This window comes from Theobroma cacao, chromosome 3 (assembly GCF_000208745.1).
Source record: "Theobroma cacao cultivar B97-61/B2 chromosome 3, Criollo_cocoa_genome_V2, whole genome shotgun sequence".
Taxonomy (NCBI): Eukaryota; Viridiplantae; Streptophyta; class Magnoliopsida; order Malvales; family Malvaceae; genus Theobroma; species Theobroma cacao.
In genome coordinates this window covers 19517361-19589449 of record NC_030852.1, presented here as the reverse complement: position 1 = coordinate 19589449, position 72089 = coordinate 19517361, and the positions used below count along the sequence as shown (strand labels likewise).

The window sequence follows — 72089 nt, the reverse complement described above, 5'->3', positions numbered from 1 at the left end:
CATTCTTAAGTTATAATGATGAGATGCCCTTCTTAGCAGTCCTATTCTTAAGTTCTAAAGATTAGATGCCCTTGGATTTACTATGACTATCAAACTGTAAAGGAGTGATGTGTTGGGAAAATTTCCAAATATATCTCTTAGAAATGAACACACTTTTGATAGTATCTAAAGAACATAGAGTTGTACATCCTTATTAGTTTCCTTTTAAGTCCATGAAAAACCTCCTAGCTGTATGAAAAGGATCCTCACTAGGCTGCACCTTAGCATGTGCTCATAAATTTATCCATATAACTAACTGGTTACATTATTGGCTTGTTGAAGCTAAATACTTGATGAGCTGCACCTAGCAGTTGTATCTTAGTGAGGCATACTTGTTTGGTCACTCAAGTGACACCACTCAAAGCTGTCCTTCAATTTTTCCAACTGATCTATGAGTTCACTACAGTCCGTGTTCCCATAGAAAAGTTGCCAATCAACCTTAACTGAATTGTGCACGTTATAATGATTCTCTAGGTACCTAGGAAGGTGCCTACCTTCTCTATTAAGCTATGAGCCAAACTCTTGGTAATCCTTATGCTGCATAAGATTGGTGGCATAAATTGATGTCTTTGTTGGAAATTGCTGTCTTTTTAGTTTATAAGAAACAATTTAATAAAAAGATGCATAAATTGACATGTTCAATATTCTAACTAGATTTTACATTTATTCTTAATATGTGATGCCAGTAGGTGAGTTGCTATCAGACGAACTCACTACTATATTTTAAAAAGTTGAAAATTGAGTTGGTGTCTTATTCAACGTGGTAACAAACTCTTACACTGTTCCCACTTTTCCTATTTTAGGTTTACATGCAAAAAAGTGGCATCTCCCATCTCCTCATTAATAATAATCTGTTCTTACAACTAAAATTATCTGATAAGAAAACTTTTTCTATTTAACCACACGGGTAGTGTGTCATTAATTTCTATTTACACATAATGCATTACATCTAAATTTCATGTCTCAAAGCATTTCCCTGAGCATTTTCTGAGTGGAATTTTTGTCCTGAGCCTTTTGAGATTCGGCTGAAGTGGGCTGCCTAGTGTTTAGAATCTTGGTTTATGTTGAAAATTTTATCTGGAGAGAAGAATTAATTATGAGAAAATAAGATTTGCTGGCTCATTTTCATTGGGAAAAGATACAAATACGTGTTACTGTACATATCCCAATAATGGTACACTAGAGAAGTATTTAGTTTTTCCTGCTTATTGGAGGCTAGATTTTAAAGTATATGACCTTGGGTACCATCTTGACTGGCCCTTTTGATCAGGTAATCTTGTAGATTGGTAAATTGATCTAGCCAACATGATTTATCTAGATGCTTGCTCTATTTGGACTTGTTCTCTGTTTGCTATATATTGACAAACTAGTATTTCTAGCAATTTGAAGTTCCCAATTAGTAGATTTTCTGTCTCTTGCACTAGCAGATCACGCTGACTTCCTAAATACATGCTAAAGATTCTTGATGGTTGGTGCAGAAATCCACCCCTTTGGGGAACAATGAAGTATCTCTCTGAGAAAATTCCAAAAGACACTTCTAGCAAGGTGCGGATAAACCGTGACCTCTACTCTCATGAAAAGTAAGTGTATGGTTTCTGATTGCAAATTTAAGAGTCAATTCTTTTGGTTAATAAAAGCAACGTTGATGAAGATACAGTAACTTTGGGTATTGGTGGTAATGTGATGTTCAGAATCATGGAGACAGCTCCAACTTTACCAGATTTTGCTTTAGCATTGAAACCTGATGAATATCAACTACCTCCAGCGGATCCCTCATGGAACGAGAATGTACAAAGCCACATTGGCATTAATCAGGTCAAGTCTGATAAAAGATAGTTGTGAGTGATAATTCTTGTATCAAAGAGATACAAGGGCCAGCCACAAAACAAAATACAGATATAGCTGAAAAGTAGGTGGACTTGTCCAATTGTTGTGTGTAGCAGAGGTCCATCCACTTCTGTCTTTTCATTTTCTTATTTCTTCACAATATCTTTTTTCCCCATAAATATGCTGTAATAAGGCCTTGCTCAAGCTCATGTTGCGTGTAAATTGACCTATTGGGAGTTGTTCTGATAAATGTATGCCTTCTTCTTCTTTTCTTTTTGCTATTCTTTGATTTTTTTTTTTTTTTTACTTTAATGTGTGCAATCTGCCTCATCATCAATGTAATGTTTTTTTCTTAATTGTTTTCTTTTATCTTATGTCTCTTATCCCTTTTCCTTTACTTGAACATATTTATTATTTATCAAACGTTAAGTGTGATGCACACATGCTTCTGGTTGACCTAGCATCGATTCTTTATATATATATATATATATATATGAATGTCTTAAGTCCTTTTGTTTGTTAGTAAAATTGCATGGAAATTTTCAAAACGACTGCTGTGGACCTTGTAATAATGAGATAATAATGTATTACAGTACTCTATTCATCTCGTTTTTTTTTATTTATTTCACAGTAGGTTTTTTTTTTGAAAAAAAAATCCTTAATAATGTATTTTTATATTTAGGGATGTTAACGGGTAGGGTACTCGTTAATTTTAAGGTACCCAAATACTAATTTTATTAAAAATCAAATATCTTAATGCTAATAATTACCCGAATAATTTAAAAATTACTATCTTAATCTTAATCTTAATACATTCTCACTACCTTATAATTACTCTAACCCATTTAAATACCCTGATTAAATAAGAAAAACAATGGGAGTTTTCACCTTTGTGTGCAAGAGCAGCGTCAGGGAATGGATTGCCAAGCAGTTGGAAGGAGAACTTGAAGGTTTTGGCTGCTTCTGCTTATGAGCTCCAGAGGAAACTTGTTCAGTGTGCCGTTGCAGTCGACTCCTTTGGCGGCGTTACCTCCTCTTTCTCTCTCATCACTCCTAACTTTGCTGTTTTTTCAGGTGATTATTGGAGGTGGCGAAGGCAGAGGTTTCTTAGGAGGAGGAGCTGCAGCTTTTGTTGGAGGTGTTGCCCTAGCGGTAGAAGCACCAGCAGTTGAGGAAGAGAAAGTGGAGGAGAGTGATGATGAAGATATGGGATTCTCACTCTTCGATTAAGTGCCTTTCTGTCTATTACTTAGCAAGTTATTGTTTACATTTACATGTTTCTTTTCTTGGTTTATGCTACATCAACTGGCATTGTGTTTTTTGAGTTAGGAATTTGACAATTTTATAAGTATGTGGTTTTTCTTGTGCTTCTATTTTCAATTTCTTGTTTTGTTTCATATTTCCTTTTCCTTTTTTGTCATTGATTTTATAGTCGATTAGCTATTGCTTTGGTATGGAAGAGAATTGAAAGAACAAATTAAGTTGAGAGATAAAGCTACTTCTGTCAAAGAAATAAATAAATAAATAAAATATTTATAAATAGTAATTGGGTTTGGGTAACGAGCACCCAAGGGATGGTACCCGAACCCTACCTGAACCCGATTCAGGTAGTGAAATCACTATCCCAACCTTACTCGAACCCATTTATTGAGTACCTTAACTCGATATAACCAGGTAGGGTACTCGCAGGTACCTTATAATAGGATACCTGTTGACATCCCTATTTATATTTCGCACATATTTTTCAGAATTTTTAAATATTTTTACATTAAAAATTATAAAATTTTTAAAATTTTAATATAAAAGCACTTTTTTTGCTTAATTTATGAAAGAAAAATCAAATAGAGATAAAACAACATAACGAAGGGATTATGAAATTATATAGTGATGGACTCTAAAAAAATATGTCTTTTTTTATAACAAATGGAAAAACAATTGAACATAAACGATTAGACATGAGATTTATAAGTTCAACAAAAAGATAGATGAAATTGTGTAATTCATATTCAGTCTAAAAAGAATAACTTTCAAAGGAGAATTGAGATAAAGTTCAAGTAATTCATATCCATTCCTAAAAGGCCCAATTTTTAATAGAACTAGAGTGTAACTCATGCTATGCGTTGTGGATACAATCATTTGATGTTTGAAGGAAATATAAAATTAATTTACATTAATAATAAAGATAATTGTCTAAAAACAAATAGTGAACCATACATTGTAATTTGTAAAGATAAATATCCAAAAATCAATAGATATTTTGATGGCTATCTATCGAGTTAACTTGGAGATTATTATAATATTGAAAATACAGATCAAATTTCACAAATGGTGTTATTTCTTCTCTTAAAAACAGAGTACGTTGAAAAATTAAATATATATAAATTAGTTACATGCAAAAAAGTTTAAAGTGAAAACAAAAATAACATATATAGTAAAAAAACTTAGAGATTTGATTCAAAAGATAAATAAGTTGAGAAAATAAAAAGAAACAGAAGAAGAAAAACAAAGAAAATGAGGAAGAAAGGAATGAAGAGAAAAACTAAAGTGAAAAAACTAAGAAGAAAGGGACAAACAATTCTAGAAAGAGAAACCCAAAAAAGCCTTGTAAAATTAAAACAACACTAATCAATTACATCCTTGAAAACTAATCCAAAAACCACATCAATTTAAAAATAGAAAAATTCATGTATAAAAAGAACCAAAGGTAGTTCATATTTACTTATATGAAAATTTTTTCAAAAAAAGGATAAAATTGTATATTTAATTAGTAAAGAAATTAAACATCAATAAAAAGAATAATAAAAAATAAAAAAGAGAAAATGTAAACAAATCTCAAAACTCACTAAATCTGCAAGTTGATAATATTCTATCAATATGATTTCAATAATATACAATTATAAAGTGAATGGTTGACTAATATTATATTTTGTAAAAATACATTTATCTATGACATTTTTGAATATTTAGAAAGTAATTACAAAAAAAAAAATCAAATGAGTTGAAAGATAAACATATTGCAAAATAATAATGACAAACATATCAATTAAGGAATATATTTCTAGTAAAGGACATATTCTTACTCAAAAGATAATTAAAAATAAGCTTATTATGAGATAAGATGAGTAATAAGTAAAAGAAGTCAATAATTGATACAATTTGAGTAAAAGTGCAAGTAGATTTTTATCTACAATAGAAACGTATAACCATACACCTAATCATATAAGATAAAAAACAAAGAAAGAATTTATAAACTTAAATGAAAGACTTCTAATTTCTGTATGGAAGCAAAAACATAATATGAACAAAAATAATAAAGAACCAAAATAATGCAAGCTTGAATAAATAGAAAATCATGAAATTAAGAAATAAAATAAGAGCAATATATAACATACCTTTGAAACAATTATAATTGGAAGTTATCTTAAACTTGTAAAAACCAAGATTGTATAATAAAATAAAGCAATACTAATCAATCGCATTCCAAGAAATTAATCCAAAACCAAATCAACTTAAAAACTAGAAAAATTACCAATTAGCCTATTTAGGGACAACTTTTAATATATGTAGATTGAGGGATATCAATATCGCATCATCCAATTTCCTTTTTACGTGAAAATTTCCTCACAACATAACATTAGTTAGTTTTGTCTTTTTGGAGAAAGGAAAGAATTTCTCTCAAGCATGGCACATACAAAAAGACACGTGCACCCCCACCACAAGTGAGATATTTCTTACAAATAGTAAATGAGATGAGATGAAGAATTGGTATTTTAGATCTTTGTATCAAAGTAGATTTTTAGTTGTGATGATGGATCGGTAAGGTTTTTATTTTTTTGGTGTTTTTATGTGGAAAATCAATGTCATGGGTCGAATGTTTAAAGCAAGAAGAGGGTCCTATTACATTGGTCTAAAGCACGACCCAAGGGGGCTTAATGTGCAATGTGGCTTGGTAGATAGACCAATAACTCAAGCAGTTTGGTTCGGTAGATAGACCAACAACTAAAGCTAGCCAACTGTTTGGCTTGATAGATAGGAAGCCTAGTCCTTTCTCCATATCAATAGGAAGAACAGTCCACACACCCTTTTGAAAGAGTCTTGCTAATCTTAAACTCTTTAGTTGGTTGTATTTTAAATTTAAATGTAAATAGCCATTACATTCAAATCCGAATGTCTTAGGCATTTATTTGAATGTGAGTTCTAGATAAGTTTGATAAAGGGGCAACATGCCTATAAATACCCTTCACACTCTTCATTTGTAAAATACACCAAAATTTGGGAATAAAATCTCATTTCTCTCAAGTTTTCCTCTCTTTCTTTTTTATTTCTCTACTGCTTTTATGTTACTTCAAGAACCCCAAATTCTTAACTAGTTTTGGTTAGGCTTAGGCTTATTTCGACAAGAAAGGCTTACGGTCACATGGTATGTGGTTAAGTTACTTAAGCTATGATAGTATCAGAGCCAAGTTGATTGATGAAAGAGAGAAATGACTTTAGTAGTTGACTAGTTCACACCTATCCAAGAGATAAGGGAGACTCGAGGTGTAGCAAAGTGGGACATGTCAAGCTTGACAGACATGTTGTCCACTTTAGATGGTTGAGTGTCCAAGGTGGAGGTGGTTATGGGCAAAATGAGGGATCGATTTGAGGATGTCAAAGCCAAGATTGAAGAGTTGAGGTCCTAAAATGATAAGTTTTTTAAGGAGATGGAATTGACCTTTAATGGGTTGGTGAACATGTTAAACTAACAGGATGTTGGACTCAAGGCAACTAGAGGGGATGGTGTGCCTACTATCCAAATGGGGTCCTAATTGAAAGTACCTAAGCTTAAGGAGTTTTGCGTCCAAAAAGAGGTCAATAATTTTTTGTGAAGTTTGGGACAATATTTTCAAGCTATGGGGATCATAGAGGTTGTCATGTGCATCAACGTTATCACAATGTTCCTCTTGGACACAACTTGGCTATGGTGAAAGCACCGATGTGACTACAAGCTTGAGGGAATGATCATTGGCACTTTTAAAGCATTCTAGAAGGAGTTTCAACAGTAATCCTACCCCAAATATATCAAGAATAAGGCAAGAAGGAAGCTATAGAGGTTGGTTTAAAGGGGCAACTGTGAGAGCATGTGAAATAGTTTTTTGATTTGATAGTATCAGTTGAGGACTAGAGCAAGCAAAAAGCCATGTTTGCATTTATGGATGGTTTAAAGCCATGGGAGAAGGAAGAGCTTCAGCATAGAAGCATACAAGACTTCACGCGAGCCATAATGATGGTCGAGATTCTAGTCAAGTTCCACTCATCTTGACCTAAGGAGAAAGACTACGATAAGGGACATAGGGACAATTGTTCGAGGGACAACGTCGACGAGAAGCCAACACATCATGAGGCCAAGGTAGTTGAAGGGAGAAAAAGCTTTTTAGATGTTTCTTGTACAAGGGACTACATTAGACAAGAGATTGCCTAAGTGTAATAAGCTCATGGCTATCTTTTTGGGGGAGGAAGGTCTAAGCAACAAGAATGGCGACCAACGTGTCAAATGACTTAGGAAGAAGTTGTAATAAGGAAGCTTAGTGTTGTACAAGGAAAAGGAGACCGATCAAGTTACCTAAATAGCCCAAGAGAAGAGTTATTGCAATGGCAAGGATTGCTACCATCTATGGCCATGGTAGCTCAAGAGTGCACTAAGGTTAGGTAGTATCGTGTTGCATCAGGGGGAGCAACACAAATGACAATAAATGTTGTAAGGGAGAAACTAAGGTTAGTAACAATAATACTGTCACGACCCAAATTTTGGGCCATGACCGGCAGATGGGCGCAATGGACGTAATCCACTAAGCCAAGCAAGCCTATTATTCTGACATGTCTATCATTCCTTCATAAACTGCTAAGTCATATATTATAACTTAGAATTAAAATAATACCACACATTGCCATCTCATTTTGGCATACCAAACAAGTGTATATCCATTGTCTACAACATGTATCTTAACAATTTGCATTAGGTTCGTCTATACACAACAAAATAATACTCGACTTCCAGCGGAGGGACTCGGATGAATGGACAGCTACTGAATGCTGAGNCAAAATAATACTCGACTTCCAGCGGAGGGACTCGGATGAATGTACAGCTACTGAATGTCGAGACACCTACCAAAAGATGGATATAAGTCTACAAGGACACCTCGTCCTAGTTACCTGCTGCCTAGTGATCTGAAAACATGAAGTTGAAAACGGTGAGTATAAACCTAGTGAGTGAACAAGAAAGGGAACAAGCATACCATAAGGAATCTTTAATGAAATCATGATGCATTCTTTTTCAAAACAATGCAATTTGTTTCTATTCTTATTAAAAACCCCTCATCAAGCCCTTACATGATTAATCATTTGAAAATCATGAACCCATATATAATGAACCATTTGAAGAATGAAAGCTTCAATATTACACAAGTAAGTCAAATATGACAACGAATTTTAGTTGTAGCGACGTTGGGATTTAGTTATGAGCCGAACGAGGGTTCCTTAACTGGTCGAGGGTTTCTCACTAAACCTTCTCATTTTAAACTTAACTCATTTAATCCTTAATGTTGGAAGTCCATGCTCCGATATGGTAGCAAATAAGTGAAAGATAGGGCAGCAATTGGACAAGATAGGAGACCAAAATAGAAGGTTTTTCGCTGCAGCGAGATTCAGCGAAATTGTAACCCAGAAACAAAAGCTTTCTCACTGCAGCGAGATTTTTTTTCGCTGCAGCGAAATTTAACTGATGAAACAGAGAGTTTTTCACTGCATCGAGATTCCTTTTCGCTATAGCGAGAAGCTACAGTGACTATCTCGCTGCAGCGAAATACATTCTCGTTGCAGCGAGAACCAGTTCTGGTGAAGGTTCTCAAACTCGAGAGTTTCTCGCTGCAGCGAGAATGAATTTCGTTGCAGCGAAAATAGAGTAACAAGAGAAAAGTTTCCCCTCACTCAACAAAAAGGCCATCCTGCTAAACTAACAAAATAAACATACAGCACATGAAAATTCCCAAAGTGTAATGTATCAAATTTCTCATATATGTCAATCATATATCATATTCATAAGTTTTCATTTCATAAGTCTAGATGTGCACAATTACATAGATAAACATCAACATCATCATAATCACACCCGGCTCATGTACATCCCCCCACATCGTGCACATAGCCGGCACCATCATGTGCATCTCCCCACATCCTGCACAATCAGTGCCATCGTGTACATCCCCCCACATCATGAACACGGGCACTATCATCATCCATCTCTCACGCCACCATCATCACCGACATATGCATCCCCCCACATCGTGCACACACATGGTTACAGTCATTATACACAATATTATTCATCATGCACAACACACACGTTTATATATCATCATACTACAATAGTGCATGAGTTTATAGCAATCACATATCACAACATAAAACCATTTTGCAAAAGCTTGCTCCCTAGGCACTTGTCTTTATGAAAAACTTGATAATTCATTCAAATGGGTGGCAAATACATTATATTTTCCAAAACAAGTTTTGAAGACAGTCCACTCACCAATTGATTGTAGAGCCTTTAGATGACTCCAATTCCTCTAATTGTCCAAATGAGATGATGGGGCTTCCTTAGAACCTATGATCACATTAGCATAAGCAATAGGTCAATTTACACACTATGAACCCTAAAAGCTATCTCTGACTAGCTTTCAATTGCCACATTAAATGGCCATCTATGTTCACTATCTTAATCGCTAAAAGTAATGAACATACTCAACAATAAACAGCTCATAAATCCCAATTACTAGCCATTTTTTGCAGCTAAAAATTGAGCTTAGTTAATCACTTACCCTAGGGCTCCCTTGTAGTCAAATTCTCTTCCAATTGCTTCCAAATCAATGGGGTAATTCTCTTTTTCTCTCTCTAGAATGTCCAACTAGTGAGAGAAAGTATGAAAACTAGATTTTTTCAAGGGTTTTAAAGTGAGAGGATGAAATAGCATAAGAGTTTATGGAAGGGTGCACCAAAAGCATGAAAATTGAAGCTAGAGAGAGAAAAAGTTATGGAAGCTTGAAGAAAACTCCCATGGAGGAATTGAAGAAACGTGAGAGGGAAGAAGGAAGAAGAAGACAAGCTACTGGAAATTCAAGAAAGTGCTGGAAATTCAAGATATTTATAGGCCAAACTTATCCACTCCCTTAAAATTACCAAATTACCCTTCCACCAATTAGCTTACTCTCTTCTAATCTTTTATGCAATCTTTTTGCTCTTTTGACACTAGGACAAGGTCCATAATGGTCTAAACATACTCGGGTTCATGAAAACATAAAATTTTAACCCGAGGTGAAAAATGATCATTTTGCCCCTACCATGAAAATCATCAAAATTTTGGTTTCCTTTCCATTTTACCCCTAATTTCACCATCCATTTATGCCTTAAGCCCACTTAGACCATAATATTGTTTAAAAATCTTACTTTTATGGATTTACTAAGAAAATGACGAAATTACCCTTGATCAGGGATATCGTGTATATTTCCCTTTACGAGTCTATAAAGGTCAAGGTCTCACAAATACTACCATAATTCAAGAGTCAGATGGGCTAGGAGGCCCAAGGCATGAGTGTAGAATTGTGGAAACTAGTTGAGCACTCGTGAGGCTAAGGGGTCAAGTCAATGTTGGACTAGTTCACAGTATGTTCCATAGGAGAAAACATATGCTACGGAAGTGTGTGCAAAACAAGAGTGTTAAGATAGTGATACCTAAGGGATTAACACATGATTTCGTATGTGAGCAAGGGCATCCAATGCAAAAGCACCTAAAAAGATAGCACATAGGGTAAGGGAGCTCGAGACAATAGTACATAGAGCAAAGTTGTTCGAGGCAAAGAAGTTTAAAAGGACGACATGTGAAATGGTAGTGCATGACACAAAAATGTCCATCTCTCAACAATGATGGTGTTTGTTGGATTAGTGAAGGTAGATGTCATAGCTCTAGTGTTCAAACCAAACATGTGCATGATGACGTTGGTTAATAGCATGACCAAAAAGGGCTTGGTGAACAAGTTGGCTTGGCAAACAGGCCAACTTGAGGCCCAACCCCTTTGGGTTGTGCCATTAGTAACTTGATACATGTCAAGATTGTGCTAGAGCCTTAAACATGTCAAAACCATCCAAATTTCTTCAAATGGACCAAACACTCAAACTTATCCTTCGCCTATTATTTATGCATCTTCGGGCAAGTTGACTAAAAGAGTAAGATTGCCCAACACCCCAAGATAACCAAATTCATGGAACACCTTGTTATGCGAGCCTTCACTTGAGTTACGTATTGATGTAGGGCATTATACCTAAATCTTTTTATTTGGGAAAAGGTTGCTTCAAGCATGAATTATGGGAGCATGAAATGAAAAAAATAAAAAATAAAAAAGTGGGAGAATGGTGAGAAGAAGTTGATAATAACATCATGCACTTAGGAAATTCAAATGATTCCAAACAAAACAAAAGAAAGAAAAAAAACAAAAAAATTTTATTCAAATTTAAAGATCTTTTTTCAATCAATTACCCTATATAAAAGGAAGCCCCAAAGGGGCTCCTAAAATTGGCCATGTCTACAAGTGGTCACAATGTCCTGAGGTGCTGACACATGGGTTCTTCGGTATAGGGTTATTTTGAAAGACAAAGGGTTTATTGTGTGGGTTTGCTAGGCGACGTAAGTGACCTGTGGTGTGCCCTATGTTTTCCTAGATCTTGACATGTGTTTTTTTATGTTTATTGATTTTGGAAGTTAAAAGGGGTTATTTTGCTAGCTTTGGTGTTTGTTTCTTGCTCAATCTTCTTCTTGTCTTAGCCTTCTGCCTGTGTTTATTTCAATGGGTTTTGGAAGCTCAAGAATTGTTATTTGGTTGGGTGTCTCCAGTTGGTGGCTCGGAGATTTGTTTTTTCGTGTCTTTTGCCATGTTTCTAGTATTTAGTTTGGTGTCTTGAGTCAGTGGCATGGTGATTGGTCTCTTCATGTCTCTTTTCTAGAGTCATGTGTGACTCTTTTGGTTTATTAGTTAGTTTTTTGGGATTTGCACCCACCCAATTGATACTGTGTGGTCTATCAATGTGCCTGGTCTGAAATTGGTGCCATGTTTTGGTTAAGCGGCTCTGTCTTTTCTACATCTATCAATCAGTTCCTAACGTCCTTGCTACATGATAATTTTTGCTTGCCTACAAGTTTCCATCTATGTTTATTAGATCAGGTTTTCCTTTGTCGTCTCTTTACATTCGTTTCCTTTTAAATAGGGTTCTTGATTTTCTCCATTTGTTTTATTGTTTAGTGTCTTCTTGTCATGACCCAAACCTGAAGGTCCGAGATCGGCGCACGAGCCTAGCCGGCGAAGCTCGCTAGACCTCGAGCAAGCCTTAGAGTTCATAATCATATAACATAGAGCCAAGGGATTTCATAACTGAATATTCATAAATAAAGTTTAAGTTCATCATAACACATTATCCCTGACCCATAGCTCATACAAATATCCATAAGCCCATACATTGACCATTTAAGGTAGGTTTGTACATAATAAACCTTATACAAATCATATGGCACTCAGTGCCTACAATATCCAAAATATATTATTTTTTAAACTTTAAAATTTCAAATGTAGAAGCTAATGTGGACCGGGCTTAGCGGAGTGAACCATTGAGTGATATACCTACCAGATGCCAAAATTTGTCTGTCCAAACGACAATGCTAAGCCACGTAAATATCACTTGTTTGCACATGGTACACAAAAGGGGTGAGTCATCTAATACTCAATGAGATGGGGATGTTAACTCAACATAGTAAAATATAGGTGAATATTCATAATATGGAGACACATTTATTATATAATATACGTATTAATTTATCAAACATCTCTGAAATATAAGCGCGAGGATCATTTTAATATCTTACATGCACATCACACCATTCTTATTGGAATCACATCTCAACGGTGCATTCATATTCACTAATTGATCAAACCTGTGTCTCCAAAATACATCATAACAATCAAAGCTTACCGTCATAAACCATCATTAACTAGGCTCCATAAGCACACTCCAGTTGTCGAGCATAGCCTTAAACTCAATATGTATGACTTACCTCCCTCGAAGCTTTTCGTCAAATGTCAACCACACTTCAATTATACAATGACCACTACATTTCAGTTATATATCAATAACCACATATTCACATATCATATCATCATAATTAAATAAATCAATGAGTGATCCTCCACTAGACATAGTCAAATCATGCAAAGTGGTCAATCAATGAAGCAACAAATCACGCACAAGGCAAAGCCATTGGTGGAGCACAAGTCACACCCGCGCCGAAGCAACGGGTGGAGAATCAAATCACGCTTAGTATTGGAGCAGCTAGTGGAGAATCATATCATCAACTAGACTAATCTCCCGACGGTCGGCATCTCCCGAAGTAAGCTACCATTAGTGGCATCACTAGGAGTAATCTCCCGACGAGCGGTATCATGGCATTGCAAGTAAGAATCATAGGTGGGACTACACCACAATCCCTATTTACCACCATCCTTGCATTCACACACACATAGTCACAAGGTAATGAAACCCACTCAACCTCAAGTCAAACCAACGTTCAAAATTCATCCCTCGGATGGAGCACACTCCACAATGAGACCATCATGTCTCTATCTTTCCATATATCCACAACATATCACAAATCACATTTATCAAACTTTAATCATCTATAAGCTCATTTGAATTTTTAAATGCCTTAATGATTCATAAATGATGATGTCGTATCATTAATTGGCTTTTTTAGCTTCACATGCACAAACAATTTGCATCGAATATCATAATGCATGGCCTCTCATACTCAAGCAATTTTGCCTCAATAATCATGGGTCAATGGCCGCAAATGCATCAACATTCTCATTGTAAATTAGTCATGGCCTAATAGTCACATATACATGAGTAATCTCGCATTAAATCATGCATCAACATTTCATTAACAATTGGGCAATCTATTCCCACATTATTGTATAACCATCATGCTAACTTAGTCATAACATATCCAGAAGCCATTAAGATCATACATCACTTAGATGTCTAACAGTTCATACTTCCCAATAGTAATCACAACAAACACATATATTGACATATATTGATAATATACTAGCCTAAGCATGTTCATCCAGGCATATACAAATCATTCAAGTACCATGGCAGTGCATTAAACAATGTGTGATGCATCACATGCATTTTCAAAGGTAAACCCCACTCATAGTGACAAATTAGAGGTACTCCATAGCTAAGGTTTGATCCTTAGCCTCTAATCGTATTTCAGCTCACAAATGTGCCTAAATGGCTCAATCTTCCTTTAAGCACATCAAAATGTCACAAAACTAATTAAATCGTGGCTTTTGAAAAATGCCAGCTTTTCCATAAATAACCAAATCCTTAACAATCCAACATATAAGCTCAAATCCTTCAATAATGAGCTAAACCCATACCTTAGAGGCTAGATTCTACAATTCTTAGCTCCAAATTCCTTAGCAAACTCAAAGGGCAAATCTCACCAAAGTTGGACCAAATCAAATCTAAGTTATTAACTGATTAAATTAAAAATAAATTGGTAAAAATGTTTAATCGTACATCTAGAAGCATTTCCTAGCTGTAAATCTACTCTAAATAACTCCAAGTGCTCATTTGTGATTTAGGATTTCAAATTGGTAGAGAGAGAAAATAAAAATCAAGCCAAGCTTTCTAGGAGTGGAATCTTCTTTCTTTAATGCTTAAAATTTAAGGTTGATTGTTGGATTTGACAAGGTTTGAAGGGTATAAAGTTTGAGAGAAATTGGTGGGAGAATAAAGGAAAAAGGAGTAAAAATGAAGAAAAGTCAAATTTGGAGCTTTTAAGCTTGATTTTGGTTGACTAGGCAGCCTAAGGTCGACTATAGGAAGTTTGTAGTCGACCCTGGACTAGTAGAATTCACCCATTGCCCTTCACAGGTTCAACTATCGAAGGCCTATGGTCGATCCTGTACCAATATGTTTGCTTGTGTTTGACTTTTCCTTCATAAGATCGACTATGGAGGCTTTATAGTCGATCTTGGACTAGTATGCTTCATTTTTTCCCATTTTTCCTTTCTAGGATCGACTACAAGGGGCTTACAGTCAATCCTAGACCACTAAACTCAACTTCCCCTGAACTTTTTCTCCATTTTAAAGCCTAAACTCATTCTAAGTCTCTTCCATAACCTCAAATCATTTATAAAATCCAAATCCACATATACATGTACTCAATTACCACATCAAATACAAATCAAAACCTCAAACCATAGAGTTAATGCATCATTTCTCATATTTTCCTCAAAAAAATTCTAAGTGTAAATGTATACACTCTCAACACTAGCCATACATAACATATCATCAATGCGTTCAAGGCACAATATATTTAATAGATCATTCTCAATTAACTTAATTTACATTGAAAATTGAGGTGCTACACTTCTCGAGTGGGAACGACTTCCAGATTTGTTTGTTTTTTTTTCTGTTAATTTTGTTGCTTATTCTTGCTATTTGAATTGTCACTTTAGTTATTTTGTTTCTGAAGTTTTTGTCTTTGTGGTGAGAAATTTTGTTTCCCTTTTCTTTGGGTTTTTCTTGTGATTTTCTTTCAATGTCATTATGTTCAAATTATGGATTTAATTTTAAATCTTCCTTTTGCTATTAATTTCAATATGAACATGTAAAAAACTAATATATTTTGGCTTCAAGGCAGTCTTATACGTTGCGTTTCAGTATTTCTTAAATTTATTGGTCAAGGTTTTTTGTGTATCCATGTTTGATGCTTTATTTTTGTAGATGTTGTCCTCAGATTGGTTATTAATTTGTTTGTCTTTTTCGTTTTACAAGAAACTTATCTTTGTTTTGTTCTTTGAATGTCATGCTGTTCAAATTATGGATTTAATTTAAAATGCTCCATTTGTTATTTCTGTATGGTAAAATTAAATTCAACATGAACATAAATAATAGATAGGCATGCCATATGTTAAAGATGTAAATATACATTATGCATGAATCTTTCAAACCTTTGACCTTAAAAAATTATTGATTATTGATTGTGAGAATAGCTTATGCTATTCAAACCTTTGATTTTAAAAATATGGTAAGCTTGCCAACTGCAAATTTAGTTAAAGATGTAAGATATTTTGTAGCCTTGTGATTTTTAAGAATGAGGCAGATTGTTAGCCAGTATTTAGTCTGGGTACGTATGCAATTGGATATGGCCTTGTTGTTCATTATATTTGTTTTATGATCATCCTTTTACGTTAAATTTTCAGATGTTGATCACAGAAAGCCTCATTGAAACTAAACTTAGATAGGTATTTATAAGCAAACCAAAATCCTATAAAATGCCAAATATGAAATATAATCTTGATACCCTAATTTTATATTTATTTGGCGAGTTTTGCTGCCTTATACTTGACAAAGAAAGTGTGCGGTCTAGATGACTGTGCTTGCCTATCAAACTTAGTTTAGAAATTTTTAATTTCGGCTTGAAAATGTTTGTGTTAGGTTAATTTTGAAGACTTCAATGACATACATATTATTTGTTTCGGATTTTTTTGTTAGTGGTTGAAAATGATTCATTTGATGTTATTTGTTTTTTTTGTTATATCTTACAGCTGAAACTCAATTTGATAGTGATGCAGAACTTGAACAGGTTTTGCAGATTTGTTATTGGAATTTTGGCATTTGATATCCATTTGTAAGCATCAATGTTAGTTAATTTTTTGACTTGTTATTTCTGTTTCTTTTTCCCTCTATTCTTTTACCCTGTTATCTATGTGTTTTATTTATCCCTATGGTGGTTGCTAAATGAGGAAAATAGATTTTACTCGGGCATGGAGTGATGTTTTTCTTGGCTAAATGGAGTTGTCTTTTGCTAAAAAACAAAAAACATCATTTACTTAATTAATTTTTTAAATTATGTTTCTTTTGTCTATCACTGTTGGGGATTAAAATGGTTTATAGAAATATGGACTCATCTTATTTTGCAGTTGCCTAATCAACATATTGCTGTTCAATATAGATTTTTCTTTTAATTTTTTTAAATGGGTTTTGTTGTTTATTTGTCTTTCTTTTTTTTTACTGCAGTGGAGTTCGCTTCAATTGTTGTGTCATTGCTTATAATAGTTGTGAGTACCTTACTCCACGATTTTTTTTTACCCTTTATATATTCTGTTTGGAGTACAAGTTTATTGTGACCAAACTAATATCTTGACCTCACTTAAACTTTGCTTATATCAATGTTAATGTTATATTGTGAAGTATTGTTCCATACTATCTTTTAAGATCTTTGTATTTTATTTTATTTTTTGAAGTCAATTTTTGTAGATATTACTTATGCAAGTGACCATAATTTTGTTTGTACATCTACTTTTAGTTGACTGATTATCTTAATTCATTACCAACTTATAAAAATCAAAGTCCCTTTGTTTGATCCATTTTTATCTCAAGCTTCTGAGTCTTACATCATTCTTTTATTTATATATGCGTGTGGATATTTTCTTTTGCGGGAGATAATTTGGCGGATAAATTCTTTCTTATTTAATGCTTAACCGTTTTTTAAGTTGATGTCCAACAATGTAATCACACATTCAATATTATTGATGTGCCTGTTGGAGGGCATGTGACCGTTCATTCATTTGTGAATGCTGATGGTGAATTGGAAACAACTTTAGTCGAACCTATTGCAGCTCTATCAAGTCTTGGTTTGCAAATGTTGTTCATCGGCTAGTAGGAATCCATTCCCAGACTTTTTCTACAATCGATCCCTATAATAATCTAGCTAGAATTGGTGGATCGATGCCTAACAATTCCTCTACCGTTTTTGCTTTGGAGGTCCTGATTATGCATACCTTTTTTGTTTTGCTTACATGTGGTATGAAGAAAGATCTGATGTCTCAAAACATAATAAAGAATATGACTTTTAGTCTTTGTTGTCAAGAAGGTTTTGTATGCTTACCTGATTTTAGAGATACACCACCCTTTCTAAATGACTTACTTAGTGATAGTTCAAATAATAGAGGATGAAAGTTCAAAGATAACATAAGGATGTATAACAACATGTTCCAATTCACCTCATTAGGAGGCCAAATCGACAAGTCAATAAACAATAGGCTAGGTTCTTATATATTCAAAATCAATAGTCAAAGTCATCATGGAATAGGCTCTTTGCTACCCATAATCAGAAACAAACCAAAATTTACTCAATTATACATTTATGGTACTGACAATGAAATCTCAAAAAAGTTAGAGATCTTCCATAGTGATAATAACAACAATTTTGGTGATCGATCAATTGTTAAAGGTTTATTGAGAATGCTTGATGATAACAATCAAATTGTTAAAGTCTTTAGAATGGTTAGGGATAGATTGACAACCACAAATTTCACTCCCTTTCAACTAAGACTTATATGTTCTCGAGATCAATCATAATTTAACTATAGGCTTCCCACAAGTTGTGAAATAGTTGCTTTGAGGGTAGGTGATTTAGGAGAATATGATGGTCATCGAGACATAATAGTTGATCATGTTATTGATGGTCCTAAACGAATCAATGAACTACACTCTTCTTTCATATCCATGCAATACCCTCTTCTTTTCCCTTATGGAGGAGATGGCTATGCATATAATTCAAATGTTACAATGTGAGAATATTATGCATATATAATTCAACAATGATAAACAATGTTGAAGAATTCATTGGGCATCTTGGCCGAAAGTCACTTTTCCTTATTTTGAAGGTGGGCTTGATATAAGAAGTTTAATGGATGTATTTGATGCATTTACAATTAAATTGTGGTGGCATTTCCAAACTTGTGATAGCTTGTGGATAATGTTTTTGAGGATTAAATATTGCTCTGGCCGAATTCCTATACATGTGCAACCGAAACTGCATGACTCCTAAGTATGGAAACGGATGCTCACTCAAAAATAGGTGGCAGAAGAACACATAAGATGACATATCGGTATGGGAGATCTTTTCTTTCAGCATGACTGTTGGATGGGCAATCAACTGCTGGTAACTTCCTTTCCCTCTTATGTTAATTCAATGGTGAGAGTCTGTTATTTTTATAACTATGATAAACGGGATGAGGAAAAATTAAAAAGAGTACTGCCAAAGAGCTTGATAGGTGGTATTCTACAAATTCCTATTAACAATACTAGTGATGACATTGCTTATTGGGTTCCTACTCCAAACGTGACTTTTTCAACAAAAAGTGCTTAAGACATAATTCGACATCGGCAACCTGGCTACCAATTGAGTAAGTTTATATGGCACAAAAGTATTCCCCTTGTAACACCCCGTACCCTCGTATTAAAGTCAATGAGACTTTATTGAGAAGATGAAGGGTCAATTGATGTAAATTTAAGTGCCAAAGAGCAGTGATGGGTGCAAGGAATATTTTGAAATAAAATATTCCATACGTGAGGAAATATTAATAAAACAATAATTAAATAATAATATTTTTATCAAGGATGAATTAGTGAGTTAAAAGGCGATTTGGAAGTGAATCGAGACAAAGTGAGACATTTTGGATCCCGAGGAGACAAGTGGAGAATTTTGGAATAAAATAATATTTTATTAATAAAATATTATTAAAATATTAATATTTTATCTGTTGTCAAAATTAGTTATGAAGGAGGATTATATGACTAATGTAAGTGGGAGAGAAGAAATAAGAAAGAATTTCGAAGAAAAACGATATAAGTGGGGCTCGCGTGCCTTTATTTAATAAAGTAAGAGCGCTAAATATATATTTAAATATTATGGCGATATGTTGGTGGAGTGCAAACTTGATATTTTATTTGTACAAGTGTAAATGAGGAAAGATAGAAGGAAATTGAAATTTAAAAGAAATGATTGAAGGACCAAATTGAAAATGATGAAAGGTGTGGAGGGTCGAATGGTAAATAAGGAAAAGTTAAGGACTTATGTGTAATTACAATATTTAAAGCTAAATGGAAGTTGACTAACCAAGGAAAATTGGATTATGTGGAATAATGAATTGTGCATGTAATTTCACTATTACATGCAAACCATAGCATGCAAAAAGGAAGAAGTTATTGGGGAACATGTGGGACCCCCACCATGCATAGTGAAAGGAAAAATAAGACTAAATCTATTTGCATGTAATGTGATTGGTTTCAAAGGGTGGCCAAATGAAAACAAAGGAAACTTTGTGCCTGAATTGTGATTGGTTCCAATGGGCGGCCATATAAATGCTAAGTTGCAAGAGTGAAAGAGAAATGTGGAGAAGGCTTTGGTGAGACTTAAGGGCCGGCCATTTAGAGAAGAAAATAGAGGAAAGAAAGTTTTGAGAGGTTCCACCTGAGAGGAAGAAAAAAAGAAGGAAAAGAGAGAAAAGTGAAAGGCTCAGTTTTGCACAAGATCAAGAGAAACTGTGAGGTTTCCTCCCTCATCTTGTAGCTTTGTGCTATTCTATCAACCAAGGAGTCTTCAATACTCAAGAGAGAAGCCGTGGAGTGTTGATGGAGGTGTAAAGCTCGGTTTCAAGATACAAGAGAAATAAGGTAAAGATTGTGATTTTAGCTTGAATAATCCTTGAAAATGGGTTGGTAAATATATGAAATGTCTTGTGCCAGCAAAGGTTGGCTTGATTGAAGAGGATTTAGTGACATGCAAAGCTATCAAAACCATGGATGCATGATGGATTCGAAGTGGAAAAGAAATGGTAAGCATAATATTGTGTTTTAAGCCCATTGTTGGTAAAAATCTTTGAAGAAATAATTTGTGAATCATGTTGGTAGCTTGATGATCAAAGTTTTGGAGGAACATTGGAATGCATGTACGGATCAAGCAACCATAAAGGTAAAAAATGAATAATGTTTTAAGTATAGTTGTGAGATCTTGAGAAAATGGCTTTTGTTGTGTTGATTGGAGTTTTGAAAGGCACAATGTGAAGAATAATGGTTGTGGAAAGAATTTAAAATGCATGAGCTAGTTGTAATGTTAAGTTGCTTGGTATGTTATTTGAAAGAAATAAAAAGGAATAATGTGGATGCAGGATTGAGAAATAAAACATTGAAAGTTGGATAGACAATTATGCATGTAAACTTGGAAATAATTGAGTGGGATTTGGAATGATTGTTGCTGCCATATATGTGGTTTATATTATGAAGATATAAGATGGATTTGGATGAAAGTTGTTTGAAAAGGGTAAAATGGGCACTTAATGTCGTAAATAAGTTGCCGGTACATATAATATAAAGAATTACGCAAGTAAAAGATATGAATTCCTTTATTAAAAATATGTAAAATGCATATGAATATGCAAAGGTCAAGTGAGAAAGAATGGTGATTCTAGCATGATGTAAGTTATTAAAATGATGATTGATGTTTGAATGAGAAAGAAAAATGGGAATGGTAAACACTAAGTATATTAAGCTTGTTTCTCATCTACGCCCTGCTCACGAAGCCTATGATCACTGAGTCTATGAGACTCACCCCTTTATTTCCCTTTTGCAGATAGTGATCGGCCTAGCGTGCATACATCGGCATTTATAGTCTATCGCAGATAGGTAAAGGCATCTCGTAGCATATTATTCCGAGTCGCTTCGCTACTAGAGGTCAAGTCATTGTAATGTTCTTTATTTTTGTAAATGGATACTAGTCTTAATATAAATATTCAATTAGAGATTTTAGACTATGGTGTATTTACTTACAGTTATATGGAATAAAGGTCAAGTTGATTTATTATGACTATTGTTCAAATCATGTCACGAGAGTTATACGATTTAAAGCCATAACATAAATTGGTGAACGAGTATAATGAATTAACGAGAATTTATAATAAGGCTTGTTCGAGACTTAGCGAGTTCTCTCAAAAGTCTCAAACGCCGGTAGCGATTGAGGAGTAGTTGTTACAGTTATATGCCATTAACTAATACACACACTATACATTTTAATAATTACAACTCATTAAAATATATTTACATAGAAGTAGTTGCCAACAATGCATATGCTCTGCTTGTCGACGAGAACTGAGGACTTACAGACCTCGTAAACATACTTGACCCGTTAATACGTTTCAGGTTGAGGCGCGGAGCCAAACAAATAGGTCAGTTTCAGTAAGAATAATTTTGTTTTAATTTTAATTCTTTTGATTAAAAGCAGTTAAAATTATAGAAAAATCTAATTTTAAAAATGCTTTATGCATGGGACCCATTTATAAAAAGAACTCATAAGGTCTTATATTCACATTGATAAAAACGGCACATATATATCAAGTGATACAACTTTAATTAGACACTAACTTGTTCTTGATCCATTAACAAGTATAAAACATTTAACAAAACAGTTTCATGCAGCTTAACATAACAGGTAGAGTCATAGAGTTTTAAGTAAAAGACTCCTATTTTTACACAAAATTCAAGTGGATTACATATGCCTTCATGTCCACGTGGATGCAAGCATTGCAAGTTAACAGTGATAGACATGGATTTTTCTATAGCCCGCTGAATCATGGCTGCTTCAAAGTTTTCTGCCATAGTGCTAGAAGTGTCCCCACAATCATCACTTGAAGACTTGGTAACGTCATTGCTTAGGTCATATGACTGTTTTTCTCCTCCATCTACATCATCACGAGCGAATTCTATAGCTTCATTATTCGGAGATAGCAAGCCATCCATTCTAGTTTGACCACTGCCAGCAGCCTCCAAACAAAACTGGGAGCTATCTTTCTCATCATTTGCCATGTGAGTGTTGCTTTTAACAGCCACGTCTTTTTTCTTGTCACCATTTGACAGCTTAGGCTTCTGTGCTTTAGCCACGTTCTCATCTTGCACCTTACGTGTGCTCACCAAGGAGATTTTGGCATGGCATATTGATTACCACCATACTATTTTTCCTTAGTCTGCAGATTTTCACAACCAATCGCATCGTCCATCTTCTCATTTTCTTCTTTTTCCGCGATTGTTGTAAGTATGTTGGATGTTTGAAGACCAGTAAAAGCTCCCTGGTTATCAACACGAACTGCCTTTCCTTTCCTTTCCTTGGCTTCGTTTTTTCGAATAGATTTGTCCCCCAATCTAAATCTGCAGGAGGATTCCCAATTGAATCCACAACCGGTTGTAAACAGTCAACACTGTGTGCAAATTCTCGCAGTGCTTGGACGCGTCCCATTGGCAGTAGATTCATCAATATATAATGGATTCCCAATTGATTTAGCTATTACTAGCAGTGCCGATTTATCAAAAAGATGAGCTTTGAGACAGTTAACAACCAAGGAATCCTTCTCGGGACAGAAATCTGCACTCCACTTAAACACACGCATTTTCTGGTTTGCAATAACATATAAATCATTAGCTTATTAATTAAGAATTTTACTCCTAACTTATTTATAAAGATATTTTCAAAAAAAAAAAAATAAAAGCTGTTTAATACTAACCTCTTACAAAGAAAATAAAACCTATTCTTTTAAAATATTAAAAACGTAAACAATGAAGCAACCAAAATTATATTAAATTATTAAATAACATTATTCGTTATATCAATTTTTTTATTGAGAAAACAAGAAATTTAAACTTTAGCTCCTTAATCATGGATAAATACTTTCACCATTAAAAACCAGATACCATATTTACTCTTAAATAAAAATAGTTGTTTTTCTGGCTGATACATACACAATGATGATCGCCTCCCCGCCTTTTCTTCGGATCTTGGATCCCAATGTTACCTCAGTGACTTATTGCTGGTGGCTCTGATCTTTCAACGTCTCTTCTCATGTAGAGCTGGTAATCCGAAACACGATTTGAACCTGAAGCTTACCGAGTCTAATTTAATTAGAAAAAGTCAACAATTTAAAATTGTTCAATTTAAATTTAAAATGGTTCAAACTTGAATTGATCTAAATTTAAAAATGATATCAATTTGAAAAATTAAATTATTTTAAAAGTCAACAATTTGAATTTAAAATGATTCGAATTCAAATAACCTAAAAAAATGTCACACTCGGACGATCGAAATCCGAAAAATTTGAATCTAATAAATAGCTTAAATTTTCTTTGACCTCTAAAGTGACTCAACACGACTTACCCGATTGTCACCTCTAAATTTAATAAAGAGGCACGAAGCACTCTTATCGACCCTCAAATTTTTTTTGCAAAGGTAATTTTATGGTGATTGCTCAGATTACAACGATTAGCAAATATAAATGTATAATAATACAAAACATTTCTTGAAATAAATTAAGAAAGGAGGTAAAATAACTGGGCAAGCATTTATATTTTTGGCTAGACTAGGTTATAAAATCTGGCAACCCAAGGTGCAAGTTGAGTGTTATGAGGGGTTCTTGGATTTGCAGCATAATAATCAGACCAGTAGCAAGGCGAAATTCTGCCAGAAAAATCCCCATCTGAATAAATACAAAATGGCAACCAAGTCTCACCCCCATTCATTCTTCTCCTCCTCTCTCTAGGGTATGCCAATGGTGCCTGTACGTATCTGCATGAATTTCCCATAGTTATCCTCTGAGTTGAACTACAGAAGAAATCCATGTTTAAAGCTTTGGTAACATTTTAGGGTCTCTTTGCTCATCTTTTTCAAGTTGCAGCTAAAGCCTTTGACATTTGGTCAAAAAGAGTTGCCTCATCTAGCACAAAAATACGCCAACTTTCTAAATGTCCTAATCACACTTACAAGTCTAGCACTCAATTTCCTAATCAGTACCCAACCAAGAAATTCTGCAAAAGCATACTGTGTATATCATATGCTTCTCATATATTTGGTACCTACTAAATATATCAAAGCACAAGCTAATCAGCATTTGCTATTCACACTTCTGAAACCCTTCTATTAAAGAGATTAATATCAACTACAATGCAAATCATAAAGAATAGCACAGTGAAATAGAAAAAAAGAATGTCTGTTTCAAGGAGGTATACTTTGGTTTAAAAGGAGGAAGGGGATGTATGGATCCACATACGGTTTTTTGTAATCCAATTTGATAGTAACAAAATTACGGTTAAAACTTATGGAAGGAAACAATTCAAGAGATTCACAAACTAGAAGAAAGATAGATGAAAAAAATGGCAATGACCAATAACCATAAGAATTAATGTTAGAACAAGATTGTTTAACATTTTGTAGTTAAATAAGCAATTCTCTTTCTCAAGTCTGGAAGAGATGACATTCCAGAAAAGGTGTTACAATGACCAATCATTATTTTAAAAACTTGCCCAAATGACAATAGAAATTTTCAACATACTTAAGGAAGATATTAAATGTCAATTATGATAAAATATTATTAATGTCACTTATGCAACCATTAGAAAATCAAATTAGAAACACGTAGAGCAGGTTTAATATTAGAAAATGTTTTCTATTTTCCATTTTCATTTACTCTAAATATGATCATTACGATAAGATAAATGACTAAATTTGAAAAGGAAAACAAGGGATAAGAAACGTAGTTAAAATGTAGAAAAACCACTTTTGATAATTTTCCAATTTTATAGAAAATTCGAAAACCAAAGTTTCCAAATTAGCTATTACCATGATTCATTGATTATTTATAATGTAAAAATAGAGATGGAAAATAGAAAACATTTTCTAAAACTGAACAGGCCCATAGTTTTTCACACGAAATATTTCTCTTTGTGATGGAGGATGAAGAATGCTAATGACAAGAACCAAACAGTATCCTCAACTGCATGTTAACAAAGTGTTACTACTTTTTGTTACCATCTAGATCAAACTGGAAAGCAGTAAAATACTAAACAAAAAACTAATCTCCCTATCCTTCCTAACCACATAAATTGTCCTTAATATAAAAATTTTTCAGAAAAATCATTAAATTGGTGAAAAAGGTTACAATCATAATACCTTATACCATCCACTATGGCATCCCAGCAAAAATGTGTGTGGCCAAACACATGACATGCAAAGGAACTACCTTCAATCCCGTGTATAGACCTTATACGATCTTCAAGCCAATCAGAGCCAATGATTTTTGGCAGGTTTGGATAGAACAGCATTCTTTTTTCTGGACAAAGCTCTTGCCTGCAGAACAATATATACAAGCAACAGTAAAACCTTGCCCCATGTATATGTGGAACCAATTATATGAACTCTGTTAATGGTGACATAAACAATTTTCAGGTTCAGGCTAACAACGAAAAGAATCATGCAACGATATTGTTCTTTAAAAAGAAGAAAAAATGTCCACACCTACACAGAATTAAATGGAGGTCTTTAGTATCTGCAGATAGCTAGCAATTTTTAGAGAGATTGGAAACCTGAGATTACAACCAATTAACAAAAGTTTTTGGTTTAACCCATAGGCTAAAGTTTTCCTTACTGCCAATGTGCCTCAATGAGTTTCAAAGATATAAAACTCATTTACCAGTAATTACAGAGAAATTGAATCTTAAAAACAGCAAACTCTTTGTTGACCAAACATGCTGTGAACATAATTTGCCAAGACAGAAAATTTCACTGATACAAGATATTTACTGGAAAAACTTAAACCATCTGTGACAAGTACTGTACAATATATTAAAAAACGAACAAAATATTTGATCATAAGGGCACATTAGTATAATGTATTTCCTTTCAAAGACTTCTTTCCTTTTTCGGTACTGAATCAAGAAAATTTCCTTAAAAAACAGAAAAAACAAGAACAAAACTAGTAAAAGATAGAAAGGAAATCAGATGAGAAACATCAAAATAAGGCAAGATAAAAGTGAAGTCAAAGGAAAACAGATAGAAGGGTAAAACTCCAGGTATGAAGAGCTTGCACCATATTGGCAATTAATAATCATTCTAAAGCAGATCTTCCAAAGATTATAGCTCACCACCCATCGTTGGTTTACTGTTTTTGCCCAAAAGATATTGTAGTATGAAGTTCTTTTAGCTCTTCCTGCATAGCTATTGAAACTTCCTCAAGCTTGTTCCTCATTTTCCTAATAAACAAGGCCCCAACCTGGGTTTCAACTTCCTTTCTCTCATGTACCCAATTAAGAGTTCTGCAGAACCTTTCCTAACTCCGTACATGAATTTCTTTGCTTGAAGGAGAGTGGACTTCTTGGATTTGATGGTTTTACATCTTATTCTTGACTACTCTCCAAAGTTGTAACAGCAAATGCTGTGCCATTACTTTTGTTTGCAACCTCACCCTCATCAATATCAATAATTTCTCCTTCACTGTGTGAATTGGCTTATAGGGATTCATGCACCCTTTGCTGTTCTCTATTAAGCAAATGTGCTGTATTTATGATTCCTTCCATTTCACCCAGAGATTCATCATCAGATTTGGAGGTCTTCTCAACCATACAATTTGGATGACCACTATCATCTTGTTTTCCATGTTTAACCAGAGAATCAACAGAGCAGGTCTTTGCAATTCTTGCTATCAGTTGGGGTAACCTCTGCCTTGAATCAGCAGTACGATGACTTTTTCTATCAACAATTTCTTTTTTGACAATCTTTAATATAGAAAGGAAGCTTGGGGGCGTTACCTAGAGTAAAGTTTAGTTATGGAGGAGATTGACACCAGGATTTTGAATGACCATTTTTGCCACATTGAGCATAAACTCTAAAATCCTTCTCATGCTTGAATTGGATCCAAAGGCATTCTTCTTTACTACTAATGGGATTAAGTTATACAAAATCTTTTAGCTGAAAACCAATTTATCTTGATATTCCTTGAGATACTGAAGTTGTTGATTTTCCTTTCGCAACAAGGTGAGCTTGATTTCCAAATTTTGCTTTTCCTTTTTGGACCATCTTGATGACAGAATATGCTGCAACCAATTATTTTCTAGTTCCAAAATATGTACTTGGCTTTTAGCCTCTTCCTTTTCTTGCCACAACTTCTTGTTTTCTTGCTGCAATTCAATGAATGCCCTCAAGATCTCTCATTCTGGCTTTCAACTCAGAAGCCTCTACTGAAAAGGATTGGCCATTGGGAGAGTTCTCTAGCTGTAAAAGCTTAATTTTTTTGCCAAGCTGTGAACTTTTCATATCCCATATCTTCTTCTCCTACTCCATCTCTTTCAATCAAGATTCTAGTTTTTTTCTTTTGCTCAATGAATTTCTTTATTTGGGTTTTTTAATCAGTCAATCTCCTGCTTTAGTTGCTTGAGTTCCTCTTCAATCCCACTAAGAAACATAAGCTAAAAACAAGCCTTTTGTTGTTCTTTGCCATCAAGTTGTCCAGCGTTTTCCATGAACTCTTCTGTCAGTTCTTGAGATAGCCCTTTAAGCATTTCCATGATTGAAAGAAACCAACTCAGCTTAGCTAAAGGATACAGAAACAGAGATGCACCACAACAAAAAGGAACAAAATAAAAAGCTCAGATAAAATAGTCAAGGGAAACAAGCCAATGATACAGAAGAAAAGACTTAAAAACATCAAATTCACACAAGGAATCAACAAACAATAAAACTTTTGAAAACCTAGACCAACACCATCAACCAAAGAAGAACAAGACAATGAAGACATTAAAGGACACTTTTTTTAGGAAAGGACTATGTTTCTTTTTTTCTTTTTTTCCTTTAAGAGGTCAGAAAAAACGTGGAGAGCAGAAGAGAAGTAATCAGCTGCACCTGAGAAAGAAAAAAGGGAAAGAGGGTTCCTTCTTTTGGCTGTCCTCTTAAAGACATCTAGTGCAAAAGTAATGATGAAATTAAGTTTTGATCCACTATGCTGTTAGACAAAAAGTAATGACCAAATATATATAATTATATTACATAAACGAGCACTTCTAATATTTTCTCTGGTAACAATATCCTGGTATAATTATATAAATATATCGGCAGCTAGTTCTCAAATTCCTTTTCTCTCATTCAGTAGTAACTAATTATTCAGGCTTTTTAACAAGACAAAGAAGTTACTGAACAGCCAATTGTTTAGAAAGCATAAAGATAATAAAAAATTAAACAGTATAAATATTTAATCTTCAACCTCAACAATTCTGCAAGATTCCTTATTACTTAATGCAGATTATTAAATTTTATTTTCAATTAAACTAACTATTAATTTTTTGACAATAAACTAATTGACTTTATAGAAAATAGTAAAATAATTATTTAATTCAGAATAATAAAGAAGTACTATACGGAAGCTAACATAATGTTTGGTCTCTTCCACAAGGCTCTCCAGTCTCCAATTCAAAAGACTTTTCCTAAATAACCTCCATTATTGCGCTCCCCAAGTTCATTCCAAATTACTAAGTGCTTAAATAGAGTGAAAAAGCCTCTCCCCCAACTTAATGGCATCTACTTTTGTGTTTAGATTCTATGCTTAATGTGTTTAGAATTTTTCTTAAATCTGAGCAAGCTTACCTAAGTTCTGGTTTCCTTAAACTTTTACTGACACCTATGTATCTGACAATCAAAAATAACTATCACACCTCTTAGTTTCCTCAGGATTCCTAGAAGAGGCTGTGTTCCATGAAATCTGAATTACTGTCAATTAATCCTCCTAATCAGTCCTAAATCCAGGTTATGTTTTAGAATAGGTTGCAAACCCAGAATGGCTTGATCATTTTCTCTTTCTAGTTTCTCCCTCCAGCAACTAGATAACCTCATGTTCTCAGTGTCCACCATTCCCAGTCACCTTTAAATAGTTCACTCATTTTTTTTATGCCAACATTTACATACAACTATAACCAATTGTACTCTCCCTATAATATGTACTGGGTGCTTGCCAGATCATTCTTGCCTTCACATGTAGCTACCTATTTCTATCCTTCTCTAAATCCTCACAAATTTCATCCTATTTCTCTCTCAAAACAATGCTTTCCAACCAAAATTAAAAAAACTATCCTCCTCTAACCACCAATGGTACATTACAAATTATGAGGAGCAATTATGAATCAGCAAGCAACTAGCTAAAACAAATCAAGAGTTTAGATAAGCATGCAGCTAACCTAGGAACAAAATGAGAAAATGTTATTATTTGGCTACAAGTGCTCTGGATCTGCTTCACAGTATCTTGGTTGTTTTCATTCATTGCATCAAAGTATAAAGCAAGAGAGCTGTCCCTGTTTGAAAGGTTGCCAGGCCACTTGCATGCACGAAAGTCCTTACAAGCCTAAAGCAAAAAGAAAAGAAAAAAAACATTATGAGCAAATGTATTTAAGATTATCTCATGCTCCACCAAATGAAAAATCAGAAAACATAATAACAAAAATAGTCAATTAAAAACAAATAAATAAGGAAAGACAAGTAGGAAAAAGACAATGTAAAAAATTTCCAAAACATTTGGAGATATGAATCAAGATGGAAATGCCTAAACATCAAACAAATTTTGATGGAAGATAATAAAGGGCAATGAGTGGACAACAACACATAAGACAACTCGTCATACCATGTGATTGACCAACATATGGTACAAAAACAATCTACATTATACCAGACATTATAAACAAAAATCAGTTAATTATGCAGAATATACAAGATGTCTTCATCAAATTGAATGAAGAGTAAGGGGCTAAGGACAGCCGTGATACTACACTATTAAAGATCTATAGTTTGGAAATTCATTAACAGCAATGATCACATAAGTGAGAGATGGCGCCTCATTTTTCATGCAAATTTAACACTTTCAAGCTGTAGGCACTGCAGATAGTATCCATGGTTGTTTCAGTATTATCAGAGGGCATAAAAGCAATGGTTTCTTTTATTATAAGCATTAAGGTTGTAACCTGTATTATCACAGTATTTTCTAACTCCAGAAAGAAAGTTATAATTATTGTGCATCCTTGGACAGTGAAAAGGTAAACAGAACAGCATGACAGTTCTGCACCAAAAAAGGGTTTCAAACACCTTAAAAGGGTAAAAGAAAGTGAATCACCATATCCAAAGACGGAATTCGAATCCCAGTTATGTCCTCCTCCCTATCAAAGCTCTGCAGTGTAAGAATTGCAGAACAAACAAAGAATTACTTTTATCAAACTAAATTTCAAAAGGGCCAACTTTCTAACAGCCAAGCAACCAAGAATATAAAAGTTAAAAATAAAAAAGAAAATGAAAATGAAACCATTTATGAAGTAATCACCTCATGGTACCAAGAAAACAAAGGAACAATTCCCAAGCCATCTATAACCACTGCATTGGTCTCAACTCCAAGTTGTCTACATGCATCAAGCAATTTATTCAGCTTCTGAAGAGAATCAAGCTGAAAATAAAACCATACTACTTTACTTTAAGATGAAAATTAATATAAGCAGCAAAGAAGCATTGCCATATAACAGAAACAAGTTGGAAAAACAAGAATAAGGCACGGTGGCACTATTAAACATAGAACAATGAAATTTGGTAAATAACAAACTTACTCCTATGACCATCCAAGATGTTAGAGGTCAAATATACATCATAGAAATTATGCACATCTTTTGATGAGGAAGGAAATCTTTAGAATTAAACAGAAACTTAAGTGACAAGAACGAGACCAAATTGCAGGCTGCAGCTTTCAGAAAGACAAGAGGGCATTGACAAAATTTCCGGTATGGCTAGGTGACGAAATTGCCTATTCTCACAAGTAAACACATGATAAGAAACTAAAGGAGGTGCAATTTGTTTAAATATGTGACAAAATCGCTTATTCATACAGTAAATATATGTGGATTATATCCTTAAATACATCTACATATAAGCATGTGAACTTAAATTTCTTTCTCAAAAAAACATATATTTTTCTTACATCATCTCTCTCCCAACGACACCAAAGATCATGGTTTCCAGGTACATAGAAGACATATTCAAACCTGTCCCTCAAGAGAGACATGGTGAAAACAAAATTGTCATACATCTCTGCTACATCACCGGCCACCAGAAGAACATCTTTGTTGTGTCTCTTAGTGGGAAAACTCCTCACCCATGCCATATTCTCTGGATAGTCGGTATGCAAGTCGGAGAGCACAAAAACCCGTAGGCCAAAACCATCTCTCAATGCAGTAGGTAATATCTGAGGCCTTTTAGTGCAACCCCTCTTGATGCCTCTCCTATACTTTTTGAATGCTATTTTCTCGGAGAGAGAATTTGCAGATAAGCTCAAGCATGAGACCATGGGTGTTGTTCAGTCAGTCTTAAAGTGCAATGAAACAGCTGAGAAGACCAAATTGCTTTGCTTAAAGCACAAGATGATTTTACAATAACCCAACCAAGCAAGGCAGCAATCACAAATCGAAATGCCATTGAATTACGAAAAAAGAAGAAGTTGTGCGTACCTTATTATTTGGGATGCCCTTTCCTTCCGCCTTCCCTTTTAAGACAGATCTAAACCTACGCTTTCATAGGATACAGTCAGTCCTTCGTTACAATTTCTTGGTCTCTTAGGTCTATTCGTGGGTGTTGTGACTATTGGGACACAAGAATTGCAGGCCGTTATTCTGACTATCCTCTTCTGATAAGGGAATTAGAAGTAATCTTGGAAGCGGACGGAGCAGAGGTGCAGAAGGCCACAAAATTTCCCTTGGGAGTGTACGGAGAATGTGGTCAGTGAAAACTAACCCCATGATTAAGAATTGAGAATCAACCTTTCTTGCCTTTCATTTAGATTCGAATTGGTACAAGCCTCAAAACCATTTAAAAGAATTTAAATAAATACATTCAAGTAAGTTTTTATATTTTTATTTTTATCATTGTTCTAATTGATTCTTGACATGGTACTAATGTGAAGCTCGAAAAATATCATATAATCATTATCCAGATGTGTGGTACAGGAACTCAATCGTCTCGATCTAAAATTTGGAGTCACATAATCATTGTTGCGACATACAGGTCCAAAAACTCGACCGTCTCAACATAGATATTTGAAGTCACCATTAATCTTTTATTTACATGTGATTGACCACCTAATAAAATTTATTTTTTTCGACCAAGTCTTAAACTGATTTTAAGTTCATCTAAAAAACAAAGCTTGATTTATGTATTTTAAAATTGGGTTGGAGAGTATGGTTATGTATGGTAAACGATTAGCACCCGCGATACTCATTCAACGAACGGTACCAAATGACCATATATTATCATATTTTAGTCTTAATTCTTGATTTTATTCCTATATATTTCCTTAATCATTATTTATTTTGTTAATTATTTTATTATCTTTGTTTTATTCTTGAATAAAAATATTTTATTGATGTTAGCATTAAACATCTTATGTTTTAATTTGACAAAATTACATGATATCTTAGTTTTGATCTTAAGCATATGAAATTGTCTAATATCATGTTTTGATCCTTCTAAGATTTATACAAATGTTTGAAAAGCAAATTCATAATTAGAAAATATCATAAAGCTTTTCGAAACATTGAGTCTTTAGCTACGTATATGCAGAGCAAACGTACTTTAATTGATATTTGATGATAAGAAAGAAGCATGAAAGAAATAGCTAAAGTGAAGAGTCAAATTGATTTTAAAAGTCAAACATACCTAAACTGATTTTAAGTTCGTCTAAAGAATAGAGCTAGGTGTACGTATTTTAAGTTTGGTTCAAGAGTACGGTTACACACGGTAAAGGATTAGCACATATGACGCTCATTGAACGAACGGTACCAAATAATTATGTATTATCCTATCTTAACCTTAATTCTTGATTCAATTCCTATATATATTTCCTTAATCGTTATTCATTTTGTTAATTATTTCCTTATCTTTGGTTTCATTCTTGAATAAAAATCTTTTATTGATGTCAGGATTGAACATTTTATGTTTTGATTTGATAAAATTATATGATATCTTGATTTTGATCTTAAGCATTAGATATTGTCTAATATAATGTTTTGATCCTTCTAAGATTATACAAATGTTTGAAAAACTAATTCATGATTAGAAAACATCACAAAGCTTTTCAAATCATTGAGTTTTCAGTTGAATAAATATAGAGCAAACATACTTTGATGATATTTGATGAAAGGAAAGAAGCATGGAAGAAATAGCTAAATTGAAGAGTACAAAAGTCAAGGAATATTGAAGACAGAAGGTAAAAGTTGACCCTAAAAAAGCCCCAATCGACCTTATGGTAGAATGGTTGAAGAATGACTAAAAAATTATGAAGTATAGAAGGCATAGTAGACCCCATAAGCTCCATAGTCGATCCTGTGGCAAGATTGGATGAAAAATCATGAAGATACAAAGCCATAGTCGACCATGAGACAAAATGCAAGTACAATTCAACTTTTGGATAGCCATAGTTGACCCCGATGAAGTTGTAGTTGACCCTGAGGCAAAAGACTTACAAAATTCAAAGATTTAAAAAGCCATAGTCTACCTTGATAAAGCTATAGTTGACTATATAGAGCCAAACTTCAAAATCACGAGCTTTTGGAAGTGGATCAAGTAGAAGACTTCAAGAGTAGAATATAGAAGCCGTAATTCATGATTTTGAAGAACTATAATCGACCCCAAAAGTGTGGTAGTCGACTTTCAAGCTTCAATAATGGCCAAATTGTTAGTTCGGTTAGCTCAATAAAAATGATGAGGGAATATCCAAGAAGACGATGAATTGGATTTCAAATATTCTTTTCAATAACTTGAGCTTTTGAGCTTGATGATAGGTTTTCAAAATTTGTTTTCACTTTAAAACAACCAAAGGAAATGAACAAACCAACTAAAAACAAATTTTCAATACTCTTCATGGTGAAGTGAAATGCCCAAATATAAAATAAAGAGTAAATGAGTTGTGAATAAACTTGCTCTCTTTTTTAAATACTCTACAACAATTTTCATAAAAAGAGCACAAGCTCAAGAATAAACTCGCTCTTTCTTTTAAATCATATGAAAAACAATTTGGAAACCAAATGAGCAAGTGAGTTGAAAACAAAATCTCAAGACTCTTCAAAACAAGTACATAAATAAAAAGTGAAAAGCAACTTGAAGAATAAATCAAAGAATAAAACAAAATAAGTGCAAATTTTTAAGACTTTTCAAATCAAGGTGGAAAGCATGAGTATTTCAAAGTGAATCAAAAGTGATTTGAAGAGTGAGTTAAGGAAAAACAATTTTGAACTCAAATAGTCAAATTTATTCATTGCACGATAAAATCGACAAGTAAGGAGTAGTGAAGATTAGAGAAAAGAAGAATAAGTTCAAAGAGAGGAAAAAGAGAGCTATAAGTGACTTTTTAAAACTCCTTCAAAACGAAATATGCAAGTTAAAAAGTAAAGAGAAGAGAGAAAACACACAAAGTATTTATAGAGGTTTGGCCCTTTCCATAAGCACCTACATCCTCTCTCTTGGTTCGCCAAGGAATTCTCAATCCACTATAAAAACTGCCTTTTCAAGGATCAAGCATAACTTTTACAAATTACCTTTTCAAGAGGATCAAGCATTACCTCACACTATTTTTTCATGGGATCAAGCATAACCCACACTACCCTTTCAAGAAATAGACATAACCTCAGTCTTTTCAAGGATCAGGCAGAACCTTAGCCTTTTCAAGGATCGAGTAAAACCTCACCCTTTTCAAGGATTAGGTAGAATCTTAGCCTTTTCAAGAATCAAGTAAAAACTTTACATCATTGCCTTTTAAAGGTTCAAGCATAATCTTTTCTCTCTTACAACATTAAAGCTTGTTGGTCTTGTTGGAGTGCTAGAGAAGAGGTTGAATAACACTAATAATTTTAAAATTAGCCCTTTGTGAATTATAGAACTTTGAACTAATTGGAAGAAGAAAGATTTAAAGTTTGTAGTAAGTAAAAGACACCTAGTAATGAAGAGTAGAGAGTAGTGGACAATATAAGAGTATTTATAGTGGTTCGGTCCCTTTGACCTACATCTACTAACTCGATCTTCTAATTAAATATTTTTAACCCAATTTCACTATACTACTGGAATTAATAACTTCCATCAAGCTTTTACAAGGTAAGCTTTTAACCCTAGCTCTAATCCATTACAACAAGCTTTAGAGTGCTTCCCACTCTTTGATTTCCCAAGAATAATAAGAAATAGAGGTACAACTAGAACTCTTTACAAATATGGAAAGATTACAACCCATCTCAAACACTTTTGTTGGAATAAGAATGAAGGACAAGAGTTTTTGGTGAAGGATATTTGGCTTTTTTGCTAAAAAATGGCTTTTTTTTCATTCAATCTTCTTTCTTGGACCGTTGGAGCTTCCTTTCATACTTAGGGAGTTAGATTTTTCTATTAGGGGCAGTTTTCTAACCGTTGGAGATGACTTTGATACCATTCTAGCCATTATTTTGTCCTTTAGTGCTTAAATTCAAATGGGTAGATAGAGTTCCGTTAACTAGTTACAGGTGGCTCTAACAGATTGTAGCTTCTTTACCTCGCATTATCTTGCCGATGTGTATTCTGTGTTAACTGATTACAAGATACTTTAACCAATTAAGAGATCTCTATCTTTGGGCTTTTCTACTTTAGTAGATGTCCTTTAACTGGTTATGATAACTCTATTGTATATAGTTATTTTGACAAATTTTAGAGACTTAAGTAGCTAGATCTTTGAGATTTTAGGTTTGGATTATTGCATTTTATGTGTTTTTCTAGTTTAAGTTTAATTACATGTTGAGTAGTTAATTTAAGCTATTTTAGTTAGATTTTATGTTATTTTGTTTTAAATTAATTTAAGAGTAGTTATTGCTGGTTTCTCTTATTGCTTTTATAGGAAATTTGATAAAAAAGGCTCATTTGATGAAAATCTGTGCGAGTATAGTGATAGTTTCGTTTGTATATGTTTCGGTATTTTGACTATATCTCTTTATACAAAACTCAAAATGAAGTGATTCTTGGACCACTAGAACATTAAGAGGAAGGGCTACAACTTTTTTTTGTTTACCACCTCACCTAGTTCTGATTAGATCATGGTCAAAATATTTGTCTAATTCGGAGTACTGCAATAGTATGCATGGACTGAACATGATTCGGTACTAGGAGCATATCTTTCAACCTAGATGTCCAATTAAAGTGATTCATAAACCATTGGAAAGTTAAGAGAAGGGCTACAACTTTTATGTTTACCATTTTTCCTAGTTTGGATTAGATCAGGTTGAAAATCACGTTCAAAGTTGATAGATCACCGTAGCGCTGGAAAACATGGCCGCAACGTTGAGCTAAAATGGCACACCATACATTTTCTTGAGAGCATAGTGCCGTGGTGCTGAAAAGTAACACCGCAGTGCTTCTAAGGAAAAAATTCAGTGCCTCGGGACCAAGAAATCAAGGCCGCAACGCTGGACAATTTTCCAAAAATAAAAATTTGATGGGATTTTGGAAATTAGGTCACTTAGACTAACATTAAAGCAGAATTCTAGGTCCTTCAAAAACCTTACTTTTCAAAATTAAGCCCAGTTCCTTTAAATCTAACAAAAACATAAATAACTAATAAATAATAGCCAAATCAAAATAAATAAACATAAAATTAAAATAACATAATAAAAATTAAATAATTATAAAAAAACTAAAAATGACTAAATTCCAATTTAAAAGTAAGGACTTAGCTAATATTTAATAACAAAATTGGACTAAAATAATTCTATAAAACAGAATTATCAGCCATTGATAAGGAAGTTTCTTGTTCTTGTTTTTTTTTTTTTTTGCTTTTCACATTTAGGACAATGTGCAATTTAAGTTTGGGGGAGGGTTTTATTGTTATTAGTTTTTATGATATTTTAGTTAGTTATTTTCGTTAAATTGTTTTTAATTCTATGCATGTTTTAAAAACTTGAGCTAGATTCAATTGCGTTAGTTTTGTTTAATTTACCTATCCAATGATAAGAACTTAGTTATGTTCATATCTTGATTCTTTGAAAAATGTGAACATTGTTTGAGTGTTATGTGAATTCTTATGCTAAGCTTTATTGTTAGGATAAAATTTCTACATTTTGAGCACTATGCCTTTTGCTTGGATTCATTGTACGAATTTAGAGACAATTTATGTGAATGTGAATTTTTGAACTATGAATTAAGTTCTAGAATTTGTTCGATTCTCTCTCGAGGTGAAATAATAGATTATGCTCAGTTAAAGAAATGATTTAGGTCATCATTGGACCGATTGAGTCTTTTTGGCCTTGTTTTTCATAAATTACCCTTAGTTTCCCTCTTTGAACCTAAAGACACCTTTTCTTTATTTGAACACTTAATTTTTATCCTAAACCCTTATATTAATATTTCCAACAATTATTGCATCTCTCATTCTTAAGTGCATAAGTCAACTTATGAATGTTATGAGCTAGGTAATGGAAAAGGTAGTAAAGATGAAAAATGAAGAAAAGTTAAAAATATGATTGTATTCGTCTCACTACCCAACAAAACAAAATAAGTTTAGAGGTGTGAAATTGAGAAAAAGAAAAAGAGAAAGAAAGAATGAAAGGTTGAACCAAAGAAAAATGTTGAAAAAAAAAGGGGGTATATTAGGTGAAGAAAAATAAAACTCTATAGGTCCTAAATTAACTATGTGCTTAGGGTGATTTGAGCTATAAATTATCCCATATCCAACCTTAACTATAGCCATACATTACAAGCTAATTAAAGTCTTATTGATTGTTAATTTAGTGTTAGTCTACATCAGTGGAGAAAGAGATGAAAAACAAACTTATGAAATTTAATTACTAATTTAAATTTTGCATGAGTATAAACTTATCCGTATTGTACAATTTTCTATCCGAAAAGATTGCACACACACACACACACACACGAAAATTCACTTAATGATAAGCTTGCATTTGAATTGAAATATGAACTTGAATAAAATTTGTATGTGGCTTAAAGTTATGAATATGGGTTAACTGTTGAAGATATTAAAGGTGATTAATCAAATGATGCAATTGAATTCGAGTTAAATGTTTTCATTGTTTAAGTTATTGCATTTTCTTTTATGTTTTGCTCGAAGACTAGCAAAATCTTAAGTTTAAGGGTGTGATAATTCTGTTATATAAAGTTATTTTAACACATTTTGGAGGGCTTAAGTAGCTAGATCTTTGAGTGTTTAGGTTCGAATTTTAGCCTTTTAGGTGTTTTTCTAGTTTAAGTTAGATTACATGTTGAATAGTTAAATTAAGTTATTTTAGTTCAATTTTACTTTATTTTGCTTTAATTTACTTTAAAAAGAGTTAGTGTCCATGGTTTTATGCAGGATATGTGATGAGCAAGGTGCATTTGAGTCAAAATAGCATAAGTATGGTGAAGGCTCTATTTATACATGCTACAGTAATTCAAGTATAACTTGAGCTACAGAAGTTCCATTGATGTAATTCTTCATCCACTGGAAAGCTAAGAGAATGGGCTACAACTTTTATGTTTACCACTTTGCCCAATTAGAGCCAGATCGAGGTGAAAATCATGTCAGAAGATGATGGATGGATGTAGTTTTGCACAAGGCAGCATGGTGATTGGAGGTTACGACTCTGAGTTAGTCATGGACATAGCGCTGAAGGAGCTATTGGCGCAGCACTGGGAGGATCGTGGCCACGGCGTTGAGCTGGTGAGGTACATCATACAAATGTCCGAGACTAGAGAGCCACATCGCTGAATAAGTAGCACCACGGCGCCACAAAGGAGTGTCACGGTGCTGCAACGCCACCTCGACTTCCTAAAATAAATTTTTGATGGAAAATTGGAAAGGAGGCATCTTGCACATATTTAAGGGGCTTTTCAAGAGCATTCAGAGGGGAGGACAGTAGTAGCTTTTTTGAAGAATTGGAGCTAAGAATCAGCCAAGAAATCAAGAGCAATTGAGAGAGATTTGAGATTAAACAAGCTTCAACATTAGTTTATTTCTCTCTTTCGTGCTATACTTATTTTCTTGTTTTGAATTCATGGTTGAATTTCTTTGGATAATGTTTTATTTAGATATGATGAACTAATTTACTTTTCTAGGATTGTAGTGGATTTCAACATATAGTTTTAATACTTGTTTTTCTATTAGTTATCATGAATGGGTATCGTTTTACTTATTCAAATATGTTCTTAATGCCTATAATTGCTTGATCAACGATTAATTGATTTGTGAATCTGATTGAAACTCAAGAAAGACATTTTAGGTTGGACTAGGTTTGAATAGTGTATGTTCACATCACTTAGATGATCTAATTCGTGATTCAGGTAGACATATGCCAATTGCCATACATAGCCAAATTAGGACACTTGCTTAAAAAACTTAATTTAATTGAATCTATAGATATATAGTGAATTAATTAAGTTAGGTATTTGTGCAAGCATCTCGACAGAAACTTGTCCATAGGTTTGGATTCTAGGTTAGTAAAACAGCCCAAGAAAGATAAATAACAAGAGAAACTGGTATCAGATAAAGTGTTGAATGAATTCATAATCCTAAGTCTTTATTCTATTGCTTTTCTCAACATATTTAATTTTTGTTGGTTAATTTAGTGTTTATTTTAATTTCATTTTTAATTAGTTTTTCAACTTTCAGATTCCTTAAATAAGATTAATTTGTTATACAATTTTAGTGCTTAGTGAAACTTTGGAAACAAATCCCCGTGGGAATGATAATCTGGACTTATTGTCTATATTACTTGTTCAATACATATACTTATGTGTGTAAAATTAACAACAATAACTTTATTTTATTATTTTAAGATTTGTTAGCTTTGAATATTGTGGAAGAAATAATGTTGCTGATAAATAGGTAATTAAAATTTTTGCAAGATTGGAATAGATGTGTTGGATTTTAATCACTTTACATTAATTTATGGTGAATTTAGTTGCTACATAAGGGTGAATGATGAACATAAAATTTTGCATTGGCATGGAATTTGTGGGTAATGCAGTATGTGAAAAAAAATAGTGCTTTTCTAATTTAATGGCTAGTCTAATTGGGTTATGGTTGCTTGTCCTAGGGAAAATTACTATTTATTTGTATGTAAAGGATGGCACCCAAGAAAATAACTCAAGGTAGTAGTAGTGGGACTCAATTTGATCATAGCAAATTTGAGTCTGTTGATGCGGCTAAGAGATATACTCAATCACTAGTGCATAAAGTCCTTATTCCAAAACATGGCATTTATCTCCTTCTTGAGCTATATAGTTCTGTTCATAAGGTCATCACTGAGCGTTAATGGGAGCAATTTTGTGAACACCTTGAGGCAACCATCTTAACTGTTGTTTAGGAATTTTATGCCAACTCTGCTGAACACGTGAATGGCCAAGTTTTTGTGCGAGGATGTTAGGTTTGTTTTGAAAGTCTAATGATCAATCAATTTTATAACTTACTTTATATTGACAATGATGAGTATGGATAATTCTTGATTGGTAACATTGATTAGGATGGGTTCTTGGAGTATTTTGTGATAAGGGGGTTGAATGGAAAATGACTAAAGGCATACTTATGTCTTTTAAGGCTAGTACCATGAAGACGATTCATAAACTTTAGTATCATTTTTTGGCTACAAGGTTACTTATTGTGAAACATATTAGTGATGTGACAAAGGATAGAGCTATCTTATTATATGCAATTGTTTTTGGGATGTCAATCAATGTAGTCAAGTGATATTCAGTATCATTGTTCAAGCTGCTCGATCGCCTCGTGATGGACTATTGTTTCCATCTTTGATCATAGTCTTGTGCAAGAAAATAAGTGTGAATTAAGATAAGAATGAAGAAATTTTACAACCTAAAGCTCCTTTGGATGCGGGAATTATGAATCGATTTTATGCTCAAGAGTTGTCAACTATTAAAGGTAGTTTTTCTTCTGTTCCACACCATCCACCACCACGAAGGTAACCTCAACATCTTTCCATGTCTCAAAAAATGGAAAGGCTTGAACTTCGAAAAGATCACCAAGAGGCATGTTTGCAATCCATTGAGCATATGATGCATGCTTATGTCGAGCATGTTGGTATGGATATGACTTCTTTTCCTACTTTACCAGATGATCTCACAATGGAGGACCTAAATGATGAAGATGAGGAAGAGGATTTTTAGAGTGAATCGAATGTCAGGGGAGTATTCTTTTACCTTATTTTCTTAACATTAGGGACAATGTTATTTTTAAGTTTGCAGGGGAATTTTAAGTTTAGTTGTTAAGTTAGTGAATTTTCATTTAATTTGATGCATTTGCAGTTGCTTAAAAAAAATTATAAATATTTGAGCTAGATTTAAGAACGCCAGTTTCATTTAATTTACCTGTCAAATGATGAGAACTTAGTTATATTCCTATCTTGATTCTTTGCACATGTGAATATTGTTTAAGTGTTATGTAAACTTTTAGGCTAAGCTTCATTGTTAAGATGAGATTTTTACATTTTGAGCTTTATGTCTTATGATTGGATTCATTGTACATATTTAGAGAAGGTTTATGTGAATGTGAATTTTTGAATTATGTATTAAGTTCTAGAATTTGTTTGATTCTCTCTCGAGGCGAAATCCTAGGTTATACTTAGTTAAGGAGATGATTTAAGCCATTTTGGACTGATTGAGCTTTTTTTAGCCTTCCTTTACATAATTTATCATTAGTTTCCTCTTTTAGTTTCCCCTTTTGAGCCTAATGACACCTTTTCTTTGTTTGAACACTTAATTTTTAGTTTAAACCCTTATATTGATATTTCCAACAATTCTTGCATCTTTCAATCCTAAGTACATAGGTCAATTTAGGGAGTGTTATGAGCTTGGTAGTGAAAAATATAGTTAAGATGAAAAATGAAAAAAAGTTCAAAAATATAATTGTGTTCATCTCACTACCCAATAAAAGAAGTAAGTTTAAGGGTGTGAAATTGAAAAAAAGAAAAAAGGAAAGAATGAAGTGTTGAACAAAAGAAAAATTTTAATGAAAAAGGGATATACTAGGTGGTGGAAAATAAAGCTCTGAATAAGTCTTAGATTGACTATGTGCTTAGGGTGATTTGAGCTATACATTATTTCATATCCTACCTTGACCTTAGCCATACATTACAAACAAATTAAAGTCTTATTGATCCTTAATTTAGTGTTAGTCTACATTAGCGGAGAGAGAGAGATAAAAAGCAAACTTATGGAATTTAATTACTAATTTGAATTTTGCATGAATATAAACTTATTTAAATTTTACAATGTTCTCGGTGAAAGGATTGCACACACGCACAAAAATTCACTTAACGCTAAGCTTGCATTTGAATTGAAATATGAGCTTGAATAATATTTGTGTGTTGCTTAGAGTTATGAATTGAATTAACTTTTGAGGATATTAAAAGTGATTAATGAAATGGCACAATTGATTTCTAGTTAAATGTTTCTTTGTTTAAGTTATTGCATTTTGTTCTATGTTTTGCTCGAGTGTCAACAAAATCTTAAGTTTGGGGGTGTGATAACTGTATTATATAAAGTTATTTTGAGACATTTTGAAGGCTTAAGTAGCTAGATTTTTAAGTTTTTAGATTCGAATTTTAGCATTTTAAGTGTTTTTCTAGTTTAAGTTAGATTATGTGTTAAGTAGTTAATTTAATTTATTTTAGTGTAATTTTACTTTACTTTGCTTTAATTTACTTTAAGATGAGTTATTGTTGATCTCTCTTATGGTTTTGTGTAAGATATTTGATGAGAAAGGTGCATTTGAGTTAAAATCGCATAAGTATGGTGAAGGCTTAATGTGTACATGCTGCGGTATTCCAAGGATAACATGAGCTACAAAAGTCTAATTGATGAGATTTGTGAGCTAAGAGAATGGGCTACAACTTACATGTTTACCACTTCGTCTAGTTTAGATTTGATCAAGGTGAAAATTTCATTGGAAAATGATGGACAGTTGCAGTTTTGCATAACATGTTCATTGGAGGTCATGGCCTTGAGTTACTCATGGTCGTGGAGCTGAGGGAGTTTAGGCCACAGTATTGGGAAGATCATGGCTGCGACACTGAGGGAGTTAAGGCTGCAGTGCTAGGAAGATCATGGTTGCAGTGTTGGATAGTTGATGTGCATCATACAAACTCCCGAAGCCAAAGCTTCGCAACATTAAAAAAGTAATGTCGCGGCACTAAGGAATCATGGCCGTGGCCCCACACTAGTTTCCAAAAATAAAATGTTTGATGGAAATTTGGAAATTAGGATGCCTTACACGTATTTAAAAGACTTTTTTATAACATTCAAGGGGAAAGACGATAGTAGCTTTTTTGGAGATTTACAGCTAAGAATCTAGCAAGAGAACAAGAGCAATTGAGAGAGATTTGAGATCAACAAAGATTCAACATTAGTTTATTTCTCTCTTTTGTGTTAGACTTATTTTCTTGGTTTGAATTCATGACTAAATTCCTTTAGATATTGTTCTATTTAGATATCATGAACTAACTTGCTAAGATTACAGTGGATTTTAACATGTAGTTCGAATATTAGCTTTTCTTTTATTTATCATGAATGAGTATAGTTTTGCTTATTCAAATATGTTCTTAATGCTTTTAATTACTTAATCAATAATTAATTGATTTGTTAATCTAATTGAAACTTGACAGAGAGATTTTAAATTAGACTAAGATTTGAATAGTGTATGTTCATGTCACTTAGGTGATCTTATTCGCAATTCGGATAGACATGCATCAACTGTCATACATAGCCAAATTAGGACACTAGCTTAATGAACTTAATTTAATTGATTCCTATAGACATATAGTGAATTAATTAAGTTAGGTATTTGTGCAAATATCTCGACAGAGATTTGTACATAGCTCTGGATTCTAGGTTAGTAAAGTCACCCATGAAAGATAAATAATAAGAAAAGCTGGTATCAGATGAAGTGTTGGATAAACCCATAATCCTAAGTCTTTAATCTATTTTCTTTCTCAAATATATTTAATTTCTGCTAGTTAATTTAGAGTTTATTTTAATTTTGTTTTAATTAATTTTCTATAATTTTCAATTACTTAAATAAGATTTGATTTGTTATAAAATTTTAGTACTTAGTAAAAATTTAGGAATAAATCCCTATGGGAACGATACTCTACTTCTACTATAATACTTGTTTGGGATAACGTGCACTTGCATGAAATTTCGACAACAAGTGATGACTCCACTCTCATGATGCATCATAAATGCCCAATGTGCAATGGGGTCAAACATTCCGACCTAAGGTTGATGGGGGTCAAATCATCACATTGTATGAATTAATGATTTATGGTTGACAATGGTGTAACGTTGTTAGGAATGTTTGTATGTTACGTTAATTGAGTATTGATTATGTATTGATTATGATGTATTCCTACTATGGCATGAATGTAGGATTGGTTAGATAGAAATCAGCCTTATAATTAAACCCAAGAGGTAAAAGGACTTATAGTTAGCAGAAATGAAGAATTTTGCCCAGAACTCTGGGATTCTGAGTTCTAAGTATTGATACATGTGAAGTATGTATCAATAAATTCTAAACAAAATGCTTCAAGAAGCTTTTTGTGTGAAATGTATCAATACATTTTACTAAAGTATTGATAGATTTTTAAAAGGTATCTATACATTCTTGAATGTATCTATAGCTTCATTGTGAAACAGGTTATTTGAACAAATTTGATGATAATTTCAAAGTTAAATGATTTCCAAAGGTTTATACAAAGTTATTTTTCATGTAATACTACGTGAATGATGTTTGTCCGCTATGTTTCATGATTATTACAGTAATGAGGAAAGATTTATGACTCATACGTGTTTAATATTGCATGTTTACTAAATACTCTTATCCCTTGACTTGTCCTTTTTCGATGTCCACTCATAGAGCCTTTGTGACTCACACGTTCTTTTTCTTATTTATTTTTGTTGCAGATCAATGATAACGCCCTTTTGCTAGTGTCACGGAGACTTGATTTGTTAATACTTCATTAGTAGGTGTCTAGCAAACTTTTGATGCATAGCGAGTCAAGTCATGTTTTGCTGATGAGTCGTTCTTTTATTTTGTTTATAAATAATTGTTTGCACTAGAATGTTAAGCCATTATGTGGTAAATTACTTTTATGATAATATATGAATATTATGAATGTTGAGCCAAGGAATGGTAAATTATTTTCATGGGATTATGTGAATATTGTGAATGATGGCCTACGAACCTATATGAGCATTTGAAGTGCCTTTACAGATTTTATGCTAATTGTATTGGGTACATATTTTATGAATGAGAAGTGTGTACATCTTTTATGTTGAGAAGTTCATAATTGTGTACTTATGCCTATGCGTGGATGCTTATGTTTACATTTATCTATGCTTGTATGTGATTGATGATTGATTGAGATTAAGAGGCTTGCTTGGGCCTAGCAGTTTGTACTTGTCTGGGTTATTTGATAATTCTATTTTATAGAATTATTTTAGTCCAATTTTGTTATTAAATATTAGCTAAATTCTCAATTTTCAATTATAATTTACTTATTTTTAGTTGTTTTTATAATTAGTTTATTTTTAAGTGAGTTATTTTAATTTTATGCTATTTCTTTTAATTTGATTGTTATTTATTAGTTTTTATATTTTTTGTAAGAGCTAAAGGAATTGGGCTTAATTTTGGAAAGTAAGGTGTTGAAAGACCCGGGAAGTTTGTTTGCATATGCTTTAGCCTTTTGGTCATAACTTGCGCTGCAAAACTCCAAATGATGCTATTCTTAGACCATTGGAAAACTAAGAGACAGAGCTACTACTTTCATGCAGATCACTTTACTCAATTCTGCTTTGAAGATAGATAAAACAACATTGGAAAATGGTTGGATGTACTGTGCTAGGAATGGAAATTTTTAAAGACTGACAATTGATTTTTTGGGCCTTTCATTACACTTTTAAGCCTAATTAAATCATAGGTCAACTTTGGGAACTACAGGTTAAGTTTATTAGTATAAATAGGATATTTTGAAGAGCATTAGGGTAGACGACTTTTGGGAGACTCAAGAAGCTAGAAGTTAAGGTTGAAATTTGGAGAGTTAGGTAGCAAATATTTGTTTTGTTTTCTTTCTTGGCTTTTATTTTCCTTGTTACTCTCAATGGTTGAAATTTACATAATGTTATTTATCTTTGCAATCATGAGTAGCTAATTTTCTTTTTCTAGAATTGCAATTGAACTCACATGTAATCTAAAGTTTTTATCTCTTTCTTACTTATCTTTAATGGGATTTGAATTGTTTATTCCAATTTGTTCTTAATGCTTTCAATTGCTTGGCCACCGATTAAATTGATTTAGAAACCTAAACAAACTTAGGAAAGGGAGTTTAGTGTAGACTAAAATTGGGATAGCATATGATCATATTAATTATTTGCATATAGGATAAGGATACACCTATAGACCATATGTAGCCAGATTAGAGTATGAACTTAATGAATCTGTTTTAATTTCAATTCACATAGGGATATTCTGTTTTGGTTAAAATAGATATTTTTATAAGATGAGTTGGGAGACCCTTATAAATAATTTAGGACTCTAGGTTAGCAATTCAACCCATTGAAATAAGTTAACGAAGAGAGGTAAGATTAGATGAAGTGTGAGGGATATTGTAATCCTAGGTTTGTTTGATTTGATATTTACTTAAGTTATTATTATTTTGATTTTTCGTAGTTTAAATTTTGGTTAAGTATTTTTAGTTAGTCAATTTAGTTATTTGATATTGATTGTTTGAATAAGATTAAATTGTTCTAATTTTAGTACTTAGTAAAATTTTAGATCAATTCTCTGTGGGTTTGATACTCTGCTTGCTTATATACTATCTATTCAATATGTATACTTGCGTAGTAGAATTTTAACTGACAAGTTTTTGGCGCCATTGTCGGAGAATTGTTTCTTGAATTTATACTAATACTAATACCAAGCAATTTAGTCTTACTTCAAATTTTATTTTTCTTGTTTTAATATTAGAGTTTGTTTGCTTGCAGATATCTTTGGTCATTGTATGCAAAGAAGAAACAACTTGAATCTTGTTCCTTTTGATCCTGAGATAGAAAGAACTTTCAGAAGACACCAAAGGGAGAATTTACAAGTTGCAGCTTTAAATCAAACGATGGTTGAGGATAACAATAACAATGGCAATAATGCCATCAATTTGGTTTTCGAAACAAATAGAGCACTGTGTGATTATGCTGTTCCTCTTTTGCAAGGTTTGCACCAAAGCATTAGGAGACCTTCCATCAATGCAAATAATTTTGAAATTAAACCAGCTTACATTCAGATGATTCAGTCTTCAGGCCAGTTTGGTGGGTTACCTAGTAATGATCCTAATTCTCATTTGGTAAATTTCTTGGAGATTTGTGATACTTTAAATACAATGGAGTAATTGATGATGCTATTAGATTGAGACTATTTTCGTTTTCTTTGAGGGATAAAGCAAAGAGCTGGCTTAATTCACTGCCTAATGGGTCTATCACTACATGGGAAGACTTAGCTCAAAAGTTTCTAGTAAAATTTTTTTCGCCTGCCAATACTGCAAAGATAAGGAACATTATCACCTCATTCACACAATTTGATGGTGAATCCTTGTATGAAGCTTGGGAGAGGTTTAAAGAACTACTGATAATATGTCCACATCATGAGATTCTTGATTGGTTGCAAGTTCAGACATTCTACAATTAGATGGTTGGGTCAATAAAAACCACAATTGATGCTACTACTGGTGGGGCATTAATGAGTAAGAATGCTGTAAATGCTTATAATTTGTTGGAAGAGATGGCCTCAAATAATTATCAATGGCCTTCAGAAAGGTTAGGTTCGAGGAAAGCTGTTGGAGCTTATGAAATTGACGCACTTGGAACCTTAATTGCTCAAGTAGCTGCGCAAGTGGCTGCACTGTCCAGGAAGTTTGATGCATTAGGAGTTCATGCAGTTCATAATTCAGTTGTAGTTTATGAGTTGTGTGGAGATAGCCATTCAAATGATCAATGTCCATACAATTCTGAATCTGTCCAATTTGTAGGGAACTTCAATAGACATAAGAATAACCCATGTTCTAATACTTATGATCTAGGTTGGAGAAACCACCCCAACTTTTCATGAAACAACAATGCAGTGCCTTTCAATCCAAAACCCATCATGCCTCCTAGTTTTCATAAACAAGCTAGACCACAAATTCCTGAAAAGAAGTCCCAATTGGAAGAACTTCTCTTACAATATATATATATCCAAGACTGATACTATCATTCAAAGTCAAGGAGCTTCCTTGAGAAATCTTGAGACCCAAGTGGGACAGCTTGCAAATTCCATCAACAATAGACCTCAAGGTTCTTTACCCAGTGACACACAAATTAATCCTAAAGGTAGGGAACAATGCCAAGCAATCACTTTAAGGAGTGGAAAAGAAATCCAGGGGGTGAATGAAAAAGCAATTGAATATGAGAATGAACATGTTGATAAGGAAGGGATGTGTGAGAAAGAAATTGAAGTTGAATAGAAAAAAGATGAAAAGGCTAAAAATCAGGGAACTTCTCAAGTCATCCATCCTTCACCACCCTTTCCCCAAAGGCTTCAAAAGCAAAAGCTTGAAAAACAATTTCAAAAGTTCATCAATGTCTTCAAGAAATTACATATAAATATTACTTTTGCTGAAGCTTTGGAACAAATGCCCAGCTTTGTCAAGTTCTTGAAGGACATCCTCTCCAAAAAGAGAAAGCTAGGTGAGTTTGAAACTGTCACCCTTACAGAAAAGTGTAGTGCAATTTTCCAAAATAAATTGCCACCAAAACTCGAAGATCTAGGTAGTTTCACAATCTTTTGCACTATTGGTAATTTATTTTTTGCAAAAGCTTTGAGTGATTTAGGTGCAAGTATCAATTTAATGCCTTCGTCAATTTTTGAGAAACTTGGTTTGGGGGAATGCAAACCCATTTCTTTTACTTTGCAACTGGCTGATTGTTCTTATGTGTACCCAAAGGGAATTATTGAAATGTTCTTGTCAAGGTAGATAAATTTATTTTTTCAATTGATTTTATAAATTTTGACATGGAAGAAGATAGGCAAATTCCAATCATCCTTGCGAGGTCATTCTGAGCAACTACTAGAGCTTTGATTGATGTTGAAAAAGGTGAGCTCACTTTAAGAGTTCAAGACCACCAGATAACATTTAATATTTTCAAAGCTTTAAAATTGCTTGTGACATCTGAAATCTGCTTTTCTGTGAGTATGATAAATAACTTTACACAAGATGTTTTCTTAGAAGAAAATCCCAATGATCCTTTTGAAGCATGTTTAGTTGCTAACTCTGATAGGGATGATGATGAATTTATTGAATATTCAAATTAGTTAAATGCTCACTCCAAATTTAGAACTAATCATCAATTTGAGTCTTTAGATGTTTTAGCTTCTTTGATGTCAACTTCTAAGCCTTCTATTGAGGAACCACCTACTTTGGAACTCAAACCTCTTCCTACACACTTGAGGTATCATTTTCTTGGAAAATCTTTTACTCTTCCAGTTATTATTTCTGCTGCTCTTACTAACATGCAAGAGGAGAAGTTATTGAGGACACTTAGAGAATTCAAGAAAGTAGTAGGGTGGACCATAGCTGATATTACGAGAATTAGCCCTTCATTTTGCATGCACAAAATTCCCCTTGAGGATAATCACAAAGCCATAATTGAACAACAAAGAAGATTGAATCCTATCATGAAAGAAGTAGCCAAGAAAGAAATCATCAAGTGGTTGGATGCCGAAATAATTTATCCTATCTCTGATAGCTCATAGGTAAGTCCAGTTCAATGTGTTCCTAAGAAATGGGGAATGACTGTGGTTGCCAATGACAATAATGAACTCATTCCAACAAGAACTGTGACTGGATGGAGAATGTGCATGGACTACTGCAAGCTCAACAAAGCTACAAGAAAAGATTACTTCCTTCTTCAATTCATTGATCAAATGTTGGATCGTCTGGCTAGTAAGGAATATTATTGTTTTCTAGATGGTTATTTTGGTTATTACCAAATTGCTATTGCTCATGAAGATCAAGAAAAGACTACATTTACATGTCCTTATGGCACCATTGCTTTTAGAAGAATGCCATTTGGATTGTGTAATACACTTGCCACCTTTCAGAGATGTATGATGGCCATATTCACAGCCATGGTGGAGAAATGTTTAGAGATATTTATGGATGATTTTTCTGTCTTTGGAAATAATTTTGATGATTGTCTTTTAAATCTTGCTAGGGTACTCAAGAGATGTGAAGAAACAAATTTGGTGCTCAATTGGGAGAAATGTCACTTCATTGTGTAAGAAGGTATTGTCCTTGGGCATAAGATCTCTAGTAGCGACATTGAGGTAGATAAAGCAAAAATTGAAACAATTGAAAAATTACTACCTCCAATAAATGTCAAAGGTATTAGAAGTTTTCTTGGTCATGCTGGTTTTTATAAAAGATTTATTAAAGACTTTTCAAAAATTTCTAAACCACTTTGCAATTTATTGGAAAAAGATGTGCCATTTAAGTTTGATAATGAATGTCTTGTTGCTTTTAATGAATTGAAGAAAATATTAATATCTGCACCTATCATAATTAGTCCCGATTGGACTCTCTCTTTTGAGCTAATGTGTGATGCGAGTGATTATACAGTGGGAGCTATTTTGGGACAAAGGAAGGATAAAATCTTTCATTCCATCTATTATGCTAGTAAGACTTTAAATGAGGCCCAAAAAAATTATACCACAACAGAAAATGAGCTTTTGGCTGTAGTTTTTGCTTTTGACAAATTTCGCTCTTATCTCGTGGGGACAAAGGTGATAGTGTACACTGATCACTTAGCTATCAATATATTTGATTGCCAAGAAGGATGCTAAGCCAAGATTGATAAGGTGGATTCTCTTACTTCAAGAATTTGATCTCGAGATTCGTGATAGAAAAGGAATAGAAAATCAAGTGGTAGACCACTTCTCAAGATTGGAGATTGCAGCTAAAGGTAAGAATTCAACTTTAATCAAGGAGACATTTCCTGATGAACAAATCCTTCAAGTTAGTAAGAAATCACTTCCTTGATATGGTGATTTCGTGAATTATCTGGTAAGCAATATTATTCCCCTTGATTTAAATTTTCATCAGAAAAAGAAAATTTTGCATGATGTTAAATTTTATTTTTGGGATGAGCCTTACTTGTTTAAGTAGTGTAAAGACTAGATCTTCAGAAAATGTGTTTCGGAAGAAGAGATTCAAAGTGTGCTTCATCATTACCATTCTTCAGATTATGGAGGACACTTTGGAGGAACTAGGACTGCTGTGAAAGTCCTCTAATTAGGTTTGTATTGGCCTACATTATTTAAAGATGCTCACAATTTTGTTTTGCATTGTGACAGGTGCCAAAGAGTGGGTAATATCTCAAGGTGACATGAAATGCCTCTCAACAACATCCTTGAGATAGAAATTTTTTATGTATGGGGTATTGACTTCATGTGTCCATTCATATCTTCATACAACAACAAATACATCTTGCTTGCTGGAGATTATGTCTCCGAATGGGTTGAAGCGGTAGCCTTTCCTCATAATGATTCAAAGGTGGTGATAAATTTCATCAAGAAGAATATTTTCACTCAATTTGGCACTCTAAGGGTAATTATTAGTGATGAGGGGAGTCACTTTTGCAACGAGTATTTTGATACATTTCTTGTCATGACCCAATACTCCCCTCGAGCTTGTGACAACCGTCGCGGTGTCCCGATCGACACTCATTACTCAGAATATCAACCGGAATCTCGTAAGGCTTTAATATCAGTTTTCGCACCTCCCCAGTGAGCAACAGTTGTTAAGTTTCATGTTTTGAGAGATTATAAACTATTTCCAAATCAAAATAATAGAAAAATAATTTTTTTCTCACAGGGGCATTTTGGTCATTTTTTTCCCAAAATTTCGAAATCAGCTAAAAATGTAGTATGCGAGTATAAAACATACAATTCATAATCAAAAATAAGTTTAGATGTCTAAAACATTCATTTAAAGTGAAATTATAACTATTTGAATATAATAAAAATATTTAATAAAATATTCTATTTGCTTATAAAAAAATATTTATAGAGTTACCGTTAGATAATTTTTGTAGTGTAAAAGCTAAATAAATTCATACATACTGTAATACAACTAACCAAATAAGTATCAAATAGAAAAATCGAGAGGATTTTAGAGAAAATAGTGTGCCCCACAAGAAAAGATTGGGCAAGAAGATTGGATGATGCACTGTGGGCATATCGGACTACTTACAAGACCCCAATTAGCATGTCTCCATACAAGTTGGTCTTTGGCAAAGCTTGTCACTTACTGGTGGAACTTGAGCACAATACTTATAGGGCCGTGAAGAAGTTAAATTTTGATTTACAAGATGCAAGTGAGCAGAGGTTGTTGCAATTAAATGAACTTGATGAATTTTGGCTTCAAGCTTATGAGAATGCCAAACTTTATAAAGAGAAAACAAAGCAATACATGATAAGAAGATAGTGGAATGAAGCTTTGAGCCTATACAATAGTGTTGCTTTATAACTCTCGCTTGAAATTATTTTCGGGAAAGCTTAAATCAAGGTGGTTTGGTCCTTTCATTGTCAATAAGGTATTTCCACATGGAGCAATCGAAGTTAGGGGGATAGATGGTGGAAAATTTAAAGTCAATGGACAAAGATTGAACCATTATTGGGGAGGCGAAATTAATCGTCAAATGTCCTCTATACACTTGCTTGACATGGCCTAGAGTACAAGTCAGTCTAGCTGAAGACTATAAATGAAGCGCTTCTTAGGAGGTAACCCAAGCTCTTCAACCTTCCTTATTTTTATCTTTATTTTATTTAATGCTATTTCATTTATTTCTTTTAATTTAATTTTTTTATGTTTTCTTTTACAAGTAATTGGTTTTAAAAAAATCAAAAAATTTTCAAAAAAAAAAAAGAAGTCAGAGCCGCAACCCTTAAATTGAGAGCCATGACCTTAAAATGAGGCAGAAAAAAGAGCTGAAACATAATGTTTTAGTGCTGCGACCCTTAAAGGGAGAGCTACGGTGTTGGATGAAGCAGGGAAAAGGCAACAAACAGAACGTTTGAGTGACACGGCGTTGAAACCCAAAGCATAATGCTTCGGGTGTAAACAGGTGAAAGTGAGGGCCGCGGCGCTAGATCGGGGCTTAGCCCCAACCCTATAAAAACTACTATATTTTTGGTTTCTTATTCATTCTTCTTCTTCTCCAGCCGTTCTCTTCCTCTATTCTCTCAAATATTTTGCTCCCCTTCCTCACATACATAAAAAAAAGGCTAGTTGCATATTTTTCTTTTTCTTCACTTACAATTTTTACATCTTTTCCATACTTGTTTTTTTTTGGTCTTGCCTTCAATCCTCCCTCAAGGTGAGTTCTCTCTCTCTCTCTCTTTACCACATATTTGATTTTTGTTTAGTAAGGGAAAGATTGTTGTGTGACAATAGGGTCATTGTCAAATTTTATGATTTAATGAGTCCATTGTGTAGGTTTATTCATGGGTTCTCCTACTCTCTCATGGTTTATGTTTGAAGTGTAGAAAATTTTTATGATTAGTGCCAAATTCTTGTTGCCCATATAATGGATTCATGAACTTTTTGTTTGCTGCAAATATAATTGTTAAATGTTTTGTTCATGTGAGTAGCTGATGGGTTTGTTTAATTTTTGACGCTTGGTTGGGCAAGTAGAAATAGCTTCTGGAATTGTTGGTGCAACAACATGCAATAACTGATAATTTTATATGAGTGCATTGTCATAGAATTATTTTTGTTTTATTTTTTTGGACTGTTGCATTGTGAAATTTATGATTATGAGAATGCTGTTTGAATGTTGTGAGGAATAGAGGATTTATGTTGCATCTTGTGGAGAGAGATTGTAAATTGAATTATTGAACTTGGATTGTTGAATTGGACAGAAATTAATTAAACTAGTGCTTGTGGATCTTTCATATTTTCATGGTTGTGCACGCAACACTACTTGCATATTTTTACTCTAGTTTGTTTTGTTAATTGAATTTCTTTTGTAGGAATGGCACCCAAATGATCCAAACCAAGCTCTAGTGGCACCTTTGATAGATCGAAGTTCATATCTGCAGATGCCTCTACGGGATATCATACATCGTTGATCAACAAAGTGCTAATTCCTGAACGAGGGATAGATATCCCCATCCTTCCTTATAAGGGAATTCATGACATGCTTCAAGACAGACATTGGCAGCTATTTAGTGACCAACCTGAAGCTGCAGTGGCTCCGATAGTCCAAGAGTTTTATGCAAATGCGGTTGAGCATGTTGATGGTGGTGCGTTTGTCTATGGCAAACAAGTCCCTTTTCACAATCAAGCTATCAACGCATCTTTTGGAACCCCCAATATTGAGAATGATGAATATGGGCAGTACTTGGGCGATCATCAAGATTGTAACGAGATTATCGACACTTTGTGTTGAAGGAGCCCAATGGAAGACATCGCATGGTGAGCCCATTTCATTTAAACGAAGTGCCATGAAAAAGGGGCTGAAAGTTTGGTTACACTTTGTAGCGGCATGGTTACTCCCTTCTACTCATATCAATGATGTCACGAGGGATCGCGTACTGCTTATTTATGCCATTGCAACACATAAATCCATTGACATTGGTAAGGTTATCTCTCATGCCATCTTACATACGGGCCGCACTAAACAAAATGGTATCGATTTTCCTTCCTTGATCATTTGCATTATGTGTGAGAGCTAGTGTGCAATGGAGTGATAAAGAGAAGCTGCAACAACCAAAAATTCCCATCACCATGGGCATTCTTAAGCGATTAGAGGAATTTGCATCGGTCGTTGGTAGTTCTTTGCAAACCGCTCCCCTACCTTCACAAACAGCTCCCACACGTAATGTTGCTCAATGGATGGAGTGCATTGATCATAGATTAGATCATCACGAAAGGCAAAATCGGGCAATTGAACAAATGATGAGAGCCAATGCCGAACACATCGGGATGGCTATGACTACTTTTCCTTCGTTGCCTACAAATTATGACTTTGAGGACGATTTTTGTGCTGACAATGTGGAGGACTTGTAGACTGCAACTTAAGAGTTCGGGGAGTATTCTTATCCTTTTTCTTTAATTTTCTTTTATCACATTGAGGACAATGTTTGTTCCAAGTTTGGGGGAGTGGTTTAGAATTTTGTTGGTTTATTTTTTTCGTTATATTTAGTTAGCTTTATTTTAAGCTATGTCTTGCATGATTTATTTGTGTTTTTTTTATAAAAAAATTTGAGATAGTTGCACCTCATTCATGATTGTCCTAATCCTAAGATGATATTTTAATTATCTTTTGATTCTTAGCTTTTGGGAAGCATATAGTTATGATTTAATCTTATGTGATATTCTTGGGTTAGCTTTATTTTAGAATGTGACTTCCAATAATTTGAGCACTATACTCATTTTCTTAGAATTTTTATGTGATTTAGAGAAAGTTTATGTTGATGAAAAAGTATAGTGAAGTCAAGAATTCTAGAATTTGTTTAATTCTCTCTAGAGGCGAAATCTTAGATATCACTTAGGACAGGAAGTGATTTAGGCCATCTTTGGATCGTTTGAGCTTTTTTGAGCTTACCTTATTATATTTATCCTTAGTTACCCTTTTTGAGCCTAATTTACCTTTTCTTTATAATTACACAATTGTGTTAGCCTTGACCTGTCTATTTAAATCTAGCAATTTGAACCTTTCACCCTTTAAGTATTTTAATCTTTCTAAGAATGGTTTGAGCTTAAAAATAAATTGAGGAAGAAAGGTGAAAAATAAAAGAAATAAAGTGTGTTGTACAAAGGAAAGTTTACTTCAAGTTTAGGGGTGCTATACAAAAAAATTTTGACCTTTTTATATGTCCTAGATTGATTAAGTGCTTAGGGTGAATTTAAGCCTAAACATATCCTTTATCATACCTTGACCCTAACCTTACATTATAAGCTTAATAAAGGCCTATTGATTCTTGAATAAGTGTTAATCTACATTAGTGGAGAGAGAGATGAAAGCAAACTTATGGGATCCTAGTACTAATCTATGCTTAGATTTGGCATAAACTAATCCGAATTGCATGATATTCTTTGTAAAAGAGCATTCACACACACAGGGAAGTCCATTCAAAAAATAAGTTTTCACTTGAATTGATGCATGACTTTAAGGATTAGCTATGTGTTACTTTAAACTGAAATTTGAGTTAATTTTTGAGGAAAAATTTGGAAATCATGATTTGGTACTTCTATCCCCTGCATAAGGATTTTTATTTTCAGTTTTCTTTTGATGATTTTCAGTTTGGGGGTGTGATATTTCTAATTTATAGACTTATTTTAGTCCGTTCGTGCCTCTCTCACCCCACCAAAAAAGAAAAAAAAGGACTTATTTTAGTCCAATTTTATTATTAAATATTAGCTAAGTCTTCAATTTTCAATTATAATTTACTTATTTTTAGTTATTTTTATAATTAGTTTATTTTTAAGTGAGTTATTTTAATTTTATGTTATTTCTTTTAATTTGATTGTTATTTATTAGTTTTTATATTTTTTGTAGGAGCTAAAAGAATTGGACTTAATTTTGGAAAGTAAGGTGTTGAAAAGACTCGAAAGTCTATTTGTATATGCTTCAGTATTTTGGCCATAACTCATGCTACAGAATTTCAAATGATACAATTCTTAGACCATTGGAAAGCTAAGAGATAGAGCTACAACTTTTATGAGGATTACTTTACCTAGTTCTGCTTTGAAGAGAGAGAAAATTATGTCAGAAAATGGCTAGATGTACTGTTCCGAGAATAGAAATTTTTAAAGACTAATAATTGATTTTTTGGGTCTCTCATTACACTTTTAAGCCCAATTAAATCATAGGTCAACTTAGAGAACTATAGGTAAAGTTTATTAGTATAAATAGGACATTTTGAAGAACATTAGGGTAGACGACTTTTGGGAGGCTCAAGAAGCTAGAAGTTGAGGCTAAAACTTGGAGAGTAAGGCAGCAAATTTTTATTTTGTTTTCTTCCTTGGCTTTTGCTTTTCTTGTTACTCTCAATGGTTAAAATTTATATAATGTTATTTATCTTTGCAATCATGAGTAGCTAATTTTCTTTTTCTAAGATTGCAATTGAACTCACATGTAATCTAAATTTTTAATCTCCTTCTTACTTATCTTCAATGGGATTTGAATTGTTTATTCCAATTTGTTCTTAGTGTTTTCAATTGCTTGGCCTCCAATTAAATTGATTTAGGAACCTAAACAAACTTGGGAAAGGGAGTTTAGTGTAGACTAAAATTAGGATAGCATATGATCATATTAATTGATTTGTGTATGGGATAGAGATATACCTATAGGCATATGTAGTTAGATTAGAGCATGAATTTAATGAATCTGTTTTAATTTCAATTCGCATAGGGAAATAGTATTTTGGTTAAAATAGATATTTTTATAAGATGAGTCGGGAGACCTTTATAAATAATTTAGAACTCTAGGTTAGCAATTCAACCCATTGAAATAAGTTAAAGAAGAGAGGTAAGATTAGATAGAAGTGTGAGGGATATTGTAANAAGTTAAGGAAGAGAGGAAAGATTAGATGAAGTGTGAGGGATATTGTAATACTAAGTTTGTTTGATTTGATATTTACTCAAGTTATTATTATTTTGATTTTTCGTAGTTTAAATATTGGTTAAGTATTTTAGTTAGTTAATTTAGTTATTTGATATTGATTGTTTGGATAAGATTAAATTGTTCTAATTTTAGTACTTAGTAGAATTGTAGATCAATTCTCTGTGGGATCGATACTCTGCTTGCTTATATACTATCTATTCGATACGTATACTTGCGTAGTAAAATTTTAACTGACATCCTTGCGTTGGTCACGATTTTTTCAAGAAATGAAATGTGACAAAAATGACCTTTACTTTTCATTATATTACTTGTTAATGATACAAACACTTGTGTGGCAAATCCGATAACAACGTACCAAGTAGTTTAATTGAGAATATGGAAGAAATTTTTTAAAATTTTGGGGACGGTGAGAGTGACTCCCCATCAAGTTCATCTATTTTAATGGATTAGAATTCTCAAGCTGAGATGCATAGAAAAAACCATGCAAGTATGCTTGAGATTGAGGGGAAAACTCATGATTGCTCTATAAGATGAAGCTAAACCATGAACTATTCAAGAGTTTTATCATTTCCTGTCACATAAAAATAGAATAATGCAATAAATGATGAAATGAAGAACATAAAAGTAGAATAATGCAAAGAATGATGAAATGAAGTCTATGAGAACCAGCCATCTCTGAGACTTGGTTGACCTTCCACCAAGGCATGAGACTGTTGAGAACAAATGAGTCTTAAAAGAAAAACCCAAGGCGGATGGTTCTATTGAGAGATATAGGATTCACCTAGTAGTGAAATGGTAAACACAATGATTATGAGAAGAAGATATATTTATATGGATCAACTTGATGGTTTTGTAGCAAAAGGTTATGAATGTTTGCAAGCTCAAATCATCTATCTATGACCTAAAGCAATCATCTAGGCAATGGCATCTTAGATTCTATCATGCTGCTATTCGTAACGAGCTAGTGATAATTGAAAAAGACCATTGCATGTATGTTGTACAATTCAAAAGAAATTTCATCATCTTGTCATTATCCGTTGATGACTTACTAATTGCTGAAAATGATAAGGTGATAATTGTCACCATTAAAAAGTGATAGTCCTCAAACTTTAAGACAAAGAACATAGGTGAAACAAATTATGTTCTCCTAAGATTTTAAGGGATATATAATTCAAAAAGATTTATTGATTTGTCTCTAAAAAACATATATCAAGAAGCTTCTTGGGTGATTTCAAATACAAAATTATACGATCCGTTGATACTCGTATTGCAAAATATGAAACCTTTAGTCTTAATTTGATTTTTGAACTCCCGAAGAGATGGCTTGGGTTACTTATTATCGTGCCATCGGCAATGTAATGTTAGCATGTAGCTTGTGTTGATGATCTTCCTTAGTTCCTTCTGGTGAATATGTACCATGCCATTGTCTGTATATATTAACTTCAAAGGTATATATATTTAAAGCATATGTTTTTTAAAATAAGAATAATAGTAAATTAAAATAATAAAGTGAAGCGTAAGGTTGAGATGTTAAGACGACCGTATGAGTGTATCTGATGACTCAAAGTTGATCCCATCAATTGTTTGTGGGATCTCTTGCATGGAGACGTGTAGTCCATCTTTTACCCGTTCGAGTTGCTCGATTTGCCGCGTAGGCCCTCAAAGAAGGAGACTTGGTGAGACCGTCAGGCGCAACGGTCGTATTTTGAGTTCCATTCTTCTGTTGCATTCTTCTCCTGGCTATCAAACCTCTGATCCAAGGGGTAACATCCTCACTTATCTTTATCATGAAGAAGAAGATGATGCGGTAAATGAAGATCATGCTGAAGATCACGCTGAGATCGATCCATTTTGAGCGTCCAACATCAATTTGGAACACGTTTTCCAGGATGTATTCTCCAGGAATCTTGGGAAGCTCTGGTGATTGATTGTCGAACAACAAGCCCTTCAGATCATTTTGGTATTGTCCCTGAAACGTAAACGACCCGTGTTTCAGTCCTTGGTGAGTCAATATGGCATCATTTTTCATCCACCTGTATTTAAACCGTAACAATTTTATTTGCTATTTCATCACCTGTAGAGCCCAGAAGTGGAAGCTGATGTAGGACATTGGGTAACGCCAGACAGGTTTTGGGATGTCGTTGGGGAGCCTGAAGTAGCCAGAAACAAGCATGAATATTCCCTGGAAGAACGACAACTAATTTATTAGCTATTATATCAGTCATCAAAATGGAGCTAGCTAGGGTGCACATGTATCCTGATTAGAATTCTCAGAGAGTGATAGTCCAGTTTAAAGCTAACCAATGATATAACAAGAATATAAGTTCTAATCATAAGAATGCAGAATATGCTGAAGAGACTTAGACCTGAATCCCCGCTCCTATGATGATACCCATGAGGAAATTGGGGACGATGCTCGCTATGGCCATCATCAAGCTCTCAACCACAGTAACACTTGCGTAAAGGCACAATACGAAGAATAAATAATGTTCAAAGCCCGGGTGAAGACGAACCATAAAGTAGCAAACAGTTCCAGAGATGAAGGTGATCATAATCAGGAATGGCATGGCTGAGAGCGTATTCCCTATGACAAATGCAGTTACACCGTAATGCCCGTTTAACCTCTCCCTTTGGAAAACCTGCAAAAATTAGTCGGTCAAAATGTTGGAAACGCCATGTCTAGTAACTTTATTTGCTAACCAGAAATTCATGGTCATGACTTACCTTCATGTCCTCTACAAAGGAAGGGAACCCACCAATTGACATGAATGTGACAAAACCAAACACGAAAGATGCACATGAACCCCTTGCCTGTTGGTGCACAAGATTTCAAATCTTAAAAAAGTCTTCCAACTTGTTTCACTGCATATATATGAATGTAAAATTTTCTCCATATTGTTTCACATAATTTGTGAACTAGCAAATTCTTTTCCATATTATCTTAAAATTTTGTTCTATTAGCACTTAGCAGTCCAAACAAGTGATTCAGCAAAGTTCTATGGGATAAGTAACAACGGTACCAGAATTGAGTTGTAGCCCGTTCCAACATTGAGATAAATGGTTCCAATGCAGATAGTGACGACAATATAAATTAGCAGCCTCAGCCAATAATAGCCAAAGTCTCTAGACATGTTGATGAATGAACGCTTGGTTAAAGTGTAAGACTGCATCAAGAAACTAGCTTGACTGCCTCCAGAATCTAGTACAGTTCCTTTCTGAAACATATAGCAAAAGAATTCAACTGCCACTCGTGATGATAAAGGCCAACAGAAGACAATTCAAAGAGCATTAAGATTATCTTTAAGACTTTAACAAGAAGATCGTTTTTTTTTCCTTTTTGTTTTGAAAATAACAAGAAGATTGTTAACTGTGGCCAGAAGCACAAATAAGGTTGTAAAAACAATAAATAGCACAATGTTGCCTGGTTAAGCACTTACAACTTTCGATATCTCATCAACCCTTTCCTTTGCGGTATAACATTGCTGAGATGTATGGTAGAAGTCAATAAGAGATCGGATTGCTTCAGCAGTGGTTATCTTGTCCAGGGGATCATCACTTGCCTCAAACTGATTATAAGTAATTTGGAAATAAATAAGGCATTCCATGTTAAGAATTAATGAGTATAAAGGCCATAGTGGTAAAACTAGGATTCAGAGATTGGAAAAAAAAAAAAACACCATCGATTTTCAGCCATATGTACCGTACCAAAGTAGGAAGGAATACTAAACAAAGGGAAATGAAAGTTGATACCCGTAATTTCATGGACCCTTTCAGAGTAGCCTTAACCTTATCAAAGTCAGAATTGATGCATCTAAGAAAATGATCTGATGGATTTCTCAAGGCAGGGCATGGAAATCCAGCTTGCGCAAAGAACTGCATCCACAATCCAAGAAACATTAAGTAAATGAATATCCAAATCTTGTCAAGCGAAAGGAAAGATTGAGAACTCTTGCCTCATATGCTTCAGAAGCCTGACCAAAATAAACAGTTTTGCCGCTAGAAAGCAAATACAACTGATCAAATAGCTCAAAAACTTCACTGCTGGGCTGATGGACTGAAGCTATTACAGTCCTACCATCTCTTGACAGGCCACGTAAAGTCTGGGTTACGAAAAACGCCGAAGCACTGCCATGAATCTAAACTAAGAAACTATGGTAGGGATAACAAGAAGTTTCAACATTATATGTGCGAATCAATAAGAAAACATCAGAATCATTTCTTTATCACTGTTGTAGACTACGCAAGAATAAAGATTAATCAGGTACAATTTTAAGGCTGTATAACCCCATTTATCAAAGGAAGAAAAGTGGGAAAGGTGCCAATATGATGGCTTAAATGGTAAAGTCTCTAGCGTCTATACCATATATTTGAGGAGCAACACTTAGATGAAGTTCTTTGATTGAGAAAATCAATAACACAATCTTATCTCACCGGAAATTGGGGAATTGAGGTTGTATACCCCAGCCAATCCAGAAAATTTTGGACCAAAAAACTAATGAAAGGAAAAGATTGGACATTAAAAAACAAAGGCATGTAAAAACAAGAACAGTTTACAGAAGTATCAGCAACTAACTATTAGGCGGCAAGACAATAGAAGTAAAGAGATTTGAAAGAATAAGTTGTGTCTATGCCTCCAGCAAGGGTAGGAGTTATTAGGAAATTGATATAGAAAAATATTGAAGATGGCAGAGAGATAAACCTATCAAGTCCACTGGTGGGCTCATCAAGAAAGAGCAGTCTGGGCCTCATCAAAATTTCAAGAGCTATGCTGACCCTCCTCTTTTCTCCTCCGCTGATCCCACGCAAATGCCAATTCCCAATTACCGTATCAGCGCAATCTTGGAGACCCATCTCTATAATTGTACTTTCAACAAGTGCGCGCTTCTCAGACCAAGGCATCTTATCAGGGAGACGAAGTCGAGCTGAGTAGGAAATTGTTTCCCTAACAGTCAGCGTACCAATCAAGTTGTCATCTTGAGTTACATAGGCCTGAATCATTCGTTCAGAACACAAATAAGATGGGTAAGGTAAGGCCGTAGCAGCCTCGTGGTTGGGAAATCAGGATTCAAGAAATAAATTAAAGACTAGAACAACGCAAGTACTCACTGCTGTCCCGAAAGAAAGCTTGGTCTTACGACCATTGAGAAGAATGGCTCCTGAGAGGAAAGCGTTAGCAGCCAAGCGACTGGAGAGAGCATCAAGAAGCGTGGATTTGCCAGAGCCTGAAGGACCCATGAGAGCGGTGAGAGTGCCAGGCTCAGCATAACCGGTTAGTCCTTCCAACACCTTCTGCGTCTCTCCATTGCTCAGAGTTACCATTACAGTCAGATCCTTCCAGGTGAGCCTTGCAGACACATCTCCGACAAACTCCGTGTTGGTCTTCTCTCTCCACAATGTCTCACTCAGAGGACTCAAACCTCCTACCACCATCCCGTTCCCTGCTGGTTTATTGGACTCTATCTCCATCATAACATTGCTTGCGGAGTTACTCATCGAGATTAGCAGCTAGCTACTGCTAATCAATATTCAACTTATGCGAGATAGAATATTTATATGAATATAAGAACTTTGAAGAAATGAGCAAAGTACTATGAAGAGAGCTTGGAACCCTCTGTTAATTAAATGAGCAAAGTACGTGAAGAAATGAGATTCGTATGGAGAGAGGGCGATTAGATGAAGCGTGAAATGTAAGTGTGCCAAAGCTGTTGAAGGGTATTTGTTAGGTTATGAGGAGGGCATGCAAAAGGAGCCTACTTCCACCCATCTCCTTGACTAGTTGACTTAATTTTGGGTGTGTGACGGAGCCGATAAGCAACGAATCAGAACTAGTTTCTTCTCCAAGAGCCCCTCTCTCTGTGAATCAAATACTTCAGCAAAAGAGGAAGTGAATGATGAAACTCGAGAAAGCAAAGGAAAAATGGCTCGAATGTCACCTCCTTTTTGTTAATCCATTAAATTGGTACTGGTGGGTGTTGGTAGAGGCATTTAATGGGAGAACTGACCCACATTAAACTTAACAGACAGCTCAATATCTATTCATGTCTAATGATAGTTAGATGGCAGTTGAGCAATACTTTATACCTCTTCAAAATCCATTCCTACTCTTTCTACTATTTTTTTTTCGCTTGTCAAAACATATAATTAATGAGGGAATTCAGCTTATTTTTTTTTAATTTGTTAAATGAAAATAACATTCTACATTTTGAAATATTATATACATATCACGGAGGCATTTACTATGCTGCTATGAAGAATGTGATTGGTAACATATAATGCAAACAAGAATATCACTCCCTCTCAATTTTTAAAATTATCTCTATTTATTAAAAGATAAACTTAATATATTTATATTTTTTTATTATTAATATTTATATAATATCATCTCTTAAATATATTTTATTTTTATTTTTTAATATAATTTCTAATATTATATATTTTATTTTCATTTTTTTCTTTTAAAAGACAATATAAATTTTATTGACGCTCACCATCCATCATCCCACAAAAAAATAACTATTGAGAGTAACAAAGAGACATCTCTCGAAATTTATATATAAAAAAATTATAATTTTATAAATAATTTTTAACAAAGTAACAAAATTGAAGGATAAAAATATCTTTAATGACATTATAAAGTATAATGTAATCTGACTGCATTGATTTTAAATTGCATTTACTGCAATCACATTACATCAATTAATTAATGTTATTGCATTGCAATCTTACATTACCGTGATTTATTGTAAAACAAATATTATAATATATATTTTTTTTAAAAAATTAAATTTTATTTTTTTAATAAATAATTATGCATCAACTAATAAATTAAATATTTAAATATAAATATTATAATATAATTTAATTAAATACATCCACTTTTCTCGTACCTAACGTTAACGTAGCATAGGTGATAGTTCGCTGCTAACCCAAGGAAGGAAGAAGCCAAACACATGCAAGCGTCCGTTTGGACCTGATAAGGAAGGCAATCAAGCCGCCCAATTACTAAGACAGTCAACTACCAATCATTAATGATAGTGTAGGTAGGTATGGGCATTACTCAATTGACAAGGCTCAGCGATGCCGTCCCATTCCCCTTTCAACTACCAATTTTGAATGCGGAGATTACAAATCAGGGTAGTGGTGGAAAAACAACTAATCTCGGTTACAGGTAAACAATATATATATATATATATAACAAAATTCTGTTATACAGGAAAACAGATAAATAATATGTGTACTATATAACTTTATTCATTTTATATTAAATGTTATGTAATTTTTATTTTTAATCTATTTTTTATGTTAAAATATACAAATATTATTATTTTTGACATTAGTATTATTACTTTAATTAGTTTAAACTTATTATTTTCAAATATATAAATGTTATACTATAATTTAAAAGTAAAAATACAATAACATTTATCCTTAACAACATAATTATATAATTATAAGTAAAATTAACATTTAAAGTTCTTTTTTTTGAATTGAATATGCTGTAATATATTTTAAGGATTAGGAACAAACTATAATGTTGAAATTACATTCTTGCAATTAAACATAGAATTTATACAAAGTCAAAAAAAAAAAAAACAAAAGAAAGACAAAGAAAAATACAAATGAAGAAAAAATGAAAATTACAAAAAAAAAAAACAAAAAAGAGAATGAAAGCAGAAGAAGGATGACTAAACACAATAATTTTATATGCCCAACTAGCAAATACGTTTAATTGACCCTTGAAGAATATTATATAGATTGGTTTCATATAGCAATTGTGGATGTTTTGTCTGCCTATTTTCAATCTTTACTCCGACAGTTTCACTTGTGTCCATAGGAGTCAGCTAAACTTTTAATATAAATCATATTAAGGTTAACATTAATGATAACGTTATATATTAAAGTTGATATAACAAGTACATAAATGTTATATATTATGTATATTGAGTTTTATATATTAATGTTAATGTTAAATATTAGTTAACCTTAACGTTAATATATAATTATTAATATTATATAAGTATATTGATGTTAACACTATTTATTATATTAACATGTAAATATAATGTTATATGATATTAAAATTCTAAATTAAACTCATTACATTAATATAAATATTATATGATGTTAAATGTTATGTATTAGAATTTTAGTTGAAACTATTAACCATACATAAATATTATATTTAGATAAGTAAAGATTACCTTTTATCATTACTCTATACATGTATGTCAAGAATTTAAAAAAAAACTTATTTATATTAAATTTTATTTTAAAATATAAAAACTAAACATTGTTTGTTTTTTAAAAGAAAATTAATAGGTCAATATGTATGAACTTTTACCTTTATTCCTATATATTTACGTTTCCTATACCTTTATTCTTAAACATTTTTGTCTATGTATACGTTTGGGTGGGTCTGATGTTGTAGTGGGGTGGGGTACTACTGCTTTGCGAAGCAACAATGCCTCGTGGTTGTCACTTGTGGCTTCTTTGGATTGCTGACTAGTAGTTTTGCTCTTGACTAAGCAGATTTCATGATTGAGAGGTGATGAAACTGAATTGTAGTAGGCATTATTGAGGAATTTTTATTTTTATTGTTGTTGTCCGTTACGAGATTGGCTTTGCATTTGTGTATGGTTGATTTTTGAGAATAAGAAGGGTTAAAAACTTTAGGACCATGTTTAAGTTTGGTCTTTGTCACAACCCAAATCTAGGTGTCATGATCGGCACAAAGGTATTGATAGGAGTTACCCTCTTATAAACTATGCAAGCCTAAAAATGTCCAAAGCAAAACTAATACTCAGAATTACCTCATGGGACTCATTACCTTGGAATTGTGTATTAGATGTGAGACCTTGACCTTTATAGACTCGTAAAGGGAAGTATACGCGATATCCCTGATCAGGGGTAATTTCGTCATTTCTTTACCAAACCCATAAAAGTAAGTTTTAAACAATATTATGGCCTAAGTAGGCCTAAGGCATAAATAGATGGTGAAATTAGGGGTAAAATGGATAGGAAACCAAAATTTTAATAATTTTCACAACAGGGGCAAAATGGTCATTTTGCACCCGAGTCAAAACTTTTAAAAGTTTCGCAAACCTGAACATGTCTAGACCATTATGGACTTGGTCCCAGTGTTAAAGAGTGAAAAGATTGCACAAAGGGTTGCATGAGAACAAGCTAACTAGTCAAGGACATTTTCGTAATTTTAAGGGAATGGATAAGTTTGGCCTATAAATATCCTTCTTCCAGCAGCTTCTTCTCCCATTTTCCAGTAGCTTTGTCTTCATCTTCTTCTTCCCTCTCACGTTTCTTTAAAACCTCCATGGAAGCTTGATATTTAGCTTGCATGATTTTCTCTCTCTAGCCCTAAATTTCATACTTTTGTGCCCTTTTGACTAAAACCCTTATATTCTTTCATTCTCTCACTTCAAAACCCTTGATAAATCTTATTTTCATACTTTCTCTCACTAGTTGGGCGTTTTAGAGAGAGAAAGAGAGAATTACACCATTGGTTTGGAAGCTTTTGGAAGAGAATTCCACTACAAAGGAACCCTAGGGTGAGTGATAAACTAAACTTGGTTTTTAGTTGTGGATAATGGCTAGAAATTTAGATTATGAGCTGTTTTATTGTTGAGGATGTTTATTCATTTTATAGTGATTTAGATAGTGAACATAGATAGCCATTTGAAGTGGCAAGTGAAAGCTAGTTAAGAGATAACTTTTAGGGTTTATAGTATATGAATTAACATAATGGTGATATTAATGTGATGGTAGGTTCCAAGGAAGCCCCATCATCCCATTTGGACAATTAGAGGAAATTAGAGTCAGTGAAAGGCTCAACAATATACCGGTGAGTGGACTTGCATTTCAAACTTGTTTTGGGGAATATGAATGATTTTATCCAACTTGTATTTGAAAATGTATCTTGGGAACAAGCCTTTGGTGAAGTGATTTTATATTGTGAAATTGTGACATACAATGGATTATGTGTTATCAAAATATGATAATATGCATGATATGCATTGGGTGCTTATTTGTATGTTGATGTGGACCCGGCTATGTGCGAGTAGGAGTGCACATAAGCCGTTGCTGACCCGGCTATGTGCAAGTGGGAGTGTGCATAAGCCGTTGCATATGAGATGATGATGATGATGGGAGAGTGTACAAGATGATTGTTATATATATATATATATACACATATATGGTATATGGCTGTAAATGCGAAAATGTGAACATTTGATTTGTTGAAATTTAGGAGTTTGCATGTGTTATATGTTGCTTTTGTTATTTAGCAGGATGGCTTTATTTTAAGGGAAAAGGAGACCTTTTTCTTGATGTTCTGATTCTCGCTGCAGCGAGAAACTCTTAGGTTTTGGAGAAGTAGACTGGTCGAAAACTCGTTGCAGTGAGGAAGCATTTTTGCTGCAGCGAGAATGACACTGTAGCTTCTCGCTGTAGCGAAATTCATTCTCGCTGCAGCGAAAAACTTTCTGTTTCTGGGTCACAATTTCACTGCAGTGAACTTTATTCTTGCTGTAGTGAGAAACTTTCTGTTTTATGACCAAAATCTCGTTGCAGCGAGATTCAATCTTGCTACAACGAAAAACTTTCTGTTTTTGTCTCCTATCTTGTCCATTTGCTGCCCTATTTCTCACTTCTTTGCTACCATATCTGAGCATGGACTTCCAACATTAAAGATTAAATGAGTTAAGTTTAAATTGAGGGGATTTAGTGGGAAACCCTTGACCAGTTGAGAAACCCTCGTTCGGCTAATAACTTAATCCCAACGTCGCTGCAGAGAAAAGGCATTCTCGCTGTAGCGTCGTTGTCATAATTGACTTGCTTGCGTATCATTGAAGCTTTCATTTTTCAAATGGTTCATTATGTATGGGTTTTTGATTTTCAAATGATTAATCATTTAAGGGCTTGATGAGGGGTTTTTAATATGAATGGAACTAAATTGCATTATTTTGAAACAAGTGCGTCATGATTTTAAATTCTCCCTTGTTGTTGCTTGTTCCCTTCCTTGTTCACTCATTGGGTTTATACTCATCATTTTCAACTTCATGTTTTCAGATCAAGAGGTAACCGGTAACTAGGACGAGGTGTCCTTGTAGACTTGTATCCATCTTTTGGTAAGTGTCTCGGCATTTAGTAACTGTACATTCATCCGAGTCTCTCTACTGGAAGTCGAGTATTCTTTTGTTGTGTATAGATGAACCTAATGTAAATTATTAGAATACATGCTGTAGACAATGTATGTATATTTTAAATGAGTAATGCCAATACGAGTTGACAATGTCTATCACTATTTTGAATTACAGTTATAAATTGTGACTTAGCAATATTTGATGGAATGATGAGTAGGATAAATAGATAGGCTTGCTTGGGCTTAAAGGACTACGTCTATTGGGCCCTTGCGCCTGTCATGGCTTGGAATTTGGGTCGTGACATTAGACATGAATGAACATATTATAGCATAAAGGATATGTATATATCACATCAAGTTTGCACGCTCACGTGCTTAAAATGCCACATTTCAAAATAACAAGTATGGCCATCTCGTGGCAAATACAAAGCGTAGTCATCTCGTGGCAACTCTTAAAATACATGTTATAAAATACAAGGCATAAGCAAAATATTATCCATAGCAGCCAGACATAACAAACTAACTAAGAACTCTATATCATAGACATAACAGGCTTAATTTTGATAGTAATTTGGCTTAGTTCTTGCGGTAATGCATAAAAATTAGTAGGTTTTATTTAAATTATTTTAAGTTTCTTAATTTAGGTGAGTCAATCTAATCTTAGTTAATTTTATATTTAATTTGATGTTAATGTGATTAAGATAGGTTGTTATTGATTTAGTTGTGCTTTTGTAGGTGTTTAAAGAAGGAAGAATTTAAATGGAAGAAGGAAAGCAATTTCAAGGTGCAAACTTTCATTGCACATGTTTCGGTATTTCAACCATAACTCTCTCTACAAAGATCCAAATGAGACGATTCTTGAACCATTGGAAAGATTGGAGGAAAATATATGACTTTTATGTTTACTACTTTGCCTAGTTCTACCTGAAAGATGGTCAAAATTTATGTCAAATTTGAAGTACTGCAATAGTCCTAGAGCAATTTCGATTTCTGCTAATTAATGGGTTGAGGTCACCACTCACGTAGTCTAATGAGGAAATCCTAATTTGAATTGATTTCTTTCTTCACCCAACTTAGCCTAGTTTCAAAACTTAAAAAAAAAACCTTTCGGAGGACTTTTAAAGGGGGGAGAACGAAACACCAGATTGATAATTGAGAATCAAGTCACAAAGTCATTAAAGCTAAGAAGAATTTGAAAGATTCAAGAAGAAGATTTGGAAGATCAAGATTATAATTCTTGAGTTTTATCTTTTTGTTATTCTTTTATTTTTCTTAGTTTGATGTTATTGTTTAAGTTTAATTTGATGATGATGTTTGACTTGATGGAAAAGTAAATTGTTTATCTAAGATTATGATTAAACTCAATAGGTAGTTTGATTTACTTATCTCTCTTTTGCTTATGTTTGATGGATTTAAGTTGTTTATTTTATTCTATTCTTAATGCTTTTGATTGCCTGATCACCAATTAGATTGAATTAAAATTTAGGTTAAACTTTGACGAATGAGACTTAGGTGGACCTTGAATAGAATAACGTATGATTGAATATACTTAGTTGATTAGGTGGTTTGATTTGCATATAGGGTAGACATACACCTATAAGCCATACGTAGCCACTATTAGAGTACGAAATTAATGAATCTGTCTTTAATTTAATTTAGATAGACATATAATAAATTAATTCAGAGATATTTTTATGAGAAACTCAACAAAGACTTGTAAATAATTTAGGACTCTAGGTTAGCAACTTAATCCATTAAGCTAAGTTAAGAGAAAGAGATAATATGTGATACCCCATATTTTGAAACAGTGATTAATAAAGTTGATCGGATGCAAATTGATGTCAATTATAATGTTTAAAAGTGATGAAAGATGAAAGGAATAGTTTAGGATAAAATATTTCGCACGTGAAGAAATAATAATAAAATAATAATATTTTTATCGAAAGAGAATTTGTGAGATAAAAGGTGATTCGGAAGTCAATTGAGGCATAATAAGGTATTTTAGGTACCAAGGAGACACGAGAAAATTTTTAGAATAAAATGATATTTTATTAATAAAATAATATTAAAATATTAATATTTAACCGAATGTCGAAATCAAAATCAGTCATGAAGAAGGATCATATGGTTGATCTAAGTGGGAGAGAAGAAATACAAATAAATTTTTGGAGATGAACAACGAAAGTGAAATACGCGTGTTTTGCTAAGTCGAGCCAACGCGGATAAGTGGATATTTAAATATTATGGTAATACTACGTTGAAGTGCAATTTTGATAATTTGGTAGTACACGTACGGAGAAAGGAACATAGATGAAAATTGAAATTTTTAGATGTATTAAAAGGATCGAATTTAAAATATAAAGATTGAAGGATTATGTAGTGGAATTAATGGAAAAAATAAAATAAACAAATAGTGAAATAATAATATAAGTATATATATATATATAAAATAAAATAAATAGAAAAAAAAAGAAGACCAACATGGGCAGCCGCCCATGTGGTCAATAAAAAGAGTCAAAGACTCTTTACTTTGTTTGATGGAGGGAGGCCGACCATGTGGAATAAAATGGAGAAGGA

General features: G+C 33.4%; 3 protein-coding genes and 2 pseudogenes across 12 annotated transcripts in view; 3 read left to right on the top strand and 2 right to left on the bottom strand.

Annotated features, from left to right (window-relative positions):
- LOC18604495 overlaps positions 1 to 2147 on the top strand; it is a 21847-nt gene extending 19700 nt beyond the window's left edge. For 2 of the 4 annotated variants that reach the window (XR_001927264.1, XR_001927265.1), the window contains 3 exons: positions 1518 to 1619; positions 1731 to 1940; positions 1995 to 2147. Coding sequence is in view for 2 of the 4 variants with exons in the window: in XM_018118398.1 (XP_017973887.1) it covers positions 1518 to 1619; positions 1731 to 1875 (247 nt within the window). In the remaining 2 variants the exon portion in view is untranslated. Of the gene's footprint in view, positions 1 to 1466; positions 1620 to 1730 lie in introns of those variants that run through there. The other 2 variants (XM_018118398.1, XM_018118399.1) reach the window with 2 other exon arrangements.
- On the top strand, positions 2726 to 3219 carry LOC108661245 (annotated as a pseudogene).
- LOC18604499 lies at positions 22243 to 32466 on the bottom strand. Of its 7 annotated transcripts, none has more exons than XR_001927207.1 (9): positions 32140 to 32465; positions 31614 to 32017; positions 30969 to 31088; positions 30765 to 30818; positions 29839 to 30002; positions 25789 to 25966; positions 24002 to 24071; positions 23590 to 23739; positions 22243 to 23243 (listed from the first exon to the last, which is right to left on the bottom strand). XR_001927207.1 is itself a non-coding variant. In XM_007037018.2 (7 exons), exons 2-7 carry the CDS (start codon positions 31977 to 31979, stop codon positions 24199 to 24201), a joined length of 1092 nt encoding a protein of 363 aa, XP_007037080.2. In that variant the 5' UTR covers positions 31980 to 32017; positions 32140 to 32465; the 3' UTR covers positions 24079 to 24198. The 7 variants fall into 7 exon arrangements, 4 of the variants coding, with proteins under 4 accessions (XP_007037080.2, XP_017973509.1, XP_017973508.1 ...); XR_001927206.1 differs by having other exon boundaries at positions 23590 to 23723; XR_001927205.1 differs by lacking the exon at positions 24002 to 24071 and having other exon boundaries at positions 23590 to 23723; positions 25790 to 25966.
- Positions 47809 to 55177, top strand: LOC108661160 (annotated as a pseudogene).
- On the bottom strand, positions 59757 to 64277 carry LOC18604500 (ABC transporter G family member 11). Its single transcript, XM_007037020.2, has 10 exons — positions 63464 to 64277; positions 63057 to 63346; positions 62311 to 62482; positions 62108 to 62230; positions 61795 to 61923; positions 61378 to 61572; positions 61082 to 61168; positions 60724 to 60996; positions 60432 to 60539; positions 59757 to 60326 (listed from the first exon to the last, which is right to left on the bottom strand). The coding sequence occupies exons 1-10, from the start codon at positions 63848 to 63850 to the stop codon at positions 59934 to 59936; spliced, it is 2157 nt and encodes a 718-aa protein (XP_007037082.2). The 5' UTR covers positions 63851 to 64277; the 3' UTR covers positions 59757 to 59933.

Excerpts from the sequence above, each read along its gene's own strand:
- LOC18604499 (XM_007037018.2), bottom strand. The coding sequence starts at position 31,979 with ATGGTCTCATGCTTGAGCTTATCTGCAAATTCTCTCTCCGAGAAAATA. Across the intron at positions 31,089-31,613 it reads GTCGTTGGGAGAGAGATGAT|CTTGATTCTCTTCAGAAGCT; the intron begins GTAAGAAAAATA and ends TTTTATTTTCAG. Across the intron at positions 30,003-30,764 it reads GAATTCCGTCTTTGGATATG|GCTTGTAAGGACTTTCGTGC; the intron begins GTGATTCACTTT and ends TTTTTGCTTTAG.
- LOC18604500 (XM_007037020.2), bottom strand. The coding sequence starts at position 63,850 with ATGAGTAACTCCGCAAGCAATGTTATGATGGAGATAGAGTCCAATAAA. Across the intron at positions 63,347-63,463 it reads AGCTTTCTTTCGGGACAGCA|GCCTATGTAACTCAAGATGA; the intron begins GTGAGTACTTGC and ends CGAATGATTCAG. Across the intron at positions 60,997-61,081 it reads CCTTTGTAGAGGACATGAAG|GTTTTCCAAAGGGAGAGGTT; the intron begins GTAAGTCATGAC and ends TAATTTTTGCAG.